Source organism: Pinus tabuliformis, chromosome 7, assembly GCF_031772625.1.
Source record: "Pinus tabuliformis cultivar Carrire ecotype Pingquan chromosome 7, CPIR1, whole genome shotgun sequence".
In the NCBI taxonomy this organism is placed as follows: domain Eukaryota; kingdom Viridiplantae; phylum Streptophyta; class Pinopsida; order Pinales; family Pinaceae; genus Pinus; species Pinus tabuliformis.
The window spans coordinates 1331380455-1331452543 of NC_142293.1; the positions used below are offsets into that span (position 1 = coordinate 1331380455).

Sequence of the window (72089 nt, forward strand, 5' to 3'; positions counted from 1 at the left end):
GTAAACCGGTGAAGGTTCCTATTCCTGTAGGTGTGAGGTTATCTGCTGAACAGTGTCCCAAGTCACAAGAAGAGGAAGAGGACATGTCCCGTGTTCCATATGCAAGTGCAATTGGTAGCCTGATGTATGCAATGGTCTGTACTAGACCAGACATTGCACATGCAGTGGGAGTATTGAGCAGGTTTATGTCAAAACCTGGGAAGGAGCACTGGACAGCAGTGAAGCGGGTTTTCAGGTATTTGCGTGGCACTAGTGATTATGGTTTGTGCTACCAAGGAAGACCAGGATTGGACAGAGTGTTGGATATTCATGGTTTTGTTGATGCAGACTGGGCTGGAGATCTGGATCAGAGAAGATCTACAAGTGGGTATGTGTTTAACCTATTTGGAGGTGCAGTCAGTTGGATGAGTAAGAAACAATCTGTAGTGGCACTATCAACTACAGAGGCAGAATACATGGCAGCCACTCATGAAAGCAAGGAAGCAGTTTGGTTGCAGAGATTGTGTTCAAGTATGGGGTTAGTACAGGGAGCTATAAGAATAGACTGTGACAGCCAAAGTGCAATTTTCTTGGCAAAGAACCCTGCTTATCATTCAAAGACAAAGCACATTGATGTTCAGTATCACTTTGTGAGGGATATGATAGAAGACAAAAAGGTGTTGCTGGTAAAGGTGGACACTTTGAAGAATACTGCAAATGCATTGACAAAATCTGTGAGCTCTAAGAAGTTCTCTTGGTGTAGAGAAACAATGGGTGTTTCAGGGCTGGAAAAAAGACTAAGCTCTCTTGTGGCCCCCTGTGGAAAGAAAACAACAAGTGGGAGATTATTGGGTTGTGTTATATTCTTTCCACGACTAACCTACGTAGTTAAACGGGGGGTTAGAGGGGGGCGGTAGCCCCCCTTCGTTGCGCCGATTGCGCAGCGGGGGGGTCACAGGGGGGGCGGCAGCCCCCCCTGTCCAGGGGGTTTGAGGGGGGCGGGTAGCCCCCCTCTACGAGGTCCGGGGCAGCACCCCGGGAAAATTTTTTTTGGACCCTATATTAGGTTGGGCGAACCTACCTATGGTTTTGTGCATGTTTTTCGCACATGGTATTGGACGCGATGGTTTTTCGGTCCATGGTATTGGATGCTTCGGCATGTATAAATATGTATTGTAACATTGAAAGGAACATAATGAAAAATCAAGCTGGTAGTCCCGGTTTTGGGATCCAGGGAAAAATCTCTGTGCATATGTGTTTTATGGGTTATGCTCTCGCATTGTTTATTTTCTTTGTTTAAGAATTCGTATGCAGGTAATTTTCTGTATAGGGTTAAAACCTACACAAGTTAACCATTTGTTCTCAAATTTTCATGTAAACTTTGTGACTGTATAGATAACATAAAAAAAGTTAATATAATGATATGTATAACAAATACTACCAAGAACAATATGTTATATTTAAAATAAATTATAATCTAGAAATAAATAAAAATAATTCAACAAACTTACTTTTGAAATTCCTCAGAAATTTCCTCCAATGATAATTCCCCTGACCTCACATGAGATAATATTGCTTTGACAAGCTTTTCATCCTTCACTCCTTACAATGCTCTCCAAAGTGTGATGGTCATTTCTTCTAGAAGCTGCTTCATTTCAGGACCTGATTCACTGTTGCTACATATCAATGGCTTAGACTTTTTGACCTTCTGGTTTTTAATGCCAATGTTCTCCCACATGCTAAAAATCTCATTAATCAACTCCCATATCTCTCCAGTTCTAAATGCCAACTGGAAAATGTTATCAACACCTCTGAATAAATCACTAAATTTGTCACCTTTGCCACCTTTTGAATTGATTTTCTCTTCAATTTGATATCCTATTTCCATACAACATTCCTTTCGGAAATCTACAGTAACATTTATCCTATTCCCACCACATTTTCCTTCAAATTCACTATGAATAAATCTAACCTTTTGGATGAAATTCATAGACATCCTATATTAATTATATGAATTATGATCCCATGCCACTAACTTTGCTTCTGTATCTGATAAACCATCATAAATGATACATTTCATTGTTTCAAAACGTGGTTTATTGGGATATTCCTCCATCAATTATCTTTGGGCTTCTACAGAATGGTTCCCCCCAAGCACATAATAATTGTATTCAAAAAAAATTTACTTATCAAATGCTTATTTGTTGGGAACTTGAACTGGATCAACAAGAAGCACATAATTAACCACATGAGCATATGGATTGTACCTCATCAATGTCTTCAAGCTGTGAACATGTTGATGGTGTGGATTTCTGATTTGATATTGACATTGTCCTTCACTTGCCTTATAGATTTGTCTAACATTAAGCTAAAATGTATGACCACCCTCAATTAATTTTGTCTTTGTCATGTTCTGTCAAATGGTATTTTGTTTTGTTTTGATAATGCCATCCTCAATCTGCTTTCTTTTGAATTTTCACTAGGTTATTGACTCTTGGTAATGACTATTTCAAAATTTTCTTCTTTACTTTTCTTCTTCATAACATTCTCATCATTAACTGTAATAGATTTATTCTTGGGCATTGTTACTTTTGGTATTTTACAACTCTTCTCAGTTCCAATGTCATCCTCAGTAACGACAACATATTCTTCACTATCCGTTTCAACTTTCTCATCTTTAAAAGTAACTTGTCTACCCTTGCTAGATTTATCCACTAGAGGCTCTCTTTTTTATCCCTTGGATGTAGTTTTGTAGCATCATGAATTACTACATTTTGCTTGTTTGCCATATTTTCTTCTAACACTGAATAGAAACAGCTGACAACTTTCATAAGATCATGCTCTATGAAATGAATGCCTCCCAATCTAATTGAACAACTTTCAACAAAATTCTGCCAAACAAAATATCATATGTCAATAAAAACAAAGTTAAAAAAATATAGTGAGACAGTTACAAGAACACAAAACACAAATATAAATAATAATACTTATGATATTTTGTTTCATCTCATTTACAATTTGTTTACACAACTTTGTAGATACCTCTCTCGTGTCATACAATGAATATGATAACTGGTATTTAATCCTTTCATGTGACTTGGGCGGTTTTGTAAGTATGTAAACAACTTCACTGTCTGGTACCGAACACATGTCTATGACTCTTCCCATCACGTCATAAATTCCATTATCATTAGGTATATCAATATATAGATATATCTGCACATTTTGGCTTTCTCTTTCTTTCACATACCAAACTTTTGATGGAAGTTTCACTTCTTTTGATTTCTTCCAGTATGAAATCATATTCTTATCATTTGAGGCACTTGAAAGATTTGTAGCCATCAGCTCAGGTGGGGTTTATTCACCAATGTTTTTTGAAGATCCACCTTTAAGAGTCTTTGGTCTAGAAAGATTCACAGAAATCTTCTTTGATGCCATTTTCCTGAAAAAAAGACACACATAAATCAGTAAATGACAAAAACATAGTAACTTAAATTAACAACGAAAACGATAAATGATAATTAATTTTATAAACCATAACAATTTCAAAAAAAAAAATACATCGCCCTGTCGCCGCACCCTCAAAACTAGTCGGCCAACAGAGCCAGTTGTTGGGTTCGGCCCCCTAGCCCACCATGATGACGCAACCATTGCCCCCCAACCAACCCTAGTAGCCCTGCCACCCCGTGCGCTGTCACACTACCAGGGTGGGGCGGAGGGGCTGCCCACGGGCCATCGGGGTGACCAGCTCCCCCGCGCTACCCTGCGAGCGGGTGTGCCATCGAGGTGGTGCTGGAGGAGTTGTCGCAGCTCCCCCCGTGCCACCCCACGGGCAAGCGGGGTGGCGTGGGGGGGAGCTGCGACAAGTCCCCGCCACCCCAACGACCTGCCCGCTCGCGGGGTGGCGGGGCAACGAAGTTATTGCCCCGCCAACCCGACAGCCTGCTCGCCACCCTACGGGCAGGCAGGCCGTCAAGTGCAGGGTGGAGCTGTGACAATCGCCCGCCACCCCGCGGGCGGGCAAGCCACCAGGGTGGCACGAGGGGGAGGGGACTGCGGCAACTCCTCCCAGTGCCACCCCGACGGCTCGCCCACCCACAGGGTGGGGCAGAGGGCCGGGTAGCCATCCCCATCACCCCTAACCTACGGGCCCATTCAGTCGCCATGAGAATTATTGTGCCCACCATGCCCACTGCGGACGTAGTGGGTAAATTTGGTCTAAAAAAACTTTTAATTTAAAAAAAAAAAAATTAACTTCATTAAACTTATTTAATTTTAAAATTTGCAAAGAAAAAAAATTAACTAACCTTTCAAATGCGAGAATCCTTCGTTGAATATGTTGTTGATAGCAATGTAGCTGCTCCACAAATTCGCTCCAAGTATTTTAATGAACCTCGAAAAACCTTGATGTGATGTGAGTAATAGTGATAATGAAATTTATTAAATAGGTGAAATTACAGAGATGTTTTACCATACGGTTAATCTGGGATTAATTTGTTTAAAAAAAAAAAATTTAACATGTTAATTTTTTTATGGTGATATAGGAAACTATGATAAAGCGAATATTATGGAATTGTTTTACAACGTGGTGAATGTGGGATTAATTTTTTTTAGAAGGTATTATAAAAAAATTTAAAAACATTCAATTGTGTAGTAATTATTATATAGTTTAACTGTTAAAATAATTTAGGTAAAAGTTTTAGTTTACAATTTTAAATTTAAAGATTTATTTCATAAAAAAAATTTGTTAAAATTTTTCAATAAATTGTAGAATAAAACAATGAAGGGAAATACATGAAATGAAATTTTTGGAGGGAAAATTTCATTCTCTAAGCAATATAATATCTTTAGGAGAGTCTGCATTTGTATCATTCAACCTCTTCTATTTGAAAGGGATGGATTCTTCTGATAGTGAAGTTTCGCTTCGTAAAGCATCAACATCTTCATCACGTAACAACTCTAATCATAATGATGAATATAACGTAAATTATTCCACTATGAATAGAAAGTCAATTATTCCACTTAGTCCTAATCCTAAGGACTATAAGAGCAGAACTGATGAAAGAGGGGATGAAGAATTTCAAATAAATAAAGAGTCATGGATTCCACTTAGTCCTAATCCTAAGGATTATGAGAGCAACAGTGATGAAGAGCATGATGAAGAATTTCAAAATAATGGAGTGCCATGATGTCCAATTAGTCCTAATCCTATGGACTATGAGAGCAGAAGTGATGAAGAGCATGATGACAAATTTCAAAGGAATGGAGTGTCACGGTGTCCACTTAGTCATAATCCTATGGACTATGAGAGCGGCAGTGATGAAGAGCATGATGACGAATTTCAAAAGAATGGAGTGTCACGGTGTCCACTTAGTCCTAATCCTAATGACTATGAGAGAAATAGTGATGAAGAGTATGATGAAAAATTTGAAAAGAATGGAGTGTCATGGTGTCCTCTTAGTCCTGATCCTATGGACTATGAGAGCATCAGTGATGAAGAGCATGATGACGAATTTCAAAAGAATGGAGTGTCATGGTGTCCACTTAGTCCTAATCCTAAGGACTATGAGAACAATAGTGATGAAAAGCATGATGAAAATTTTCAAAAGAATGGAGTGTCACGGTGTCCTCTTAGTCCTAATCCTATGGACTATGAGAGCAGCAGTGATGAAGAGCATGATGACGAATTTCAAAATAATGGAGTGTCACGGTGTCCTCTTAGTCCTAATCCTATGGAATATGAGAGCAACAGTGATGAAGAGCATGATGATGAATTTCCAAAGAATGGAGTGTCACAGTGTCCGCTTAGTCCTAATCCTATGAACTATGAAAGCAGCAATGATGAAGAGCATGATGATGAATTTCAAAAGAATGGAGTGTCACGGTGTCCACTTAGTCCTAATCCTAAGGACTATGAGAGCAACAGTGATGAAGAGCATGATGACGAATTTCAAAAGAATGGAGTTTCACGGTGTCCTCTTAGTCCTAATCCTATGGACTATGAGAGCAGTAGTGATGAAGAGCATGAGGATGAATTTCAAAAGAATGGAGTGTCATGGTGTCCACTTAGTCCTAATCCTAAGGACTATGAGAGAAACAGTGATGAAGAGCATGATGAAAATTTTCAAAAGAATGGAGTGTCACGGTGTCCTCTTAGTCCTAATCCTATGGACTATGAGAGCAACAGTGATGAAGAGCATGATGACGAATTTCAAAAGAATGGTGTGTCGCGGTGTCCTCTTAGTCATAATCCTATGGATTGTGAAAGCAACAGTGATGAAGAGCATGATGACGAATTTCAAAAGAATGGAGTGTCACGGTGTCCACTTAGTCCTAATCCTATGAACTATGAGAGGAGCAATGATGAAGAGCATGATGTCGAATTTCAAAAGAATGGAGTGTCACAGTGTCCACTTATTCCTAATCCTAAGGACTATGAGAGCAACAGTGAATGAAGAGCATGATGACGAATTTCAAAAGAATGGAGTGTCACGGTGTCCTCTTATTCTTAATCCTATGGACTATGAGAGCAGTAGTGATGAAGAGCATGATGATGAATTTCAAAAGAATGGAGTGTCACGGTGTCCTCTTAGTCCTAATCCTATGGACTATGAGAGCAACAGTGATGAAGAGCATGATGACGAATTTCAAAAGAATGGAGTGTCACGGTGTCCTCTTAGTCCTAATCCTATGGACTATGAGAGCAGCAGTGATGAAGAATTTCAACTGAATAGAGTGTCACAATGTCCACTTAGTCCTAATCCTATGGACTATGAACTTAGCAGCTATGATGAAGAACATGATGAAGAATTTCAAAAGAATGAAGTGTCACAGTGTCCACTTTGTCCTAATCCTATGGACTATGAGAGTTGTAGCGATGAAGAGAGTGATGAAAAATTTCAAAAGAATGGAGTGTCACGGTGTCCTCTTAGTCCTAATCATATGCACTATGAGAGCACCAGTGATGAAGAGCATGATGACAAATTTCAAAAGTTTGGAGTGTCACGGTGTCGACTTAGTCCTAATCCTATGGACTATGAGAGCAGTAGTGATGAAGATAATGATGAAAAATTTCAAAAGAATGTAGTGTCACAGTGTCCTCTTAGTCCTAATCCTATGGACTATGAGAGCAGTAGTGATGAAGGACAAGATGAAGCAGTTAGTCCTAATCCTAATGACTATAAAGGTAGCAGTGACAAAGGACAGGATGTAGCATTTTTAGTAAGTAAACAGTCACATTTTCGATGTAGTCCTATTTCTATGGACTATGATAGAAGCACTAACAATGCACATGAGGAAGAATATCCAATAAACATCAAGTCCAATTTTCCATTTAGTCCCAATTCTAAGGACTATGACAGTAGCACTGAAGAAGGGGAAGATGAAGAATATCCTCCAAATCAGTATTTGAAAACCACAGCTGATCATAGTGTGGATAACATTCATCTTAATGATGATCCAATAATGGAGATGTTGCCAAGAAATATTGTATCAAGGAGTAGGAGTAGATCTTTTCATATCAATGCAAGATGTTCTAGTTATACAAGGGGTGGAGCAGAATATCTGACGAGAAGAAGTTCTATCAGCGTTCTCATTTCAAGTGAATGTTGTCAAAAAGATTTCTTGAAACATATGGATTTCAAATTTGCATTAGAGAAAAGGAAGAGATATTTGTCAATGAATAAAATCATGCAAAATTCATATTTAGTTGGGTGTATGCAATCTACATTGTCAGGTTATGATTATCATATTGGGTCTTTATTTATCTGTAGAGAGGCTTTCAAAATATTTCATTCGATGGGGAATTTTCGTCTCTGGAGAATTCAAAAAAATTCGGAAAAGGATCCCACATTTTATTCAGAAGTATGTCCTAAACAATAGTTGGGGCCATTATCAAATACTGCAATGTCATGGATGAATGATTTCTTTTCAAAGCATGGAGAGTGTATGCCAAACAGAGAGACAATACATATTGTAGATAATTTTTCAAGACGAGAAATCTACAACTTATACAAAGAATATGTAGAAGGTATTGAGGGACATGGTCAATTTAATAAATATCAATATTTTGTGAAGGTATGGAAGAAAGAATTCAACAATGTCTGTATTCCTAAGAAGACAAGGATAGGGATTTGCAGTACATGTGCTTCTCTTAAATAAAAAAGGGACAAGTGTGAAGGGCCAGAAAGAGGTAAGCATTCATAACTTTAACTTTTAAAATTGTATAGTCATCAACTATGAAAACATATTTCTTAATGGCTTTCTTTTATGTTGTGTAGATTCAATTGTCAAGGAACCTCAGGAGCATCGCGAAAAACAAACAAGTGAAAGGAAAAAGTTGTACAAGCATCGAAATAAGTGTTATGATAATCCGAATAAATATTTGGGTTTGATAATTAATTATATGGACTAGAAGAAAACACTTTTACCACATTTTGTTCGCACACCCAAAAATTTACAGGAGGAAAATTTTATTCAGTGTCACTTGGTTGGTTGTATGGTCTTCAATGGGAAAATGTTTCCAAGGGTGTACTTCACATCTCCAAATATTCATAATGATGCAAATTTGACAATAACCATAATTCATGATGTGCTTTCTCATTGGTCTGGTAATCTTCCTGAAGTTGTGTATCTACAATTGGACAACACTTGCCGTGAAAACAAAAATCAGGTTGTTTTTGGATATCTAAACATGCTTGTTGAATTGAGAATTTTTTAGAAGGTAAAGGTTGATTTCCTTCTTGTTGGGCACACTCATGACCATATTGATCAGATGTTCAGTCGTTTTTCAGTCACATTGAGGAGGAAGGAAGTTGGGAGCTTGCCATCATTAATTGAATATATTAAGAAATCATACATGCCATAGCCTATTTTTCATGTGTTGGAAGAAATTTTTGACATGTGAAGGTTTATTCTAGGATCGCATGGTGAGGAGAAATGCATTGAACAACTTAACGACATTAGCTTCCAACATCAATTTCGTATCAAAAAAATTGATGGGAAAACACTAATATGGGGCAAGAAGTATTCAGCTACTGTAGAATCAGCACCGTCATTAGTTTTGGAATTTTTGAAGTTCATTCCCGATCATCCAATATTTGCATCAAAAACATTGTTATTACAATTAGTTGGTGAAGTTCATAATGCACGCAGACAGAAGAGAGATATAAATTATTCTGATTGCCTAGAAGAAATTAAAAAATGTATTAGATATATATATGAGTACTTTGACATTGTTGATTCAGTTTGGTGGGAGTCATTTTTCAATAATCAAAGTGATATCATTTCAATAACAACAAATGAAGATATACCTTTGAAAAATACATTTATTTGGCCACAAAATATGTCAAATGAACATGAGGAAATAAACATTATTGAACAGCAACAATCTCAAGGTATTATTAATTCTTCACAGGCAAAGGAAAGAGAGATGTATATTGGTTCCAAAAGATCTCATGCACAACATGAAGCCATGGAAGACCTTTACAAGGTTTCAGTATAGGATATTAAGGAGGGTTGCATGATCGCAGTGCTAGCAGATGGAGATCCCAATGGCTATCCATTTTGGGTTGCTAAGGTTATAAAGGTCTTTACAGAAAATGAGGATGTTACAGGTGTTGAAGTACATTGGTATGCCACAAATACACACCCATTCAATGGTGGTATAAGCCAGAGATGGTAGTTGACAAAAAAAATTGCTGCCGCACAGACATCTTAAAATTGGAGGATGTCGACATACTTGTTTATGACTTCAATTTAACAAAGAGAGGAACTCTTCGCTTCAATACGATAGAGATTCTGAAAAGGTTGTTACCAGAAGGAACAGTGTTGAGATGGGAGTCTGTTGAAACCAGTCATAGATCTAGAAGAATTTTGAAACCTGAAATGGTGGGCATGCATGTGGACTCAGATGGGGCACCAGTTGATGAAAGAGAAGAAAATGGAACATCTTCATCAGCATCCAGCCATTCATCTGAAGATGTGAATTCTGATGGTGTGCAAGAAAATATGAGTGATCTTGAATAATTGTCTAAGACAGTTTATATAACTGATGTTTGCGTCGTATCTTGAAATAAAAATTTTGATTTCCATATGGTGTTAAATCAGAAGTTATGAGTCATTTTTATGTTGTTGGATTATATGTCTTAATTATGATAATTTTTATTGTTTAGAATATCTACAATGCAACATTAAATTAGAGATATAATGTATGTTTCATTCAATATACAAATAATGACAATTTGATTCATTTAGTCATGTAATTTATTCATAATGTCATGGTTTTTTAATTTTATGGTTGAAAAAAGTCAAAATTTCTTTTGTATCTAGCATATTATGGTTGAAAACATGCTGAATTTATACTTGAAAGAAAAATTTTATTCTACCAAAAACATTAGTGTGTTTTTTTACTCATAAATAATTGTTTAGCATTTTTTTAAAATGTTGAAAATTGACCCTAAAAAAAAATTATCGTTCCAGTATCAACACTTTTTCATTTTCAAGGTGCTTTTTGCACGGAAATTTCGTTTTCACTACCATTTTTAAAACATGTTCAAAATTGACCCTAAAAAAAACCATCGTTCTAGTTTACACACTTTTCGTTTTTAGCACTGTTTTTGATGTTTTTTCGGGGTTTTTTGGCCAGAGTTCCCGTTTTGAGTTTATAGTTCCCGTTTCAAAATTTACATTGTTAGAATTTGAGTTACCCATTTGAGATGGAGATTCCAAGGAAGTGTACCATATGTTGTAGCATATTCCAATGTGTACAGGTGATGCATGCAGTCAGAAAAAGACCTAAGGAAATTACACAATTCCAGAGTGTGAAATTCCTAAAAAGAAGGGGCAATTTCCCAATGGAACAACACAAGGAAATAGGAACTTGGAGGGCTTAAAAATTGGCCAAGTGTTGTCCAAAGTCAGTCAGTGAGGCAGAGAGATAGACTATACACTTGCAAGGTGTGCTCGAGCTTGAGAAAGAATATGTATTTCTTCTATACTCTTTGATTAATACAATATAATAGTAAGGGGTTTTGAGCAGTTGCTTTCCCCTAGATAATTTTTTGTTCATGTGTGATGTTTCCTTTTGCATGTCTATGATTCCTTTTTTAGATGGTGAATTAACTTCTGCAAATCAGTAAAGTAGCTTCAAGTCTTGTGATTTAGTAAATTTCATGAGAAATATTGAATCTACGCATTAATTTCATGGGAATTGTGTATGTTAGTTTTTGGAAATTTCCCTTCATGTTGTGGTACTTATGTAAATGCACGCTTTCAAAGGTTAAGGCCAAAACATAGACTTATCATGCAAATGCCTTTATTCTCATGCAAATTCCTTTGTTCCACAAATTTTATTTGCAAGAGGAACACCTTATAAATTATATTTAGTGCTTCATATTTTTGATCCATATGCTATGTTTCTTTTTCCACGTTTTTAGGTGCATGAAGTCTATAAAAGAAACTAGGTATCTTATTGTATTATGTTGTGTTTGTTTCTACAATCTAAATTTTTGCATTCTCTTGTTCTTCTATCAAGTTTCTCTTGCTTAATTTGTTTATCTACCTAAAAATCAATGGTAGATGCTCTCATTTATTAAAACTAAGAATATGGATATAGAAATATAATTTTACATCCATTGAAAATAAAAATTTTGAAAATTAAAGAATTTTATAAGCATAATAATAGTTTTTAAACTAAGTTTGTTATAAATTTTGTGGATATTTCTTTATCATATTTTTTTCATTATTTGGATGGAGTAAATGGCGGAGAAAAATTATCTTTGTTACTTTGAGATGATAAAAGGTAAACAATATTTTTTACATTATTTTAGAAGTTAATTTATAGGCGTGATGCACATTATTTTAGAAGATAATTTATATTTTTGATGCACATTATTTACGTATATTTTTAGTTGTTACCAATGATTTCTATTTTAAAACTATAATAAGGGATACATAGTAGCTAGTACCTTCCACTTAGCTTAAATATTGTTTAATTAAACTAAAAAATAATAAAAACAAAGATTTCATCACAAAATAAAACAACTAATAAAATATTGTATTATTGAATGTCATTATCAAAAATTAAGAAATATCATTAACTAATATTGTTTATATGTATATGTATATGTATATGTATATGTATATGTATATGTATATATATATATATATATATATATATATATATATATATATATATAGACATATATATATATATATATATATATATAGACATATATAAAATAAGTCATTTGAAAAACTATAATTCATGAAAATGAAAATAATAGAAAAATGGAAAAAATCAAAATCAAAAAGTTAAATAAAAAGGAAATAAAACTTAAAATAAAAAATTGGTAACTAAAAGAGATGGAAGTTACTAGAGAGCCCATAATAAGACCTCAACCAATCATCTGACAAATAATTAAATTTCAATAACAATAACAAAAATTAATCAGAAGATTAAGGAACACGCTGACGATATCAAGCACTGGAGGACCCGCTCTTCAGCTTTAGCGGAACATGCAGAGAAGACCAAGCATCATGTATGCATTAAGGAGGGTAAGGTTATTTCAAAGATTTCTCATTTTCATCACGATAATTTTAGGGAGGCCATTGCATTGAGGAGGGTAAGGTTATTTCGGATAATTCTCATTTTCATCACCATAAATTTAGCGAAGCCATTGAAATTGAGAAGAGGTCAAGTAATCTTAATAAGCATGATAGATGGAAAATTATTAATTATTAGATTCCTCCCCTTTGCTTCTTGTTTGTGTTTTCTTCTAATTTCTCCCTTATGTTTAATCTTGATTCATTCCCCTTCATCTTTAAAGGTTATTTTTAAAATATTATTTCCATTGTTTTAATAATTACCCCTAACCTCAATTTACGGAATATGTTTTTGATCCATTAATATATATATATATAATCAAAAGTTAAAACCTTAATTTATAATTTTGTATATATATTTATTTATATAAATTATAACTAAAATATTAAATTCTTAAATTTAATCATTTATAATTAGTTAAAAAATAATATCAATAGTTATTTATATACTCTCAATTCTTTATTTAAATTAAATTAATTTTTATTTGATATTTTATATATTATAAATTTATTATTCTAAAAAAAATTGGTCTTAGGAAGTTATATATTCCTTGTTTTTCTTATAAGAATAATATTTATTGTATAATTATTCTCAATCTAGTTATTATTATAATCCATGTTTTTCTTATAAGAATAATATTTATTGTATAATTATTCTCAATCTAGTTATTATTATATCCATTTATTGATTTGTCTTAAGAAGTTATATATTCTTTGTTTTTCTTATAAGAATAATGTTTATTATATAATTATTTACAATTTTAATTTATGAGTTTGTTATAATCTATTTATTTATTGATTTATATATATTTATGTACTTCTTATTTGTAGTGAAATCCAAAGTTATTTTTATGATTTTAATTTATATATTTTTAAATATTTAGTTAAAAAAATTAAAAAATTAATTAATTAAATCTAATTAGTTTAAGATTAATTAGAAATATGATCAATATTTATTTATATTCATTTAATAATTATTTAAATTTAAAAATATATTATTTTTTCCATTTTTCTCTCCCAATCAAATATAGTCATTTCCTTTAGTGGTTAGAATGACTTGTCCTCTTATTTAACCTGCTGCCATGATTGTTTTTTCATGAACGACACAGGTCTTCGAAACAAGTCAAGACTCTTCCAATATGATTTCTACTGAAAATGTTTCAAATATTAAAAATTAAAAAATTAAATTCCCAATATTAAATTATAGATAAGAGATTTTTTTTTATAAAAACAAACTAATACACAGTCAAAAAGAAAAATCAAATCTAATAATTAATTTTACATTGAATTTGTTATGATTTTTCAACAACGTGGAGTTTGGTGGAGTGTGTTTACAGTATTCTATATCCCAATACAACTTTTAAAAGGTTGCAGATATTTTGTTTTGGCTAGATACTTCCTCGTTTGCCAAATTCATAACTTTTTGATAAACTCCTTTGTAGACTTCATTATATAAATTTTAGTTTTGACCTATTGCTACTATATTGTGCTATTCACGGTAGAATACAAGAACAAACTTAGTTTATTTTGATAGCAAAACTTATTCAGAATAGGCAAGAAGTACCATTCTTATTTTATGTCGAGACTCTATTATAACATTTTGTGGGATTGTATCCGATTTTTCATTTTTTTTTTTAAACTACTTTAATCTCTTAGGTTGGTTCGGTAAAAATGATCCTATTTCTATTTCGTTTTGACTCTTCCTTGAACTAAGCTTTTAGAAAAATTCTTATTAAATTTTATGTTCATCTATTCTATTTAATAAAGCTAGATTCCCACTTTTACAAATTTTATCAATGATAATTCTGTTATGGAATTTCTTTTTGATAATCATTAATATTTTTTAATACCTTTTGCAAAATATTCTTAATATTCTTAATATTTATCGTTAGAATTTTTCTTTTCCAAAAGTATTGTTAAGTACCTTGTGTTCTTCTCTCTCATGTTAATAATTAATATTTAATTTTTCCAAATATTTCTTTATTCCATTTGGATAAGGAAAGAATCCCACCAAGTAGATTAATGATTGGTACATGGTCCAGAACATTTGGAATAGGGTTTACAGGGAAAAAAAATGGTGAATCACCTTAATCCTTTTGATGACTAAATTATGACATTTCTCATATTATTCCAACTAAAAGGATAAATTTGGACATGGTATGGATATTAGTTACTTAGGAACAAAATTCTTTTGAATATATAAGAGTTCACATCAATTTTCCCAATGCGTATGGCTTTATATCCAAATTTAATATAGCATTAAGTACCTCCCCGCGGGAAATTTTCACCATGGCTTATAAGGGTTGTTTAACAACTTATGCTTCCTTTAACAAAGGCATACAATCAATAATCTTTTCTTTATAGTTATTTTTAGGTCGTGACAAGTGATTTAGATGGTTATAGAAAATCATTTCAGAAGTAATTTTAATAGAAGTAGCTTTTGAGTCTTCTTAATAAATTTTTAATGTTTTGATTTACATGTGTTTCATCATGGAAGTTTACTTTATTTTTTTAATTTTTTTTTTTTTAAATCGAGTATTCAGCGTTAAGTTTTATTCTTATCAAGTTTTTGTCCCTCAAACAATATATAGGTGTGTGGTTCTCATTTAGTATCAATTATATTAAAATGTAACTTTTAGTTTTTAAAAAGTTTGTTTTTATATTTAAATAAATATAAACTTAAAATAAATTTATGTTATATATATATATATATAATTAATTAATTTATATATATATTTCATATAAAAAAAATAAATTATACATGTCTTGTAAAATAAGCTTCAAATTATTTAAAAATATTTTATTTTACCTACTAATTTAATTATTTTATTTATATTTTTTAAAATGTTAGATATAGATTCCATATTAAATATTAAAAGAATCAGGGATCCCTCATAATTACCTCTTAAGTCTTCTTTCCAACACCGAAAATAATTAAATTTAAGAATCTAGCGAAATGTTTTATTCTTGATAAGGTTCTTTTTACCCTCCTTAAACCAAACATATTCGTATGGTTCTCATTCAATATATTAAAATACGATTTTTAACTTTTAAGGCGTTTGATTTTATATTTTTATGTTATTTTTATAAAATGCAATAACATTTTTTTAACTTTTAAGGGGTTTGTTTTTATATTTTTATGTTACTTTTATAAAATGCAATAACATTTCTTAAACGTAATTTTTTTAAGATTAGGTTTTTTTATAGGGCAAAAAATTTATGATAATTTAGTTTTCAAATTAATAGTGAGGATAACTATTTTTAGTTGATAATCGTTAATGTAGACTGACTCATCACCGTTATTAACAGAAAACCATGTTACTTGGAATAATTAGTTGATGGTCTGTAAGGGGTAGGCTTTCACTTCGGCCAAATGCTTATGTGTCATGCCCACAAGTTGAGCATGTGCGACAAGCGACGAAGGGGTGGCAAATTTCGATTAAAGGGGATGAGTTGAGTTGCAACGACAAGAGAGTGCGTTTGGTTAAACGCACCCCGGAGAGCGTGCGACAACGAGCTACTTGGAGGGTCGAAAAACCGAAATTCAAAAAATCAGCTAAGTATGGAAAGGCGTGTGCGGCGAGTTTATAAAAGGTGTTGAAAAACCGACGAGTCAGTGGGCCGACGTGCGGAGCAACGAGTTGGGTGGACTGATGCATCTCGTGATATTTTATTAGGCAATTTATATGGTCGGCCTGGGTAGGCCAACCCACCTTGACTCTTGGAGGTCACATATATATAGAGGGCGACTTGATGGAGGAAAGGCATCAAGCAATTGATCCAAAAGAAAGTTCAAAACATAAGGTGGAAGAGTCAAGGAGAAGAGCAAAGGAGGGTGAGGTGCAGGTGGATCGAGGGTCGTAGTACCAATTTGAGGAAACAGAAAACATACAGTTTGGGCACGTTTTGGGTGGACAAACCTCAGGTGAGGCGACCCTACCTGCGGACGAGCTGCAAAGGGGCACTTCCACCCGGCGAGTTGTAGAGGGGCGCGTCTATCTGACGAGCTACAGTGGGGTTTGTCTGCCCGACGAGCTGCGAAGGGCGACACGACAATGACGACACCTTTTCCCGGGTGAGTTGCAAGTGAACGAACATGGTTTGCACAACGAGTGTGGAGGTTGACACGAGAGGGCACCTTTGCCCTAACTGTTGAACCGAAGGGAACTGTTGAACGGAAGGGCAACCCTGAATGAGCGAGGGCATCGCTGAACAGAAGGGAAACTCTAAACGAGCGAGGGCACTACTAAACAGAAGGGTGACCCAGGGTGGGCGACCTTGAACAAGCAGGCCGATTTGTTGTATTTTGGCAAAATTGTCAAGGTGAATCTTGGGTTTCCTGGCAAAGGATGTATATGTAAAAATACTTGTAAAAGATTGTATTATTATTATTATTGAGCAGATTCTAATCAAGGAGTTGCCCCTCCCATTAAAAGAAAGTTATGCGTTGTGCATATTTATATGATCATGATGATGAAATGTTATTTCTACTGTGTAAAATGATGAATTCTTAGTAGATTGCAGAAAAATAACTAAGTGTTGAATGTTAGGCATATCCCACACTCATTAGTATTGGTGAAAAGAATTTGGGTAGCAGTTTCACACCTGCCTATGTGTGGTTGAAAGACCATCGCTAAGATAGGGTCATGGCAGATGGTGTCGGAGCTTGATTCAGAGAATCGAGTTTTGCATAATGAACTGTTACTACTACACTTCGTGACAAGTTTAGCAGAGATGAAGCATGGTGTTTGGGCCAAGATGAACAACAAGACATGGCAAGTTGGGAAGAATTCAAAGGGAAGCTCTTGCTTACCTTATACAGGTTGAAGCTGATGAAAGAAGAGAACCCACAGATTCGAGATGAACTTGAAGTCTTGGAAAGGAATGTTGAAGCTGAACTTCTTCGATTTGGTTGGGAAATGGAGCAAGATGTAGCTGCAGATTGCGATGATGAAGAAGAAGAAGGCGCGATATATGAGGATGTTGCAGACGTGACATTGATGGAGGAAGAACTTGAAGCACTTTCAATTGCTTAAGTTGGACCAAGATCGTACATATTGTAGACATTGATGGATGAAGGCACTCACATGGAGAAGCATGTGACGAAGTAAGTACTACTTTTACTTATGTTTCATTGGAGCTTTTGGAGGATGGGACATATGTAGGGAAGGGAAAGGATAGTTTGCCAATGTGATGGACAATCTTACCATGGATTTCTATGATGAGACCTTGTGCAGAGAAGTAAGGGATATTGTCTGTTACAGTGTTGGGTCCCTATAATACTAGTGATTACCCCATTACTATTGTAGTTATACCCCTTATTTATATTGTTGTGCCCCTATTACCCCCATATTGTTATTTCTGTGCCCCATAGAATCCCTCTATTGTTATTTTTGTGGCTTTATATTATTATTGTTAGGTCGGCTGGATTATATTGTGACTCCTTAGACTCCTATATATAGAAAGGAGGTTTTGTCATTTGTATCATCCAAGAATTGTTCATTTATGTAATTTAAAGGAGGTTGCCCCCTCGAAGAGGCTGAATTCTAAGGCGTTGATCTATCTTTTCTTGAGCTAGTTTCATAACATTTGGTATCAGAGCTTTGGATTCTAGGGTTTCGCTACTCCAAACAGGTCATCGTGGCATTTTCGCTATAACTTTTTTTCTGTGACGTTTCAGAAGTCGCAAAAAACACCCATTTGAGAAGAATTGGCTCTGAAGCTTGGGTCCGAATTTCAGAGCTTTTCGCGTGATATTTTCGGAGATATGATCTGAGGAAGTTGGTCTTTTTGCAGACTCCTGAATTACATTCAAAACAGGTGACCTGGGGAAAATAGTCATAACTTTCTCTCTGAGGATCGGATTGAAATTTCGTAAAAAGGTACAGAAAGAGGACGGACTGTAGTTTCTTGTGTGTGTGTTTCAGATTCAAAGGTTGAAATAGTGACTCGTGGCACGTCGTACAAGTTCGCTCTACTGAACCAGTCTAAAAGCAAGTCACTGTGGGAGATTTCACATAACTATTCCTTGGAGAATCCAATTTGGCTCAGACTTGTGGCATTGGAAAGAGGACACAGAAGGCTACTACACGTAGCAATTTCAGAACTGGATGATCCGAAATTACAGAGATACATCAGATTCAATATCAGGCTTCTATAAAGTGAAAAAAGGTGTGTAGTTTTTTTTTAATTTTTGTCTAAGCTTGGTTCAACAGAATTCAAAGGGCATAGTAAAGCATTATTATCGGTAACTGATGCCCCGAGGAAAGAAAATGCAAACACCTAGTAAGGAACCTGACTCATGAAGAAGAAGAAGAAATGCTACACGATATATCAAAATTACAAGAAGAAGTGCAACAAATGTCATGCTCACAAAAGCTAACAGAAGCTAAGATAAGTGGCGTGGAATCTAAGATAAAGGGCATGGAAGCTAGGATGGATGATTCGAAGACAGATTTGAAGAGAGACATGGCAGATTTGAAGATAGATTTGAAGACAGATATGGAAGAATTGAAGAAGTTGCTACAAGAAAGGGTCACTAATGGTGAAAAGGTAGTAAAGGAAACTCATGATGAGAACAAAAGAAATGTTAATCATGATACCATAGACGCTAATGTTGGATCGAAGAATCACCATATTCCAAAAATCGATATGAGGAAGTTTGATGGCAAGGATCCCGCTACATGGATATTACAGATGGAGCAATTCTTCGATCTCAATAATGTGCAAAATGCGCAAAAGGTACGTATGGCAACTGTATATTTGGAACCAAATCAGTTTGTATGGTATCAATGGCTTTGCTCTCGTAAACAATTTATCACTTGGGCAATTTTTACGGAAGAATTGATAGCACATTATGAAGATACAAAAAGCAACACTTTTTTTAGCCAATTGATAAGTCTCAAACAAAAGGGTTCAGTAATGGAGCACATTGAGGAGTTCCAAAAATTGAACATAAGGGTAAAAGATATTCCAGAGGAGCATAGGATTGATGTGTTCATAGGGTCTTTAAAGGATAATATCCAACATGATGTTCGCCTTTGGGAACCTGATTCATTAGAGAAGGCATTCAGGTTAGCAAGAAAAATGGAAAGAAAAATTTTGGCAACCAGGAAGCATACCACTCACAACTATAAAGACGGAAGTGTTGTTGCCCCTAGTCTTCCACAACCTATAAGGTTGACACCACAACAATTGGAAGAAAAAAGAGCAAAAGGGCTTTGTTACAGTTGTGATAGCAAATACACTAAAGGTCATAAGTGTGCTGAGAAGAAATTATTCTACATAGATTGTGAAGAGGAAGAAGAAAAGGAGCAAGAAAGGTCAAAAGAAGAAGATATACTCCAGGAACAAAGCCTAGATGAAGAAAAATAAATCCGACCATATCTTGTAATGCATTGGCGGGAATTACCACTCCTCAAACCATCAAGATAGAAGGACAAATCAAGAAGAAAAAGGTAATAGTGTTGATTGATTCAGGAAGCACCCACAATTTTATTCATTGTAGGGTAGCAAAAGAATTGAATTGCTTCCTATATCCAGCACCAGAGTGTCAAGTGATGATTGCAAATGGAGGAACAATAAATTGCTCTGGAAAGTGCCATAATATCAAGCTATCCATGGGAGAATATGTATTGACTAGCCCAATGCTTTCCATTCCAATGGGAGGTGCGGATGTTGTACTAGGAGTCCAATGGCTACAATCCTTGGGTACAATAGCTTTTAATTTTCAAGAACTTTTCATCAAATTTTCTACGGAAGGAAAGGAAGTTGAATTAAGGGGTATTGCAGGGAAACCAGGAAAGATAATCAGCTCTCATGGTATGACAAAGCTTCTAAAAAAGGAGCAAAGAGGTGTAATTGCACAATTATGCTCGCTAGATGTTTCCACATTGGAATCATCTATTTCTCCAGATCTCCAAAAAGTCTTGGACAATCATTCCAAGGTATTTGAGACTCCCAAGGGTCTCCCACCTATGCGTGATCATGATCATGCTATTCATCTGATTCCAGGAAGTGTTCCTCCAAACATCAGGTCGTACAGATATCCCTATGTCCAAAAAAGTGAAATTGAACGTATGGTTGCAGAAATGCTAGAGGCTGGTATAATTCAACCAAGTCAAAGTTCTTTCTCAGCTCCAGTAGTATTGGTGCACAAGAAGGATGGATCATGGCGCATGTGTCCAGATTATAGGGAGCTCAACAAGCTCACTATTAAAGATAAGTTCCCCATTCCTGTTATTGATGAATTACTGGATGAATTGCATGGATCAATTTACTTCACCAAGTTGGATCTTCGTTCAGGATATCATCAAATCAGAATGAAGATTGAAGACATTCCGAAAACGACATTTAGAACTCATGAGGGTCATTATGAATTTTTGGTCATGCCTTTTGGCCTTACCAATGCACCTTCAACATTTCAAGGTTTGATGAATTCAATTTTCAAACCATTCCTTAGAAAATTTGTGTTAGTATTTTTTGATGATATACTAATCTACAGCAAGTCTTGGAAGGATCATGTTGAACATGTTGACAGGGTGCTACAACTATTGGAGGAGAAACAATTATATGCAAAAAGATCCAAATGTTTCTTTGGAGTCCAGGAGGTGGAATATTTGGGTCATATTGTATCTCATGAAGGAGTTAAGGTAGACCCTAGCAAAATTAAAGCCATTAAGGAATGGAAAATCCCCACATCCATAAAGCATCTGCGAGGATTTCTTGGGTTGACAGGGTATTATCGCAAGTTTGTTAAGAATTATGGGAGAATAGCAGCACCTCTAACAACATTATTGAAGAAAGATTCATTTTCATGGACTCCGGAAGCAACAAAGGCCTTTGAACATCTTAAAGAGGCAATGTGCCAAGCATCGGTCTTAGCTACACCGGACTTCACAAAAACCTTTATTGTGGAATGTGATGCTTCAGGAAATGGAATTGGTGCTGTTCTAATGCAAGATGAAAGACCCATTGCTTTTGAAAGTCGTCCAATCAAGGGAAAGTTTTTAAGCAAAGCTATTTATGAGAAGGAAATGTTGGCAATACTCCATGCACTTAAGAAATGGCGACCCTACCTAATGGGAAGACACTTCAAGGTAAAAACGGATCATGATAGCCTTAAATACTTTTTAGAAAAAAGATTATCCTCTGAAGAGCAACAAAAGTGGGTCACAAAGATGTTGGGTTATGACTTTGAAATCATCTACAAAAAAGGGAAGCAAAATGTGGTGGCAGATGCACTCTCAAGAAAGGATGAGGATGTGGAAGCATTGTTGTGTGCCATTTCTATTATCCAACCAAATTGGATAAACGAAGCAAGGGAGGAATGGAAGAATGATGAAGAAGTGTGGGCACTTATTCGAAAGCTACAACAAGATTCCAGTACTTCTGATACATTTAGCTGGAAAAATGATTCGTTATGGTACAAAGATCGCTTATACCTCTGTAAGAATTCCAAGCTAAAACAAAAGATTCTTATGGAATTGCACACTTCTCCCTTAGGAGGGCACTCAGGATTTTTAAAAACTTACCACAGGGTTAAGAAGGAATTTTTTTGGGATGGCCTTAAATCAGATATTCAAAAGTTTGTGGCGGAATGTTTGGTTTGCCAGCAAAATAAAGTTGAAACAATTAAGACACCGGGTCTATTACAACCTTTATCCATTCCAAACCAACGTTGGGAGGAGGTTTCAATGGATTTTATCACAGGTTTACCCAAGTCTGAGGGAAAGAGTGTCATCATGGTGGTAGTTGACAGACTTACCAAGTATGCACACTTTTGTGCATTATCACATCCATTTAAAGCCAGTACAGTTTCTACTGCATTTATGGAAACAATTCAAAAGCTACATGGAAACCCAAAGATTATTGTAAGTGACAGAGATCCCATTTTCACTGGAAATTTTTGGACAGAATTATTTTCTTGTCTTGGTACTCAGTTAGCTCATAGCTCATCTTATCATCCTCAATCTGATGGGCAAACTGAGATAGTAAACAAATGTTTGGAAGGATATATTCGTTGCTTTGTATCTGATAAACAGACACAATGGGTCAAATGGTTGCCTCTGGCTGAATGGTGGTATAACACTTCCTTCCATACAGTAACAAAAATGACCCCATTTATGGCACTTTATGGGTATCAACCACCATCCATCACATCATATTTAAGAGAAAATTCTAAGGTTCAGGCAGTGGAACATCACATCGAACATCAACAACAAGTCCTCCAACTCTTAAAGGATAACCTTGTGTTGGCACAAAATAGAATGAAACAACAGGTAGATCAACATCACAGTGAAAGAAGTTTTGATGTAGGTGATTGGGTATTTCTACGGCTACAACCATATAAGCAAATGTCCCTAAAGCAAGCTAAGAAGGATAATAAATTATCACCAAAGTATTATGGTCCGTACAAGGTGTTGCAAAAGATTGGTACTATGGCATACAAATTGGAGCTTCCTGCAGCTTCTCGATTGCACCCAGTTTCCATGTTTCATGTTTAAAGAAGGTTATAGGTGACAAGCTCCCAATTCAAACAATATTGCCAGAACTTGACGAGGAAGGAAAAATTATATTGGAACCGGAAGCAGTCACAGAAACAAGAACTCGACAGCTACGAAATCGATCAATTTTAGAGTATCTTATCAAGTGGAAGAACTTATCCACTGAAGATTCCACATGGGAGGATGAGAATTTTATGCAGAAGTATCCAGAACTACTCAAGCGTTGAGGACAACACTTTTTTGAAGGAAAGGGGCATGTTGGGTCCCTATAATACTAGTGATTACCCCATTACTATTGTAGTTATACCCCTTATTTATATTGTTGTGCCCCTATTACCCCCATATTGTTATTTCTGTGCTCCATAGAATCCCTCTATTGTTATTTTTGTGGCTTTATATTATTATTGTTAGGTCGACTGGATTATATTGTGACTCCTTAGACTCCTATATATAGAAAGGAGGTTTTGTCATTTGTATCATCCAAGAATTGTTCATTTATGTAATGTAAAGGAGGTTGCCCCCTCAAAGAGGCTGAATTCTAAGGCGTTGATCTATCTTTTCTATCTTTTCTTGAGCTGGTTTCATAACATACAAGGCTTGTTGGGACAGTTTACTACCTCATGGAAGGGGGTGCAAATGTTTGTGATAAGGGAGGAACATGATGACCATTGTGGAGGATGGGTCATGCTTTAGCCATACGGAGAATTAGCTAAGTGCCCTGCATGACTCATGGATAGATTGGAGAGAGAGCACACTTGAGTTGATGATATGATACTCGGGTGGACTTTTTCATGGCTGAGACCAAGAGGCGGTCCTGGTGGACCTTTAGTGGGGGAGTGATGATGGAAGAAACATGTGATGTGATATATGATATATATGGTTTGAGTGGCTGAGGGCACTAAACCTGATTACAGACTAGGATGAAATGACCGATGTTGTGATGGGTCTACTTCGTTAGACAACATGGGCAGATTTAGTTATGGACATCGAGTTGGATAGATGGAGCAAGCAGACACTATGCAAGGACATTATGCAGGTGCACTTATATAGAGATGTCACTTATGGGCATCCAATGAGGAGTGTCAAGGCAGTGATGTTGTGTGGATGGATTTGCTGATGTGACATGGAGACATTTTACTTATGAGCCGATGGAGATGTTGTGCACTCTTGTGCAACAAGGCCATGGATTGCTTGGATTTGTGAGTAGTCTATGATAGAATTCCTATCACACGGAGAGTAGAGGCATCTTGCAGTGGCATTTGAGACCGAGACATGTATGCTTGCCGAGATGTTGGATGGAGATGATTCATGGAGCTCATGATGACTTGAGATAGTTGCAGCCATTAGAGACTTCATATTATAGTGGTCTTGGAGTATCTGATTCATTGAGGAGCTGAGGTTAGTGGTGTACCTGATTTTGATGTAGTATTGTGTGCATACTTTTGAGCACATTTATGAGGTGTGTTTGAAAGAGTGACTTGATGGAGATGATCGAGATGAGACACTTTGGAGTTGATGGAGTTGCAGTGATAATGATGCCTTGGTGGCAACACTTTGGCATGGGTTGAGTCGAGACTTAACCACTTTGATTACATGGTGGATGATTGGTTTACAACCATGGGCAGCACATGGATGATGAGACAGGTGTATACTTGTCCTTTGACAGACTTGAGGGATGGCACATTATAGATATGATGGAGGTTGCTTCATGGACTTGGATGTGGTGCATTGAGAGTTAGTTTGATAAGAGGATCTCTTCATTTTGAGGAGATGGATCTTACATACACATATGGATGATGATGTTTGGATAGATGCGACTAATTGACATGCAACAAATTGACACCAACATCATGGACAACATGTTACGGATGAGATGGAGACTACTTCATGGACCTGAGCATGGCTTACTTACATTTTTATGGAGATGGGATGGATTCTTGATCGAGTTGATGTTGTGATAGGATGCTGAGAGAAATGACCGATGATGGCATGAGGAGGTTCATTCTCATGATTTGAGAGCGACAGTTGGATTAGCTACCTGACTATTTTGAGTCATGAGGGTCGATAGTGTACCGAGATGTATTTGAGTTGGGTTGGAGTATCATAGAAACAGTTCACATGATGACGATACATGATGGGGTCAACATGATGTATTTTGCAGTGATAACATGTAGCTTGAGTTGGAGGGACCAACCATCCACGGTGGGGTAGCATGTGGATTTGCGACAAATGTAGTTGATGATCATGGATTGAGGAGACTTTCCTATTCATGGAGTCATGAACCTTGATGGTTTGTATGATGGTGGAGCAAATATGGATAGCATGGACATTTTGTAGATGTTGGGGCTAGCGACACTTTGTGATGTTGTATGATGGTGTTGTCAAGGATGACAACCATTTAAAGTGGGGGACGATGGGTAGCATGAACATTTTGTAGATGTTGGGGCTAGCGACACTTTGCAATGTCGTATGATGGTGTTGTCGAGGACAATAACCATTTAAAGTGGGGGAGTGTGTCACACCCACGAGACGAGCATGTGCGATGAGCAACGAAGGGGTGGCAAACTTTGGTTAAAGGCGACGAGCTGAGTTGCAACGACGAGTGGGTGCATTCAGTTAAACGCGCCCTAAAGAGCATGTGGCGATGAGTTGTGATGATGAGTTGCGACGAGCTACTTGGAGGGTCGAAAAACTGAAATTCTAAAAATCAGCTAAGTATGGAAAGGCGCATGCGATGAGTTTATAAGAGGTGTCGAAAAACCGACGAGTTGGTGGGCTGACGTGTGGACCGCCGCATCTCTTGATATTTTATTATGCGATTTATATGGTCGGCCTGGGTAGGCTTACCCACCCTGACTCTTGGAGGTCCCATATATATAGAGGGAAACTTGATGGAGGAAAGGCATCAAGAAATTGATCAAAAAGCAAGTTCAAAACATAAGGTGGACGAGCCAAGGAGAAGAGCGAACAAGGAGGGCGAGGTGCAGGCAGGCTGAGGGCTATAATACTGAGCCGAGGAAACAAAAAACGTAGAGTTTGGGCGAGTTGTAGGCAGACGAACCGCAGGTGGGGCGACCGTGCCCACGGACGAGCTGCAGTGGGGTGCGTCTGCCCGATGAGCTACAGAGGGGCACATATTCCCGGTGAGCTGCAGTGGGGCATGTCTACCCGACGAGTTACGAAGGGCAGCATGACAGTTGTAACAAATAAAATATATATAAATAATGTAAAATAGTGTAAATGATAATAAGCATAAATTATTATTATTTAACTAGTAATTAGGCTGAAGAGGCATGTCTAAATGAGACATGACTCTTCATGAAGAGACACTTGCCTGATATATAAGCAAGCCTCTCATTCTCATTTGTAAATTCATATCATTATTCTTATTCATATATTTAATATAATATTTATATCCTTAATGGATAATTTCATATTCCAAGTCTTCTGGAGTAATTAATTTGTAGAAGGAACTTTGTTCACTTCATTTGGTATCAGAGTAGTTCGGTCCTCTAGGTTGCTTAACCGGTGCACAGATCTCGTTCTCCAATCTAGGTCCTTGGCTATCGAAATTAGTCAACCGTGTTGTTGTACAATTGAATCATTTTGTTTAGTAGGCCTTTGGCCATTAAAATTAAAATTAAAAGAAAATTTACTAGTTGACCTTTGGTCATAAAAAAAATTAACCAAAAAAAAATATAAGTAAATAAATTAAAAAAAAGAAGAAGAAGAAAAAGTAAAAAAAATAAATAAAAGAACATTAAAAAATCAAATTATATATATATATATATATATATATATATATATATATATATATATATATATATATATATCTATAAAGAAATTAAAATTAAAATCACTTGGTAGAAGCCTGTGGTTTTAGAAACAACCCATGGTCATTGCTCATGGTATTTTAAAAGTAAAAGAAAAAACAAAAGGAATACAAAATCTCATACCAAGTGATATTTAAAACTTTTTACGTGGAGAAGCCAGTGGTTTTAGAAACAACCCATGGTAATTGCCCATGGTATTTTAAAAGTAAAAGAAGAAAACAAAAGGGATACAAAATCTCTTTACGTGAAAGGTAAGTTTTACTTTTTAATCTCACTCCAGTCTTATTATAACAAGTCATTACAAAATTCCAGTGATCGGAATATTCCACAGAAGATTAATCTGGGATGGTCTGATCCCTTCTCAGTGCGACAATTTTGTTTGTCACTAAGAAGATCATATCAACTTGTATCGACAAGGATGACTATTTCGAGACAGAAAGACTTTCAAAGCCGAAAAAGAGATCAAGCCTTTTTCATCGACAAGCTTTGAGGACAAAGCTTTTTGAGGAAGGAAGCAATGTAACAAATAAAATATATATAAATAATGTAAAATAATGTAAATGATAATAAGCATAAATAATTATTAGTTAACTAGTAATTAGGCTGAAGAGACATGTCTAAATGAGACATGGCTCTTCATGAAGAGACACTTGCTTGATATATAAGCAAGCCTCTCATTCTCATTTGTAAATTCATTCTTATTCTTATTCATATATTTAATATAATATTTATATCCTCAATGGATAATTTCATATTCCAAGTCTTTTAGAGTAATTAATCTGTAGAAGGAACTTTTTTTGCTTCAATAGTGAGGGTGCCTCTGCCCGGGCAAGTTGCGGGTGAGCGGACACAGTTGGTAAGATGGCGGGGAGGTTGACATGGGTGGGCGTCCCTGCCCAGCGACGAGCTGTGGCGAGCGACCCACAAGAGGGTGCCTCTGCCCGAATTGTTGAACGAAAGGGCGTTGTTGAACTGAAGGGCGACCCTGAATGAGCGAGGACACCGTTGAATGGAAGGGCGACCCTGAACGAGCGAGGGCATTACTGAACAGAAGGGCGACCCTAAACGAGCAGACCTATTTGCAATATTTTGGCAGAATTCTCAAGGTGAATCTTGTGGTTTCCTGGCAAAGATTGACTATGTAAAAATACTTGTAAAATATTGCATTATTATTATTGGGCAGACTCTAATCAAGGAGTTGCCCCTCCCATTAAAAAAAGTTATCCATTGTGCATATTTATATGATGATGATGATGATGAATGTTATTTCCGTTGTGTAAAATGATGAATGCTTAGTAGATTGCAGAAAAATAACTAAGTGTTGAATGTTAGGCATAGCCCGTACTCATTAGTATTGGTGAAAAAAATTGGGTAGTGGTGCCACGCGTACCTATGTGTGGTTGAAAGACCACCACCAAAATAGAGATGTGACACACTGGGTCTTGGGCCACTTATTTCTTTATGTCCCAAGAAGACGAGCTCTTAACCAAACAAAATAATTTTAGAATAAAAGCAAAAACAATTTCTTTATTATTTTAATTTTTTATATAATTATGAATCATATTATTTTTTACTTTTATTTATAGTTATTTTTTAGGTCATGAAAAGGGATTTATATGGTTATAGAAAATAATTTCAAAATCATTTAAGTTTTGTTTTAATCATGTGTAGTCGTGGAAGTTTATTTATTTTTTAAATCTTCTTTCTAACCCACAAAAAAGTTACATTTGCGAATCTAGCAAAAAGTTTTATTCTCGATAAGGGTTTTTTACCCTCCTTAAAAAATACATATTCGTATGGTTCTCGTTCAATATCAATTATATTAAAATACGATATTTAACTTTTAAGGGGTGGTTTTTATATTTATGTTATTTTTATAAAATGCATCTTTAACATTTTTTAAGAATATTATAATTATAATTTTATTATATAGTTATGAAAATGGTATTTTTTATTTATTTATTAATAAAATTATAATATTTTAAGTCTCGATTTATTATGTATTAAAAGGAATGAAGTTTTTCTCTGTATAATTTTTTCTTTTTTTTTGGGAAAAAATTATCTCGATAGATCTATTTTTTTTTATGTATATAAGATGGATGTATGTTGATTCTGAATATATGTTATGTTTTTTTGTTTTTTAATTTAAAAAAAATGGTTTTCAATGACTTGAACTTTTTTAGTATTTTATAGATATAGATTTAAGATAAATATGTATAGCAAGATGCTATTGAAATAATTTATTTCAGCTAGACATTGAATAATTTAATTATTTTGTTATATTTTTTAAAATGCTAAGCATTAAAAGAACTAGATATGTTTTTTATTTTGAGATTTAGAGTTTGAGTAGACCTAATGGTTGAGAAGATGTGTTTCCTCCAATGAGATTAGAGTTTGAAATCTAAAGAGAGGTAGAGTATGTACACCTTCTTATACTTTAATAGCTAAACATTTAGGTAAGATAGATATCTTCTCTACATATCAGATCCAATACTTTCTAATATAAGAAAATTGAAGCTTATTTAATTTAACATTTTTTTTATCTTTTCTAATATTTTTATTTTTAATTAAGAATTAAGAAATTCAAATATATCAATATAATATTATAAAAAAAATTCATTTTTATTATTTAACCAAAAATATATTTATTTTTTAATTTTAAAATCATTTTAAAATTTTTATTACATAAATATATAATTTTTTATAAATTTATAATTTAAACTTACCATTAAAAAAAATAATTATTTTTTACTTATTTTTTCCAAGTTATATGTTCAAATAAAATATTTAAATATTTTGCTTATTTTGAAGATGCTATTAATGGTAAGCCTTATGTTCTTCAAAGCTAATCAACACAAAAAAAAATTAATATAACTATTATAAGTTTAACATATTAAGTATTACCAATGCATTAGGATTAGATATGGATATAGATTAAATCTAAATCTAAATGATATCAATCATTCAATATAAATTTAATTAAATTTAAATAGAGAATAATAATTATTCATCCAAACCGTACAAAATAAATTCAATTTACAACCATCTTTATTTATTTAAAATATTTTTTATATTTTATTTTAAACATATCTATCATCATTTTTGAAAAATTAATATTTTTATTTAAATTAATATTTTTTAAAATAACATTTATTATCTAGATATGTTATGTTCAATGTATGGAATATTTTGGAACTTTTATTGGTTTAAAATAAATTTATAATTTTTTTTAAAAGATAAAGTTTTTAATTTCATATCACATTGTTTAAATATATTTTTGAAAAGAATAATTTTCTAAATTATATGTTTAGAATTTTTAATATTTTAATATTTACAAAAAAAATTAATTTTAAAATTAGTTTTATATTTTTAAAATCATTTCTTATTATGTGGCTCTTGTCCATATCTGTTCTTAATTCCTTATTATCAGCTATATCTCTAATCTATTTGACTTATTAAGCTAGTCCAATTATAACGATCTTGGAATGCTTCTTTCTCTGCTCCTTGATCAAAAAACAAGATTTTGAAAAATGACAATTAAACTCTCCTTTTTTGAGATCTGATAGACCACATTAATCTTAGTAGACATTAATCATCATCATAATTATTATTTTCTCATACATATACAAAAACACATTTTCTTTATTTACATTATACATAAATATATCATCTATTTCTAAATTAAAAAATCACTTCATTTATAATCTTGTTTTTAATAATCTTATTACATAAATACACTTAAAAAAAAATTATTCATTTAAAATATTTTATAATATATTTTTTTTTAAATTCAGATTTTAACATAATATTATAATTTTTTAACAAGCTTAGTATTTAAACACATGTTTTAATAAATATTTGTTATTCATTTAAAATATTTCATAATCATAAATTTTAATACATCTTTTCCTAAATCCCATACTGATTAGTATGTAACATAATATATTTTCAAACTTGATGCTTAAAGATTATTGCATATAATATATTTCCTCAACTTCATTACTCTAGATTATTAAAAATTTAATTAATATAATATTATGATTTTTTAAATTTAATGTTTAATTTATTTTGCCAGCACATAATACAATTTCTCAATTTTAATAGTCTATATTATTAAAAGCATTTTTTTAGATTGAGAAGATTATATCTTGAAGATGTCTAAAATATCAACTTCACATCAAAAAATAAACACCAAATCATTATCTATCCAAAATCCATAAACTGTTTTAATTAATTTTTAATAAATTTTTATAAATTTTTTATTTGTTTTTTTTAATTAATTTATATTTTTTGAATATATATATTTAAATTTGTAATTATTAATAAAAAATAGAACATAAATGACATTTTCTAATTCCAATGTTTAATTATATCTGATTTCAATTCTACCATTTTATAAATATATTTTACCCTTCCGGCGTTATGTTGTGGACAATGCTTTGTAAAATCAAATTATTTTGTATTGTGTTACCCTTTGTTATTGTTCTATATATTATGACTCGTTGTAATAATAATAAATCACAACCAAAACACACTAACATATTAAAATTAATTTACAAGATGCCAACTGAATTCCCTAAATCCCTGCATCAGAAAAAGTCCACATGGTTCAGAAAAGCTACAGAGATCAGGAGTGCTCAATACTGAGAGTAGCAACGCTTCTGCAAATGAAAAGGAAGCACGTGACAGAAAAGGAGGAAATTAACTTGATGCTGTACACGTCAACAGATTTTATACACTAGACTATGGCTTAATTAATAACAGGATGTGGGAGGGGATGTCCCAATTAGATTAACCAGAAGGGTGTAATTAGAACTGAAAACACGAATTCTGAATGTCATAATTCATTTTGGCCAGGTTAGGTAGGCAGGCATCTTGGATCATGGGGGGAGGGCCACACAGTAGAGCAATGGTTCCTTTGGAAGAGCCATCGGGAATATGTTGTTTCAGGATCGCCTCCCCCACATAACCAACGCTGTATTTCCAGTTATCTCTTACAGAGTTACTGATGACATACCACAGCTTGAAGTTTGAATGGTTGTTGGCCCAATTGTCCAGCTGGTCACGGAGAAGAATGTCATCTTCGGTTCTGTTGGCATATACAAGAAACATCTCAGTCTCGTCCTCGGGATCTTTGAGAATGGCTCTGATGATTTGATAGAGAGGCGTAATTCCCGTGCCCCCTGCCAGCATTGCGATTTTCTTGGCTGATTTGTGCTTTCCATTGATGGTGAAATTGCCCCGCCCGCTGTACTGGATGTGACCAAGAGGTCCTTTGACGTCTATGGAATTGTCCAGAGCCAAGCCCTCCAGGTACTGCGACATGAGGCCCCCTTGGGGGAAATTGGGGTGGACGTTCTTGAAATAGATCTTGATTAGGAGCTCAAAGAATCCTGCTTCGTCGTCTGAGCTCACGGGCGTGAAAGCCCGGATGCAGAGCTTCCCCTTTATGTTCGCAGACAGAAAAATATGTTTGCCAGTTGGGAGACCCAGTGTTTGATCCGGGTTCGGAAGTGCGAATCTGAACAATCTTACGTCACGACTTACGTGGGTCTTGGAGACGAGCCTGCAGGAGATCTTTTGCTTCGGATTGAGAGCCACGAGTTTCGAAATCGCGACCTCGTTGATCGAGGGCAACGACTTGGGCTGCTGCAGCAGGGCTGTCATTGCCCTCGATCCGCCATGCAAGGAATTGTCCGGGGATGGAGACGGAGACGGAGACGGGGACGTATCCGAGGAAGGGCAGTATGATCCATTCTCCGCGGCCGCCGTCACGAGCTCGCCTATTCTGTAGTCCTCCAGCATGGCCTTGCCTTTGGTTGAGTGGATTGCGTCGAATTCCTCCGTGCAATCCAAACCGGCGTTGATGAGAATGCTGTCCATTCCGCCCGGGTGATCCTTGAGAAACCTCGTACAGTCGTAAACATGATGATGCACGATAATCCAACAGGAATCGGCCGTGTTGTGTTTCTGGACCTCAGAAAGCGTGACGTGCCTTGACACGGGGTTCGTTACAGGGGAAGAGAAAGTTTTCTTCACTGTGGTTTGCTGTTCTTTGTTTTCATTTTGCTTGTCTCGGAGCATCCAGCCTCCGGACTGGTTGGCCGGCCGGGTCGGGTGCTCGAACATCAGTCCGATTTCCCCTTGATGAGGTTTGCAGACATTTAGCTTCACCCTGAACCAGCAGTTGTTCATCATACCCTGCAAGACCAGCAGATTCCAATGAAAAAATGAAAAATTTATATAGAGAAGTTTATTAGAAACTTAAATTTACATAATATTTCATAACATTGTTATTGCTAATTAACATAATACTTTTTGAATTTACATAATACTTCCTAACATCCCAATTGCTAATCAAACTGACTTGTGAAACTTGTGATTTAGCTGATACCCATTTTGCTGTGCTGATACCCATAATGAATTGGAGAAATGGAAAGTTAGTACTGACCATAACGTTCCATGTGAGATCCTTGGGCTGCGTATTCATGGCTTCATCCCAAGCCCTGACAGCGATCTCCTTCGCAGCTAACAGCTCCATGACTTCGACATCCAGTTCCCAAAAGCACCAGCACCAGTGCTTGTTGTATTTCGTGGGTTTTTCCGGGCGATTCACTGTACATAGCTTCCACGTTTCCCCGCCATCGAACGTTATTTCGACTCTTATAACTTTTCGCCCGCCGCCTGGAGCGCCAACAATCAGTATTTTGTCGCAATGACTGAATCAGGCTACGTCATGTCAAATTAGAAAAGAAAAGAAATCGAAGAACAACTAGCGGCACAAAATTCGAGGACACCCCCTACACGAGGTTTTGTTTTTTTAATTCAGAGATTTTCTTTGCCGGAAAAAACAGCAAAACGTACCAGAATATGCGTATCCTCGCAGAGTGTAAGGTCTCTGCGTGGTAGCAGAATTGATCGGCAAGATTTCCTCATGGCACGGCGTTGTGATGACAGAGTTTATGTTGAGGTCATTGATGATGTATTCTGGTTTTTGCCACCAGCCTGTCACAGAGAGAAAAAATACAAATTTCGTCATGACCGATCTATCGAGATAAAACAAAATATCACGTGCAGAGTCAATTCGTGATTGTCTAACCTTCCGAATTCGCTGTATCGGCATCGACATGAGAAGGGAGAACACGGTTGTCATTGAAATGATAAAAGTTATCGGATTCCCCAGACGTGACCACGATGCGCTTCAGCCATTTCACCATTCGGCCTCCGATAAATCCCGGAATTATCATTCTCACCGGAAACCCATGATCCGGCTGCAGAAATTCGCCGTTCTGCAAATACGCGAGCATCAAATCCCTCGACTCGTCCATTGCGATGTCGACTGAAACGCTGGTTGCATACTTGCAGCCGCCTCCGCCTGGCAGATCCTCGGCCCCTTCAAAGCACACGTAGCGCGCGCCTTTCTTTTTCGACATGATTCCGCAGCGGCGCAAAACGTCGTAGAGCCGGGCGCCTCGCCAAACCGAGGTCGAAACTCCCGCGGCGCCCCAGTTGAATCCAATGGTTTTCTTCACCATATTCTGCTCCTTTCTTCTATTCCCCGCGCAGACGAGCGTGACGGGAAGCTCACGGGGTTTGAACTCATCCAAGAGTTGACGCATGGTAAATTTCATGGGTCTCTTTACAAACCCAGAGACTTCTACAGTCCAGCCTTCGAAATTCCCGCGTGGGACGTAGCCATGATTGCGCACATAATGCAGAGACGCAGGGGTAACGAACCCGGCCTTCATCAGCTGGGACAGCGGTGGTTCGGAATTGAAGGGATGTTTTCCGGTGAGACGAATCAACTGGGCATTCCTCTTAATCCATTCATCGGCAGTTCCAATGTCCCGGGGATCTGTATTTCCGACTTGATCGTCTTTCGGAAAATCCCACACCACTTTCTCCTCCTCTTCTTCCTCTTCTTCATCATCCTCAACCTCTTTCACTTTGAATTCTCCCGGAATTCCATTGCTCTGAAAATCGAAGCTCGATTTGTGGAAATCAAACTGATTCTGAGTAGGCACGGTGTTGTGTCTGGGAGAATCCGCTTTTCTGCCGACGCCCAAGCGCCCGGTTTTGCAGCTAATTCCTCGGACGCCGTGACTGTCAATACCATTAACCTGGGGATTCGTCTTCAAAGTCGCCATGCTAACCTCCAAAAATCCGATCTAACAGCGTCCGTACAAGGGCGCGCAAAATCTTCCAAATTACTTCCCCTCTGCAAGACTCAAAGAACAGAATCTTCTTGAATTGCTCAAACGAGGCTGTTATGGACTGAGGCAGCTGATTACTCAACTGACAGCACTCTGAAACTCCGTCCCATATATAGCGACGCCGGCGTTTCAGCCGCGACTGGATACAACAGTCCCAGTGGGACCGAAAAGGCCAGAAGCCTCTCCAAGCTTCTCACGGCCACATGTATATTCAACGGGACAAATTACAAACCACAGCCAACACCAAAAGGCAATATATACATTGTATATATGAACGGAAGGCAGAAATGCCACGCCTGTTTTGTAGCCAGAGATACAACTTCAGGCAGTTATAATTGAACCGAATTGGGTGACCGCGGCTCGCTGAAGGCCGAAACAACACAGGCCTCGCGATTCTCACGAAGAATATATGTTTATTAATATACGTGAAACATGAAGTGGGAAGGGTAGAAGGGAAGACTATATAACCGAATTGTGGCCGCTAGTCGTGTGAAGTGGCGGGTGGTACGCTGCCTCTGCATCAACTCGAAGGGCCAAATCTATCGCCTACCACCCGTCCCTTACAGCTACCCCCGCCCCGGTATCTAATTCGCTGGAATCCAGGGACTCCTGTATTCTTCCGTCCGGGAGGTAACTTTTTATACTTAACAAAATCTAAATTTTTCCACGCCCCTGACCAACGCAAGTGCCAGGCAACATCCACTCTCGTTCCGTTCCCGTGCCGGTTCAGTCATTTCTTGTATTGTAATACACCTTGCACATTCTTATACGCTGCCCGCATGAGGTGACACATGACCGGGCAACCCAAACACTCTTTGACCGCAAACCCCATTGAAACATGTGGGTCCCATGCCGGTTGGTTTGCTGGGCCACGTGAACTGGAATATGTGCTTCCATTTCCAAGATAGTCGTAAATATTTTTGGACCTCGCCATTCATGTCAATTTTTTTTACACTCATGTTCATTGCAGTATGATGGCATGTAATGCCTCTAAATAAAGATACGTTAAGGAAGACTTTCAAATATAACATGATTTTTTTTTTTTTTTTTGGTAGTTTGAAAAAAACAATACATGTAAGACAAATTTTGTATTTCCGTATTCAAATTAATTACTACTTTATTACTCTTTGCTTCGTTACCTTCAGTTTTGTTATAAAATATTTTTTTTTTGGGAGTGTGTTTTATTGGTTTCACGAAGTTAAAGTTGCAAAATGTATGAGAAATAAAGAAGTTGAAGTTAATGTGTTTTAGAAGGGGATTTAGTTAGTAAAAGAAAAATAGATAATTTTTTTTTAGTATTTTAGGAGACTCTCTTGGTTATTCAACATTTGATGAAGAGTTCTTTTCAAAGAGACAAAACATTAGAAAGTCTTATTCAAAGATTTTGAAAAATAGGTAAAAGGTTCTCTTCAATAGCATATTTCTATGTTCTAGGTGATATCAATAGAAATGTAGGCGAATGCCCTAATGAAACATGTAAATTCATATTGGGGGATTTAAAAATCAAAGGTCAAATCAGGTCTTCTCCTATTCGTTAGATATACATGGATTGCTATTATACAATTATAAAGGACTATCTTATCAACCATTTATAGTATGACTTGTAAATTTTGTTTTTCGGTGGGTCATTTTAGTAAGTATATACCTACAAAACCCCAATTTTTTGTTATCCAATTTGGAGTCCTTAAAAAATTATAGTTTTACTACATAAAATGGCTATAATTTTTAAGATACAAATATGTACTATTTAATGTATGTGTTGTTATTCAAATACAAACTTACATACACATACAAATTAATATATATATATATATATAAACAACATATAATAAAAAATCAAAGTTAAAGTTAAAAAAGAACCTATATAGAGAAAGAGAGAGCTAGGGAGTTATATATAGCTAACTTGGGAGTTGTATATAATTTTTACTACATCTTCTTTATATTGAGTTGTACTATGATCAACAATGAATTGAGAAAATAAGATTTATAATATTTTCTAATAATTTAATTAAAATTAAGGGATCATTCAATATTTTCTTTGTTTTCATAGATTTTCTACATATCTCTTTTGTAAATCATTCAACTGTGAATACATGTGATTTGGAAAATAAATATTTTTCTTTAATAGGTATGGTTATATGTCAAGCTAGCTCTTTTTCGGTTTCGCATAGCTCTATGTTGAAGTTTGGTTTTGGTCTTCAAATGGTGCAAGAAATTTCTTCTCTTAATGTTCTTGTGGATGAGGAAGCTTTAGATTGAGAAAATATTTTTCAGAGAATGGTTTGGTTTCCAGGGATAATGGGTTATGGTCGCAGCTGGTCGATCTGCATAAATGAATCTCTGAGACATGGAAGCCCCTTTTGACGGACAAGCTAAATATTTACCCTATGACATTGGGTGTTATGATTTTTGAAAAGATTGAAGAGAAGAAGAATATTTGTGAAGTTGGGCCGCGTTTTTTGGGGAGTGTTGGCCTCTGCATGTAGCCTTGGTCTTCTACTTTTGATATACTAACGACATTGATTTCTTCAGCCCCAGTTTGGGGAAGATTATCGAACCTTCCCTTGCATTTTGCCCCAGTTTGGGGAAGATTATCGAACCTTCCCTTGCATTTTTTGAATCACGGATTGCTTTCCTCATCCTGAAACAATTTTTTTTTTAAGTCTACTTATGCCTAGAATTGTGTGGAGATTAACTTCAACAAGGGTTTTCCCGCAGAGATTAATTTGATGACTCCAAAGTATGTTTGGGTCTAAAAGCTAGACTATGAGAATATCTCATTTCGGTGTAGAGCATGCTATGAAAGGAGGCATGTAATTAAACACTACCCCGATCATCCTCAGAATAGCAAAGATCGGAAAAAACCAGAAGGCCCAAATGGTGGGAAGGTGCACAAGGTGATCACTATACATTATACAAAGAAGAAGATATTCAAGAGAAAAAAGAGCCAGAACACAAGAAGGAAGAAATTCAGTCAAAGAAACCGCAATCGCAACAACAAAATCTGAGTAGGAAAAATCGCTTTCAAGTGTGGATCCTCTGCTTGCCAGAAAAGATTCCCTAGATGTAGCGTTAGTAGAAAAGCAACAAACCCTCATGGAAAGGAGATTCTAGAAACCACAAGGAATCTTAATAAATAGGAAATTTCTTGGGCATATTAAGCAGATGAGGAAGATTTCAAGAAAAATGCCTTGCAGTTGCCGAAAAATGATTCGTCAGAAAATGCAAGTTAGATTCAAGTTGGGAAGAAAGGAAAAAAACAAATCTCTGAGGAAAACAAGAAATCATTCTAGATCAAAATAAAAATATAATTAAAAATGGAATGTGAGTGTGTATGTATTTTGGGGGTTTTTGGAAATTATTTGGTTGTAAGGGGATTGAAATATTTATGTCATGGGTAACTCTTTTAAGGGTTTGGATTGAACATTTGTGCTCAATCTCAAACCCGCAAGGAACATTGGAATATGTAAAGATTTTTGCCTTGTAATCCAATTTTTTTTTATACAAATCTCTACCTTTTTCGTTAAAAAAAAACTTGGAAGTTGTATATAACATTATTTAATTTGAAAATTATTTGGTTGTAAGGGGATTGAAATATTTGTGTCATGGGTAACTCTTTTAAAGGTTTGGATTGAACATTTGTGCTCAATCTCAAACCCCCAAGGAACATTGGAATATATAAAGATTTTGGCCTTGTAATCCATTTTTTTTTTATACAAATCTCTACCTTTTTCGTTAAAAAAAACTTGGAAGTTGTATATAACATTATTTAAAAAATAAATAAATAAATAAAATACATGTGTAACTTTTTTAAATGTAAAAATAGATTTAAGGTTTTGGAAATTTTTTGATATATTTGGATTATGTAGATTTAATTGTTTCAAATTATAAATTTTCTAATTTTTAATTAAATTTCTAATAAAATTAATAAAAAAAATCATTATTTTATAATTCCCATGAGCTTCTGAGTGAAATTGGACGTTGGTCTATTCCCAAGATTCTTTGGGACAAAGGAATAGAACTCCTTTGCGATACTAAGAAAGTCTAATATGAAAAACATTTTCTCTTGGATTGTCCTACCCTTATTGATATCGGTTCTCATTTCCATAATATTTTCCCCACTACCAACGTCCTTGACTTGTTGAGTCAGTCTTGGATTGTCCCACTCTTGCTCACATATGTTCTCATTTCCATAATATTTGCTCCATTTCCATAATATTTTCCCCACTACCAATGTCCTTGACTTGTTGAGTCAGTCTTGGATTGTCCCACTCTTGCTCACATCTATTCTCATTTCCATAACATTTGCTCCACTACCAACTTCCTTGACTTGTTGAGTCACGAAAACGACCTTGAAACCCTTCTTTCTCTCCTTTTTGACCACATAAATAGAATCTTAAATAATCTCAATTAACAACTTCTGTCTTAAGATCCAATTAACCATTTTAGTCTCAATAAATGTTAATCATCATTATCACAATAACTAAAAAATTAATAAAAAATAAAATAAATTAAAGTTATAATTATTTTATTGTTTAATTTTATTCTAAAATTAAATATAAAGTAAACGTATTTTACAAATAATAATGCTGTTTTCATTCTTACGAAGGATTAAAAAAATCAAAATTAAATCATTTTTAAAATTAATAAAATAAACAATAAACATAAATTAGATATATAAATATTCATTTTAATTTACATCTTTGGCATTTAAATAATATTTAAATTTATTTTTAATTAAAAAAAATTATACTTAAAAATATTTTATATGAAATGTTTTTTATAATTAAATTAAATTACATTATTATAATATTAAAAAATAAACATATAAATAAATGTTTCGGATTAAAAATTAATTAATAAAATATTTATTATTTTTTATTCCAATAAGACCAATTAACTTTTTACTGCGTGATTTTTTCCTTCATCGATTAAAAAGCCTAAACCCAATTATTTTTTTGGAAAAAAGGGCTAAACCCAATTATTTGGATTCAGTACATAATGTCCCATGAATTTCCTTTGAGAAAAGGACGATTAGTATGAATGAGAATAAGGTATTTGTTTAGAATATTCTATGTACTCACATTTTGCAACAACCATATAAGAAAGAATAAAGTTTGGGGGAGAATATTTTCATGTAATAGCAAAATTTATATAATAATATTTGTTTAATACTGAGAATAAAAATGGAAATAAAATGAAAAAATATTATTATTTATTAATTATGTAAAATAAAAAATATTAATATTTATAATTATTTTTAAGTGTATGAATAATATTAAGATAAATTTAATTTTTTATAATTTATAATATTAAAATAAAATTAAAAGAAAAAAACTTGGATTCTTTTTTAATAAAAATAAGATATCTTATCCTATTATATTTACATATTATAAATAAATATTAAATAAAATAAAAATTTATTTAATAAAAGAATTAATAAAATGTTTCCTTTTCACTTAAATGCCCAACAATGCCAAACATCTAATAAGAGGTCACATGTGGTGTTGCATTGTATGAATAATGTTAAAAGAAACATGTATTATAAATATGATATTTTAAATATTTTTTATAATTTCAAAATTATAAGAGGTCACATGTGGTGTTGCATTGTATGAATAATGTTAAAAGAAACATGTATTATAAATATGATATTTTAAATATTTTTTATAATTTCAAAATTATTAAGAATATTTAGATGTTATTAAATATCACGAAAGAAGTAAATGTAGAGTTATATTAAGAATATTTAAATGTTATTAAGTATTACCAAAGAAGTAAATGTAGAATTATATTATATTATTATGATATATTTATATTATATTGTTATGATATATTTGGTTTCAATAATTTTAATAAAAGAAATATTTAATTATGAATAAAAATTATATCATAATAATAATAATAATAATCATTTTAATTTGATATTTTTTAAAATAAAGAGAAATTGATAATATATTTTTCCCTATTTAAATATGGAATATTTATTTATTTTTGAAGAGTGAAACATTGTTTTACATTATATAATTAAATTTTTATGTAATTACATGTATAGACAAGAACATTCATGATAAACAAGAATTAAGTAAAATTAAGAATAATTTAAAAAATAGTTTTTTTTACAATATAGAATAGGGAATTATTTATTGTTATTTGGGGTATAATAGTGACGAGTTAGCCTGCATCTGCAGGGAATACCAAATGATAGTTGTTGTCACTATTGGTTTGATAACTGAATTATGATAGATTTTTGTTGATTAAAAAATAAGAAATAATTCATAATAAAAAATAAAGAAGAACTACTAAAATGTTTATGTTTACTCAAATGTTAAACATCAATTACTCATCACAAATTAGAATGCATGTTGTGCATGATTTAACATACTTAAATATTTATTAAAAAAATCTAAATAAAAAATATTTACAATATAAAAATATGGAAGAATTAAAAAGAAGACATGTTGTGCATGATCTAACATACTTAAATATTTATTAAAAAAATCTAAATAAAAAATATTTACAATAGGGAAGAATTAAAGAGATTATTGTTTACAACTTAAACTTTGAACATCTTCCACTTATTAAAAAAAAGTGGGGCATCATGTCATTATATAAATGCATATACTGTATATAACTTAATAATCATGAAAACTCAACTTATTATACTTTTAAGAAAAAATAAATTTTTAAAAATAAATAGCATCATTCTTAACTAATTGATGCAATCAAATCTTTAATATTGACAAAATAAAAAATTATAAAATTAAATATTTATAATAAAAATATTACATTAATTATTTAATGAAATGAAAACAATCTAACTTAAATTTTAATATTTACAAAATAAAAATATAAAAATATATTTTTAAAATCAAAATACTAAATTAACTATTTAATAAATGGGCAATCTAAAATACGTTTCCATTAATGATAAGACCATATAAATAAAAAAAACAAATAAAACAAAAGAGTAATTCCAAATAATAACTTGTTTCCTTTTTCCAACACTACTATCTATAAACATACCAACATGTTTCTTAATAAAAAACCAAATTAAATTATTTTAGCTTTGTACTTAGTTTATTGATTATAAATTTTTTGAAATACAAATTTCTTATTAATATATAAGAAATACGACCAAGAATATTCGAAAATAATTATTCTCGTGACAACGAGGCCTAGCCCCCCTAGCCCCACGCAACCGTAAAACCACTCAAACTCAATCAATTCGTGGAACATGATAAGTTAATCCAATCTGATCTATTTAAACCCAAATCTTATACTATTGTCCAACGTTAGTTATAATTTTCATTCAAACGGGTAAAAACATTTTTTTATTCTTAAGTACTGGGGTACACTAAGAATATTCCAAAATAGCTCAGGCATGCTCCAATATAGTTATCGCTAGTGAAAACGAGGTTTAATCCCACAATAATAGTAAAACCACACTCCCTTGAGACTCACCTCACACTAACATTAAAACCACCCTCCCTCACCACCATTATCACCCATGAAAATGACGTATAAATCACATCACTAGCAAAACCACCATGCCTAAAATTATCATTCATGAAAATGAAAGCTAACCCCAAACCATAGTAAAACTAACCCTACACCAATAATAAAACCACCCGCCTTTAATCAATTCATGAAAGATGATAAAATAATTTAATATAAACCATGCACAACAAAAGCTCCCACTAGTGTCCAAGGATGATGCCCTCATTTCCCTCGACATTATTTAGTTGCTTCTTCGTACGAAGCAACGGGTGGTTACTGCTTTTACTTCTTAATTTATGTGTTTATTCATTAATTTTTTAACCGACGCACTTCCCTCCTTTCTCGTGCTATCTTTCTTAATTATAATAATATAGCTATGTTAATTAATAATCTTATAAATTTTGTCTCAATCTTCATTCCATGGTGGATCGATGTATATTTTTCTTCATTCGCAATTCATTTCTATATTCTCTCTCATATATATATATATATATATATATATATATATATATATATATCTTTATTACGAGTTAAATTATCACCATATATCATTCTACAACAATTTATTTGCGAAATCTATGCATTAATAATTTTATTAAGATTTTGGCAATATTCCTATATGTATGCGCTAATGCTATTGGGATTGCCAATTTGTAATTTTTCGTTTCATTTAAAACAACATTTTTTTTTGCTCATCCCATTGCCTAATGTCATCCATTCATGGCCTTTTTTACTAAATTTTTTCATAATGAATTTATGAATGTTGAAGTAGTTCATTATTGTCATTTCCTTTATTTTTGATAGATTAGAGAGGATTATGCTTGCTTTTGTTGGTGATGGTTTCACCTAGTTCTTGTGGTTCCTATATAGATCTAGTAACCAGCTTTTGAGGTTGACATGATCCCAAGGAAAATTTTGAAACATCGGTTTTACTCTTAGTATCAATTTTATGGTTTTATGTTGTTCACATCATACCTAGGTCAATTAAAGAAAATTTCAAGCCTTGACCAACATTCTGAACAACTTATGCTAGGAAGAATTGACTAACTAACTTCAGGAATTATTTTCAGGCAAATGAAGAAGAATTTCGAAAATCTAAAACATGAGTTTTGTTTAAGACATACCCAATTAAGATACTTGCAAAAAATTATTCATGAAAGTGCACAATTTGAGAGATATCCACAATTCTTTCAAGGATATGTTTCTAGTTATGGCTAATGACCAACTATGCCCTAAACTGAGCAACAAGTTAGCAAAATGAACCAAATTAAGCTATTCTCAGAAGATTTCATGCTAAATTAATCATATATAATCATATCTTCACCCAAGAATGCATCAAAAATAATCCTTTGTAGATTAATCATGATTTGACAAACCATATTTGGGGAAATTACTTTCAATTCACCCCGATCTTTGTTGTATGAATGTGTGAGTAGAATGTAGGTTTGTGGGGTTGGAAAAGGGAAGATTTTTTCATTGTTTTACGGCTGCAGGATGATCCCATGTGGTGGCCACTCGAGATCAAGCCTTTTTATGCTCCTTTTGATGTCGAATTCTGGGGTTTCTAATATCGATTGTCAATGCTCAGGTTTCTTCATATGCTATGTTCAATTTCATTACGATTTAGTTTTCTAAGAGAGGCAATGTTACTGATTGGTCTGGGACCACCAACCCAACGCGTTACCCTCCTTTATTTCTCTTGATTTAATGCTTAGTTTGTGTGTGGTTTGGATATTGTAAATAATACTCCGTTTCTAGTAGAATGTTTATATAACTAGCAAATCACGAGGTTAAATGGTTAATATATGTGTTGTTTACACATGGATTGATTTACTAATTTGAATCATAGAATCACATGGTTGAATGTGTGAATATTGGAATAAGATTGTATTGAACTCTTGAATCAGATCAAACCTCAAAGATTTATATGTTAAAATTGCCTCTTGTCCTATAGTAGTTTAATGTATGATCTCATGGTTTAATAGTACACATCTTATATGAATGGTTGCATATCATGGTTTGAGATCCTTTGTTGTGTTATATTTTGACTAATGTGTGGCTGTTCTACCCTTTGTATGCAAGAATGACGAATATCACCCTCAGATGTTTCACTTATGGTTAACATTTGTGTTTTTCAAAAGGGATTAACACACAAGATTTATTGTTGGTAGAAGATATTTCTTAGTAACTTTGTGAACCTTAAATCATTTTATACTTGCTATAGAAGCTAGCCTAAACTCATCGATTACTATGCATACTAGTGAATAAATGGTTTCACATACAAGGAAAATATTTAACTTTGTGATACTTATCTTTATTCATGCCTTGCATGTATCAATACAAGGATTTGTTAATGGATCTTGTGCACCTTGTATAATTATATCATCATTTACATATTTGTTGTATATTTTCATTCAAAATGTTGAGTTTGGTTGAGTTTTGAATTAGAACTCAAATAATATTAATGTTCTATTATTCCTCCTTTGAAAGAAAATTATGTATGATGTTTTATAATTGATAATTTGTCGATCTAACCGATGTTATGGTGATTTAAAATAGAGTTTGTTACAGACTATACACATTTGACTCTATTTACATTGTATCTAGATCATTAATGAGTACATATTAGTTGAGTGACCCTAGGGGAAACTTAAGTTCAATCATCCTTTGCTTTTAATTTTGTGACAACAACATTGCCTAGCTGATAGGAGTTGCTTGTTATGCTTAAGTTTCCTTTATTGAAGTGTGATTTTGGAATCCATTATGAGTTCTTGAGTCCTTCTTCCACCTAAAAATTGGAGGGAACAAAATGTCAATTTGTCCAGAAGGATTTAGCACTAATAACTCAATGGTCCCTTAGGTAGGATTTCATAGTTAAGTTTTGTGAACCTGTCACTGAAGGTATTCTAATTATTGAAGAGTAGGAGTCGAATCTCTTATGGAAACCCTGAGTGATGCAAGTTTTTTATGCTTTTCCTAGTTAGGTCCTTAGTGTAACAGATCAATACTGCATTGATCTGCACATAAACAGTGTAGTGCCCCAAAGTCTATGACCTTATATTAACAATTAAATGTGAGTAATTGTTATTATCAAATATTGCACCAAACATTTTGATGTCGTTGTCGGGGACACACTTGAGGGATAGAGCCTTGGTGTTGGGCATGGAATTCCCCTAAGGCAAGTTTTGGGGCTTAAAGCCCAAGTTTTGACCGAATATTCTTGTAAAAGCTCTGTGAATTGTGGACGCGGGGTGTGAAAGTATAATAGAGTCACAAGGTTTTCCACCCTAGTTTTTGTAATGTAATGTCGACTACATAGACCTACACATGGTCTGCGGACCATGGGATTGTATAAATAGAGTGAGGCTCTAAGTGTATAAGATGAAAAATAGAAGATGGAATAGGGAAAAAAGAGGAGAAGTCTAAGTGATTGAGTCGAAGTGTAAAGTGTGTCTGTGGGTCATAGAGTAGGAGAAGGCTCTGTAGCTAAGTGCGCAAAGGCCTAGTAGTCCACAGCTGAGTGCGTGGACCCCTATAGCTGAGTGCGCAGGGAAGGTCAAGTCTGTAACTATTGGGAGAATCAATAAAGAGAATTTTTACTATAATTCTGTGTATCTTTTCCTGCTTTAATGCATGATTGGATATAATTTGCAAGTATATTGTTTATTTACTACGCGAACCTGTATGAATGTTTTTTGATACTAATTATAACTTAAGACATTCAAGTAGGCGAAGGTTATTAATTAGTGTTGGAAGATAAGTAAGATCTCGGGTAATAGTGCAGAGCGCAGCATAACCCCTAGTTAGGGCTGTGCGAAGGCAGTGTATCAGGCTGCGAGGAACGAGAAAGTTCGCGAAACAACCTTCCCGCATGAACAAACAGAGGACCAGTCGAACCTCATTAGACATCTCAAGGGTGCAGAAACCTGGTTCTAGCACCCTCCCATACTACTTCGGGTGAGACCTCAGTCCGCAGACTGTTGCCGAAAGGGCTAGTAGTACAGGGATTTGTTTGGCTAATTAACTCCGAACCTGGGTCAATCTCCAACAAGCCAACAAATGGTTCTGTTGTCGGGACCAGGAACTACATAGAGATGTTTGATGTTGTATCACTGGAATCCGACAAATAAAGGAATTGAAGATTGGTTGGACAGAAAGATTCACGAGTTTGAGGTGCAGGAAAACAAGAATCTGCGACTATCAAAGGAAGAGTGGTTAGACTGCTACTTGTATACAGAGATCCACGAAATTTTCTTTACATCCTTCCCCACTGAATTGTACAAGTGGATTGCAAAGCTAGCAGATAGCCAAGGAAGGTGTAAACTCGACAAACCTATTGTGTGGACTCCATAATTGGTGCGCAGACTGGAAGCATCGGAAGATAGGATTGCGTGTGCTATCGATCATTGGCTCGATCGAATCATAGGAGGGTTCATCACCAAATTCGTGGTAGATACTTCAATAAGCTATAGCGAGGCAAAACGACACTTCCTCAAGGGATCGCGAGGTAAGTACGTTAAATATTTGAACACTTGGATTAAAATGCTACTGTGTGAAAAGTGGGTTATGCGAATAAATTGATGTTTTGGGCTATGCGGAGTGGGAGGATCTACAGAAACGAAGGTAGCACAGAACTAGAAACTAGCCCCTTGATTTCACCTCCGCGAGGGGGTGAAGAAGAACTCGCGAAGGTTTCGCCAAGAAGTGTGATCAATCTAATAAGGCGGAGAATTCTGCACATACCATCCCCACCCACACCACCACCAGTTTCATTATCTTCACCCCCGTCTTCGCCCATACTACCTCTGCCACCACCGAGAAGCAGTATGGCAAGTGCGATAAAGCTACCAACATTCAAGGGAGTAGGAAATGACGATCCAGACCAGTTTTGGTTCATGATAAAAGCTGTATTGGAAGCACAGGGTGTCACAGACGACAATATAAAGAAGGCAACATTGGTCAGTGCTCGACAAGATCACGCGCTAACCTGGTACATTAAGCATTCCAATGAAAATTCGAATGCGAGGATCATAGATATCCAAGTTGCGCTAAACAAAGAATTTAGCAAGCCAAAGTCAGAGGCACAATCGATCATTAGATTCAAGGAAATCATAATGCTACTAGGTGAGACCCCGTGGGAATTGGATCAAAGATTGAAGTGCACAATTCGCGAAGCGAACACGACATTAACAAATGGGCAACACCACGAATGGTTTGTAGCATCATTAATGCTGCATCTACGAAACGCACTAGCGCAATAAAGGCTAACCACTCAAGCTGAGGCTTTGGAGGTCACGATGAGATTACACGAAACTACGATACAACATCCTAACCTGGGAGTTCAGCAGATTCACGTGCAGTTGAAAAACTTGTGCTTGGAGATGCAGAGTTTGAAACAAGACATGACAACCCGCCCAGAGATTCGCGATGAGGTATGGTGCGTAAAGTGCAAGGGCTAGGGGCACGAAAAGGACCACTGTCCGGTGTTTGCAAATTACCTTGTGGGAGGAGGGCTAATGCCACTAAGACCGGAGGCACAAGCAGGACCAAGCGCAGCGCCTGCATTGTGGTGCATGATTTGTCAAATAGGAGGAAAGCATGCTACAGATAACTGCCATCTATTACGAAAGTATATGCAGAATTCACAACAGTCGTTCTGTAATTTCTATAAGTCGGTAGGACATGATGATTGCACCTGTAGAAGTTATGAACTAATGATGGGTTGAACTCCTACCTACAGAGTTCAAGCCGAAACATGGGCCCTCGATTAAAACACAGGAATGGCGCGCACCAGATTTCAGGGGCATGGACGAGGCCGAGGTGGAGGGGGACCAGGAAGAGTTTGTGAACAACTGATATGTTACAATTGCGGAGGGCTAGGGCATTATGCCCACGATTGTATAAATCCAACGCGACCATCATTCTTGTATTGTACATTGTTTGATAGTGAGACGGAGGATTGTCCCACACTGGTAGCAAGGTTGTGCGATAAAGGAGCACTCCAACCTCCCCCGACTCAAAACCTGCAAATGATGAGGTCTGAGCCACGGGAGGAAGAACCTAATGTAAATATCATGCTTCGAAGTGGAATTACGACAGGGGATGACAAAGGAAAGCAACCTGAAGAAAGTACCTGGGTTCGCAAGGCTCGAAAAAAGGAACCATAATTTGATTTGGAGCGTGCTAAGGAGACCTTCATGGAAGCTAAGAAGAGCTTCGTTGATGCCTCCACTTCAAGAAGTAAACACAAACATAAGGTGGAAATGGACCCATTGATGCTCACTACGTTTTTGGAGACATGCATGAAGCTGTTGCATGACCACAAGGCTGTAAAGGGGATGTAAGAACTCATAACTAGATGCGCTGGGACCACGCTAGGAGAACCGTGCGTAGTTCGGAAGCTCAGGAAACACACGACGTGAACAAGAAGGAATATGAGATTGATTGCGTAGATTGGGGAATATGAGATGAAACAAGTGATTATGGAACTAGGGTCGGATGCGAACGTCCTGACAAAACAGACATGGGGGCACATGGGTAGGCCTGCGTTGTAATGGTCTCCTATCCAACTGCGAATGGCAAACCAGCAAAAGATCCTACCTATGGGGAGATTATAGGGAATCATTGTAGATATTGAAGGAGCAAGCGTGCTAACAGATTTCTAAGTAATAGAGATTGTTGATGACAACAATCCCTACCCGCGCTATTGGGAATAGATTGGGCCATTGACATGAATGGAGTGATAAATCTAAATAAGCGAAAGATGATCTTTGAGAAAAAGTCTCTGTGCGCAGTGGTACCTTTAGAACCTGCAGAAGGATTGCACTACACGGAGCCAGTGCACGACTATGACAACGACAATGATTTGGACTGCAGCTACAAGATAACTGCATGAGATCAAGACTGGGTAAATCCAATTGCGGATGGCCAAATCTCATGGGAGCATGAAATCTCCTGCACATCAGATTCTGATGAGGAGATAGAAAGACAGAGGAATCAGTTACATGAGGTAACCACACTCAATTGTAACATTATGACAAGGTTGCTGCACTGCGTAGTAACAGAGGTAAGAGATCTGCCTATGTATGACAGGTTAAGCGAGGTGGGTGACTTCCTAAACAAATTTGAAAGAGAAGTACTGGAACAACAATGTTTTGACGCTCTGAAATGGGTACTGTGAGCTATGCCTGCAAGATGTTGGGGGACGGACTAGAGAATTTTTGAAGACTGGCACGAATGTAGAAGGATGATGCACATACGGTTTGGGAAGCCTCCGATGGAATTAATAGAAAAAATTGTTGGATGAACCGGCACGCGCACCCACCTATCCAGGTGGATATAGGCATATGGTACGAAACCTGCATGAATGCATACCGTCCTCGCGATAGGAGACACGATCAGTAAGAAGGTGCGGGTAAGGGCACGAACAACCCCTTTGGTTGAGACCACAAAGTATGGAAAGACCAAGTGCGCAAAATAATATCCACACAGAAGCTTTTAACAAAGTACGCGAAGCGCTGAACAAGGTCCACAGTGTGAAGCGGACTGACTGGGACCTGTGCGTACCAGCAGTTCTGTGGGCTTATAGGACTGCGTGCAAGAACCTAACCGCACAGGCACTGCCAAGGCTAGAGTATGAAGCAACCGCTGTAAGACCTATAGTACTTGGAGAGCTTAGACCGTGCATGATAGCACCGAATAGATACAACGATTCATGGAACCTTGGAAGCAGAAATCCAACAAGAAAATTTTAGACTCCAAGAACTTGAAGAAGAAAGGGTACGATTAAGGAATAAAAGCACTCTAGTGGACACGGAAGTCAAGAAGCTGGAGGACGAGATAAAGGAATATTTTCTTGACAAAAAGACCAAGGTGATAAGGCATGATGCGTATGATCACGATGAAAGGTTTAAGGCCTATCGCCATGAATTAATCAGTTTGATGCCTTGGCTTGGACCACACATTACAAAGTGAATTGACCAGGGTAGCGTGTTGCAGATGGTAAAGTGCGCGATGCCGACTGTAACAATAAAAGGTGGGTATTTTCCAGGAAACATGATGGATAACAGGATGAAACTTTATACGGGCGCTGCGACCACCTAACTAGCCAAAGGAAGTACAGTCTTAGCACTCTAGGCAGTTGAAAGGGAGCACAGGACTATAAACTATTCTACTCGGGAGCTGTACGATGTTGGATCTGCGCGTAGAAGCAAAGAGTCACAAGGTCTGCGACCGTGCACAGAGGGTTGCACTGCCACGCGAGTTGGCTAGAAAGTGACCGTTGAAGTCACTATTCATGATGGGATGCTCGACTTGAGACCAAATGGAGTGGGTGACAGACATTTAAGATGCAATTTATGGGAAAGATTTGGGAAAATCTACCGCCAAGGGAGCAATAATGAACCGGATTTGGGGGGAACTATCGAATTCAAATTAAAAAAGTACTATAAATTACAAAGGGCTACCCAGCAAACAACACTTGGTCATTTGCGAATTGAGCTATTGAGTAGATCCCTGATTGTTGTGTGCCGAGCGTTGATTGAGCCCTTGAGTTCGCGAGTGCTAGATTTATGGACAGACACGATGGAAATAGCTGAGGAAATTATGGAGATAACATAATTGACTGCTGAAGAGGTCACATAGGCCTTGACTATGGGGGATTTTCCGGAAGGTGTTGGGATTATGGCAGAAATCCCGAAATCACGTGCATGCCAAGACCCAAGAAGGATAAACAAGCGATGGTTCCCGTACGTGTGTCCCTGCGGAACCTGCTGCGCACCAAGCTGTCAATGGAGGAGAATGGGAAAGCTGTCACTATAGAGACCGATGAAGAAGAAGAAGACCTGGAAGACCTAATCATTGCAGAAGATGAGGATGAAGGCATGGAGGAGGAAACTGAGCCTGCACACCTCCTGACAAAGCTGCCCGCCTATGTCCCCTCATGGAAAGGGAAGGATAAAGTGACCAAGGACCTTGACGAGACCAAGAGCTCGCTCCAGACCCCGGTCCTCCCAGATAACATTATTTTTGAGGGCACACACCCGAGACAGGTTCCGAGCTTAAAATTCGAAGATTGGGACCTCGCTGACCACGAGAAGTTCTCTCACCTTGAGACCTTGCACCTCATGAAGCCCAAGCAGAACACCTCGTGGGGGTTATAGAATTAGAGCTGCGAAATTGGTTGCACGGAGTGGAAAAGGCCGGGCTACTTAACCTGCTCTGGGTGTCACATTTCCACTGCACCCCAATAACCATTTTCATCATCACGTAACTACTCTGCTTGGTGCATGATGGGTGTTTATGGCTAGAGGAGCCCATCCCCATGATGGAAGACTTGATTCATCGCATTTCCTAGCTTCCATGCAAAGGAGAAGACCCCGCAGACATATCTGAAGGGAAGAGTAGTGACTTGGCCATCGCCGAGGCCATGGAAAAGAAGTACAAGCTAACAAAGAAGAAAAGGGGCTATGCCATATCCATCATCAATGATAAAGTAGTGAAAGTAGAAACCCAAATACTGGATGGTAAGGTCATGTGCAAGTGCCGCACATACGAGGTACCTGCGCCAATGGTAGCACTGGCTGAGCAATGCGCAGAGGGGGTCTAGTTTAACTAGTCTAAGTTCCTCTACAAGGAGTTTTTGGATAATTTCCGTGAAGCTCAGGAACAAGGGAAAACATTCCACTATGCATGGCTTCTACTGTCCATAGTGCTCGTCGCAGGGGAACTACCAAAGGATAGTCAATTCCCCATAATTGACAAGGATCTACTAGAGGTCGCGAAGTACGCTTTGCTCTAGGCCACAAAGGATGCCACTAGGATCCGCAACAGTATAATATTCTGGGTGTTCATGGAGATTAACCTCAGAATGGGGATCAACTGCTAGCCGCGGTTGTCGCCCACTGTCTACAATAGTCTTTAGAGTTTTGTGGAATTTAAAGCAGACATCCAGAGAATTTACATCAGAGTGAACAAGGACCCAGCCAAACAATGGAGGAATCTACTCTTTGTAACCACAGACGGTGTCATTTTCAATGTCCTAGAGACATCGCAAAGATAGAGAAGTCGACAACATAGAGGAAGAAAGATGAGGCCAAGCTACGCATCGCATAGTTGGTAGAAAAGAGAAGGAAGGAAGTAGTGGCAGCAGAAGTGCAGGCGGCGCAGGATGCTGCATAGGCAGCAACTGAGCAGGAGAAGGTCACAGTAGCATAGGAGGTAGCTGCGAAGGCATGCAAGGGCCAAATGTTGCCTTCGCATGGGCACAAAGTAGAGGAAGAAGAGGGAGGTGCAGACCCATAAACCGCATCAACACAGTTGAAACGCTAGCATCCAACCGAGCGGACAGGGTCACACAAGAAGGTCAAGTCATCAAAGTTGTCCATTGACCCGATCACCCTAACTGAGGGTGATCTGCATGACATCGGAAAACAGTGCGTGATGTCACCTCCGAGGCTCTCCAAAATTTCATGCAGGAGAACCAAATTGTGTTGGGGGCCCTCAGAGGACAGTTTCAGGAGTTACAGGGGTGCCCTCCTCAGGTTGGTACCCTTTCGACCAACCATGTAATCGGAACAATGACAGCAGAATAGATGTTGCACGCTCGGGTGACGAATACCATAGTGTTGCTAAAAGGGGCACTAGTGACAACAAATGAGGCCGACATGCCTATGGTTAGTGCGCTGAAGGGTCTCGATATCAATATGGCTACACTCCCACGAGAGACCTTATATGTTTTGCAGGATGGGCTAACTGCAGAGCTACGAGCTAGGGAGAACTGTGCACTCCAAATCCTCAGTGAGAAGAAAATCAATATGGAACAATTGAGCTTGCAGCGCGACGAAGTGGTGTCGCAGAATCAATAGCTGGTATAGGTAATAGACGAAGCTTGCCAGAGCATCCCCGAGTTGGCCATCCCAGCAGACATACAAGTAGAGGCGCGTATCCATAGGTTAGCAACAGGGGTACGTGAGGCGAGGGAGGAAATGACAAAGGTTCAGCTGGAGCTGAACCTTCAGGTTGTCGAGCTACAGTTAAAGGTGCAGCCGTCCACCCTTTTATCACTTAGAACTAAAAATTGATACATGTAATTTTCTGTCCTAGCCCGATGACAAAGGTCTGTGCTAGTTTAATTTCAAATTTTCATTTTTAATTTTCTTCCCGTAGGATTTGGAGTTTTTAAAAGAGTTTTTAACTCAAGTTGTTCTAAACTCCCATTGGTTCCCCTCTACCCATCATTAGTCTATAGCCACCTCTTGTCTAATGTGAGTCACCGTGCCTTTTCGTGATTTCGTAAGCGCTATTCCAATTCGCCAATTTCGTAGCGCAATCATAACTAGGCAGTTTCGTAGCGCTTCATGATTAGGCAGTTTCGCAGCGCATCATTAAAATTCAAAACTAACAGCGCTGCAAAATCATGGATTTGTACATTCCGCAGCGAATCTTTCCCGAAATGTCAAGTCCGATAGGTGAGTCATCAACCATGTCTTCTCATGTCAGCTCATATACCTTTCTTATCACATTTTAACGCTCATTGCCACTATCACCACCACTAGATCTGTTGATATGCACAAGTTATTATTCCCAAGAAATTTTACCGTGCATAAACCATAATGATGGCCATAGGTCCTGCATGAATGACAAATCTGCAAGATTGTATCTTGAAAGGTTTTAAACGGAAGAGTTTAAAATTCAAGCGAGGCTGATATCCAACCGGAGCTGGTAGTCTTTGTGTGCGAAGATTTTGAAGAATCCATGGAGAAAAAAGAGCACAGATCCGACAAATGTCTAAGGACTGAACCCGAAGGCCTGGATATAACGCTGAGAAATGAAGAGGTGAAGAAAGCGTTTAAAAAGGCCGGGTGCTGGAACTTTTGCAAGAAATTACAAGGAGGACATGCACAGGTAACTAAGGAATTCGCACTTAACTTCACTGGTTTGAATTCAAAGGTAGCCATGTTAGAAGTGCAGGTTTCTCCAGAAGTAATATCTGTTGTGACAGAGATCCCAAGAGGACAAGAGGAATGGTTCAAAAATTTTAAATTTGACATGAATCCTTGCAAGGAGTTTTTGAAGGATGATTATGTAAATGAAGATTTAAGTAAGGCAGTGCCCAGGAATTATGTCAAAGAACATTATGCTCTCTTACTCACCTGCATACAAAAATATTTGACTTGTGAAGGAAGGTATAACAAGGTTTATTCTTACCATTTCAAACTACTTTTGCATTTCACAGGGAAAGTCTCCATAGACTTACCTTTTTATCTGTTCCGTAGTTTGAGTAAGATGTGTGATAAGGTACAACTGAGGAAAGAGGACTGTGAAACCTCTTTGTTTCATCATGGTTTGATTAAACTATTGGTTTTAGATGAGCTTCAAAGGATAGACAGGGATTGGAATTCATTCATTTTTATGGCTAGTTTCAAAAGCCAGACTGGCCTCACTCCCCAACCTGCTAGGGATTTTACAATAGCTGAGCTTCAAACAGAAGCAAGAGCTAAAAGAGTTACAAAGTCACAAGTAAGATCACAAGTAAGAAAACCAGTGAAGCCAATGAAGCCACTCATCATCCAAGATCAAGCTCAGCAATCAACTAAGGAAAAGGCTCAGGGTAAAAAGACTGTACCTGAAACAAGCACATCTGAAGCAGTCTCAAGGGTAAGAACAAGAAGTCAAATAATGAAGGAAAAAGGTAAAGCTATAGTAGTTGAAGAAAGTCCAGTGTCCAAGGCAAGTTTAAATGATTTATTGCAGGCTATTGAATTTGAGCAATCTATACCAGTTCAAGTCGAATTGATGTAGTCAGAACAAGAAAGCACCAAGAAATCCAAGGCCTCAAAAAGGCTTAGATTTGATGTGCCAGCTCAAGAGTTCATTTTTAAACCAAGAAGACCTATGACAAGGAGATTCCAGCAAGTACAGGAAGCACTGCCAAGAACAGAGGAAACAGGGGAAGAGATACAAAAAGACACGGGCAGAACAATCATTGCATCTCAAGAAGATAATATAGCAGCCATACAGAGACAATTGGAATCAGCTAAGTATGAAATTGCTAAATTGAGGAAAGCCGCTAGAAAACATGCAGCTATACATGCAAAGTATTATAAAACTTTATGGGAAGGAAATGCTGCTGTAGAAGCTCAGCTGAATTCAGTGGTTGATGGCCATTCACAGTTTCATACATGGACAGTACCATCAATCAAAGAAGCCAAGTACATCAGAAGGATTAATATGCAACTGAGAGCTGGGAATAAGGCTATGAAGAAACAAATTGAAGATCTGAAGGCACAGCTAAGTCAGCTACTTGCTAAATGAGTTTTCATGTCAAGTAAGATTTTGTTCTAAAATTTTGAAAAATTCGCTTGATTTAATCTTCCTAGGAAATATAAATCCCTGTTCGACATGTGGAAAGTGTAAGGGAGTTTTTGGCAATCAAATACTCAGTTAATAAAGGTCTCGGGTCAAAAGCAAGCTGTTTTAAAAAAACTCAACAGTTTCGTAGCGCGCTACGAAACTGCTGAAGGTGATGATTTTTACGCAATTCAAGCAGTTTGAATTATAAGCGGGAATTTTGAAAGGAAAACGTCCAAAGGGCATGCAAGACATCATCTGAAGCTGTCAACAGTCAATTAGGTCAAGACAGGTGGACGCTTAAAATGGTTTAATATTCAAATCTAATTTTTGTCGTAAAGTGAACACCTTTACCACAGTTCAGGGTATATAAAACGGTTTGCCTGCAAGAAACTTTTGCTTGCACACATGTTCATGGGAAAAGCTTACAACGCATCAGGGACGTGGCAGTCTTCTACATTTGGGTAATTAAAGGCTAAAGATCATGCTTCTGTGCATTTGAATATTTTGGGGAAAACTGAAGCCGAGAAGCAAGGGTAATCTCCTAATATTTCTGAGCAGTTAAAAAGATTCAGCATCCAAGGTCAGCATGGAGCATTAATATTAAACACCCATCTCAGCTAAACTAAAAGAGGGCCAGATGTCAAAGAACGAGGAGAAGCCATCATGCATGTAATATGGAGTTAGAGTCATAGTTGATTTAGATCTCTAAAAAAACTCCAGTTAGCACTTTGTTATATTTATTAGTTAGTTAAATGGTTGATAGGTGTCATTAGAAGTAGTTTTCCAATTCCCCTCATGCTGGAGGAGGAATCCCGATCAGTTAGAATAAAAACTCTATATATAGCTGAAACAACAATGTAATCAAGGTTGGAAAATTTTATGATACAGCTTGTATTTGGCTTATGTAAAGACTCATTTTCAGTAATATAATTTTGACTTTACTTCTCAGGATTCATGAGGGATTTCTTATGTTCAGAATGTGTGATCTTGTCCTTTCCATAATTTTTACAGTGGTATAGATGTATAATCACTTAGAATTCACTGAATGTGCTCTGATTTCCTGTATGCATTTATAAACTGTGGTCCCATATGAGTTATGTTCTGGATGTCTAAATGCTGAGTGCCCTGACTTCTATGTAAGGTTGAGTTCACTGTTATTTTGAGGTGTTGTTGACTCCATAAGCCCAATGGATAGTTGTTTAATGTATTTCCAGCATTCATATTTGTCACACTTGTTCTATAAGAGTTAGCCATCTTAATCTTTATCAAAATCATTAACCTTTGAGAGAGCCCTCTCAGGTTGAGAAGGTTAAGCCTCAGCCAAAAGTTGGTTTGAAATAGTTACTTAGAGTCAACCTGACCAGCAACCTATCAGGGTCTGATTTTGAGATAACATTTTGGTGCGTCTGCCGGGAGTCTGAAGATTACTCATTCCCGAAATTATGAAGCTGAACTTCTGAAGGTAGCAGGAGCTCAGAAGGTTTTCGAGGTTGCATTCTACCTTGGTGACTCCATACAATCTTAAAGTTAAAAAGGTGGCTTCGAGAGGAAGATATACAAGGAGTAATCCTGACCCAAATCCACCTACTCCTGTGGATAATCCGAACAACATTTCAAGAAGCAGGCAAAGATTTCCTGATATACCAGGTACTTCATCTGTATCAAAGTCTCTGTTCCCTGAATTTTCTAGAAGTCCTGAAGATAAAATTTTTGATGATAAAATTCATGAGGTATTGTTGAGGTCTGAGAACGAAGAAGAACTTATTGGAATTATTTTAGATTTACAAAAAAGAGGCATTGATTCTTCGTCCTTAGTGTCACAAAAAGATAAGGAGGAGTTTTGGGAAGTTGTTACTTCAGAATTACTATTGGAAGAAGAAGATTTGAATCAAATTAAAGAGCTTGATCCTTTTGAAGTTTTGCTCAAATCCAAAACTGGTTTACCTCTCCCAAATTGGAGTTCCTTTGTCAATGGTTTCCAAAGTCCAAATAGTCCTTTTCGTACCAATACTTTATCTTCTGCCTCTGCTAGTCCAAATAGTCCTCAGACACTATCTCATACTAGTTCTGGTTCCACCGGTCATACACTACCTGTTGTCACTGCTCCTCCATTCATTATGGCTATACCTGCTAGGTATGCTCCTCTAGCTCTCCCTGCTGTTTTACATGATCTTCCTAGCAAATATGCTGCTAGAATTCCAACATGGGGAGGAGATGAAGATATTACAGCAGAAGAACACGTGGATAGGTTCAATGATTTTGTTGACAGGGAGGAAGTGGATGATGAAGATGTAAAACTAAGATTGTTTGCTCAAACCTTCATTGGAGAGGTCAGAAAATGGTTTAAAGCCCTTAGAGACGGAAGCATTCATAGTTGGGTAGAATTTGAAGACAACTTTATAAGGAAATGGGGAAACAGAACCAACCCTGTCCAAGCCCTTACTGAATACAACAATCTTAGGAGAGCTCCAGAGGAAACTGTCCAAAACTTTTCTAAGAGGTTTAATAAAATATACAATTCGATTCCAGCTCATTTGAAACCTCCTGGAGCTTTGGCACAGTTGAGATATGCTGAATCATTTGATTCAGATTTCTCTCTTTTACTCAGAGAAAGGGAGTCTGCTTCTCTTGCTGACATGCAAAATGATGCAATTAAGGTAGAGGTAAATATGCTTGCTGCTAAGAAATCAAAGATGGCAAAGACTAAGCTAAAGGAAGAAGAGAAACCTTCTACCTCTGCTCAAGAAGACAAGTTTGAAACAATGATGAAAACCATGGAGAAATTGATGGACCGACTGGCTCTTGGGAATGCTTCTGCCCCTCCAGCACAACAAGGACCTCAATTCAGGAACCCTCAGTTCAGAAGACCTCAGAATCAGCAAAGGCCAAGAGACAACAGAAATCAGCAGGCAGATCCTCCAGTGAGACCTCCCTTCCAACAAAATTTGGTAGATGAAGAGGAAGAAGATGAACCTGAAGTCCCTGAGGAATCAATTCATTGTTTTTATGAAGAAGTGTCAGGGATTTTCTTGACTAAGGAGGAACATGATGAGTCCAGTATGATAAAGTCAGGAGAAGAGCCTTCGGATTTTTTAAAAGGCTATCAACACGCTATTTTTGAGATGCAAAAGCAGTATAATCTAAGGAATAGAGATGTCCCTATTACAGCAAACAAAGCACAACCCAAGAAGAATATCTCAAACACAGCTGAAGATAAAAAGGAAAAATCAAAGGTGGTTGAAGGTAAGGATGATTCTCCTCTTGTAAAAAAGGATATTCAAATTCTTCCTCCTCCTAAAGAAATTAACAAGACTACTTCTGTTTTTAATCTTGAGAATGAGATTGCAAAAATTAAGATATCAGTCCCTTTTAATGAAATTCTCAAGGTAGATAAATACAGAAGCAAAATTGTGGAGATGCTTAATTCACAACCAGGAGTGGCTGATATCCTAAATGTACAAGAAGATAATCCTATTATCTGTTTGGGTCCAAGACTAGAGGATGAACAAAATGAAGAGTTTCCCCTTTTTACATAAGCATTAGCATTCATGAGATGACTCTACATAATGCTATGTTAGACTCGGGGGCATCACATAATCTCATGCCTAAGGTAATCATGGAAAGGCTGGGGTTAGAGGTAACTAGGCCATATAAGGATTTATTTTCCTTTGATTCAAAAAGAGTCCATTGCATTGGTTTGATAAAAGATGTTGTTGTGGGCCTCACACAAATTCCAGCAAAAACAACTGTTATGGATATTGTTGTTGCAGACATTCCACCAAAGTTTGGGATGCTTCTTTCAAGGTCATGGGCAGCAAAAATCAAGGGCACAATGCAGATGGATCTGACATATGCTACCATCCCAGTGTTTGGAGAACAAAGGAGGTTGTATCGCGAAACAAGGATGGCCTACATGGTAAGAAGCAAAGACAAGCCTCAGAATTTCCCTATTTACACATGTGATACTGGTCTTGGATCAACTATCCTTTTCAATGAATCAGTTGGAAAAGAATCACAAGATGAACCTGCAGAAAATCAGTGTCAAGAAGGGCAGCAAGGAGATGAAAGAGACATCACAGGCTGCTGGTCATTATACTTTGATGGATCAGCAAGTAAAGAAGGGGCAGGAGCTGGAATTTGGATCACTAGTCCAACTGAAGAAAGTAAGTTTCTCTCATACAAATTAAACTTTGATTGTACCAACAATATGGCTGAGTACGAATCTCTGGTTTTAGGTTTGGAAACCTTGATAAAGTTGAAAGCTAAAAACATTGCTGTTTGTGGAGATTCTGAATTGGTAATTAAACAAGTAGAAGGTACATATCAAACTAAGGATGCAAGGATGAGAGCATACAGAAATTTAGTGTTGGAGATGTTGGAAAAATTTCAATCCTATTCTTTCAGCATCAAAACTAGAGATCAAAACTCTATTGCAGATTCTCTTGCTGTTTCAGCCAGTCTCTTTATTATTCCTAAGCATTCTTCTGAAAGCTATGAAGTGGAGGTTCGCCATAGACCAGTCATATCGGATAATATCACAAATTGGCAAGTTTTTGAGGATGATCAGCATGTAAGGAACTTCATCGAATTAAAAGAAGAGTTTGAGCACAATCAGATAGATCAGCATAATATGTTAATAGAGTCAAAGGAAAGTTCTGAAGTCTTACAGTTACAAAACAACTTAATCCCTAAAGGCCTCATTCCTCTTGAAAAATTATTTGATCAAAATGATGTGTTCAAAGCACCAAGACTACAAGCTAATGAAGAGGAAGTAGAAAACTGCAATTTAGGTGACTCGGTTGTGCCTAAAATAGTCAAGATTTCCAAATTCCTTTCAGCTGATATGAAGACTAAATATGTTGAGATGATGAAAAGATTCATTGATGTTTTTTCATGGAGCTATGCTGACTTGAAACAATATGACTCTTCAATCATACAGCATACCATTCCTATTAAGTAGAATGAGAAGCCTTTTAAGCAGAAGCTAAGAAGAATTAATCCTCTTCTAATGCCACTGATTGAAAAAGAAGTGAAAAAACTCTTTGATGCTAAAATTATTGTCCCAATCAGATTTTCAAATTGGCTTGCTAACTTGGTGCCAGTCAGAAAAAAGAATGGAGAGATCAGAATTTGTATAGACTTCAGGAACTTAAACAAGGCTTCATTGAAAGATAATTACCCCCTCCCCAAAATGGATTTCATTCTGCAAAACATTGTTGGTTCACAAAGGATGTCTATGCTTGATGGTTTCTCAGGGTACAATCAGATTCTTGTTCACCCAGATGATCAGGAGAAAACAACTTTCACTACACCATGGGGAACATTCATGTATGCAAAGATGCCCTTTGGCCTCATGAACGCAGGAGCCACTTTCCAGAGAGCAATGGATATTGCTTTTGCTGAAGAGAAGGACAAATCAGTGGTAGTTTATCTTGATGATATCACAGTTTTTTCAAAAAGGGAAGAAGACCACTTAAAGCACCTTGAAAGGGTCCTACTGAAGTGTAGGAGGTTTGGTATTTCTCTAAACCCAACCAAAAGTATTTTTTCTCTAACTTCTGGCAAACTGCTTGGTCATATTATTTCTGAAGAAGGAATTAGGATTGATCCTAATAGAGTTAGTGCAATTCAAAAATTAGATCTACCAAGGAGTAAGAAGGAGATTCAATCTTTTCTTGGGAAAGTTAACTTTGTTAGAAGATTCATTCCTAATTTTGCTGAAGTTGTCAAGAACATAACAAAGATGTTAAAGAAAGGAGCAGATTTTAAATGGACAGTTGAAGCAAAGAAATCTTTTGAAGAGATCAAGAAGGCACTTACTCAAGCACCACTACTCATCAGCCCAGATTTTACCAAGGAGTTCCTTATCTTCACATTTGCTTCTGAAGACACAATTGCTGGAGTTTTATTGCAAAAGGGAAGTCAAGGTACTGAACAACCCATTTCTTTCTTTAGCAAGACATTGGCCAATGCTGAATTGAAGTATAATATCTTAGAGAAACAAGCCTATGCATTGGTGAAAGCAATTAAGGATTTCAGAATCTATGTTTTGCACTCCCACATTGTTGCCTACGTCCCAAATGCTGTTATAAAAGATATTCTTACACAAGCTGATCCAGATGGGAAAAGGGGAAAGTGGATAGCAAAATTGCTGGAGTATGAAATTGAGATCAAACCCACCAAGTTGGTAAAGGGTCAAGGCCTAGCCAAATTGTTGACCCAGTCAAATCTGGACTGTATTGATATTAATTTAAGCACAGAAATCTCAGAAATTTCTGAAAATGAAGAGGAATTGGTCCAGATTAATGAAAAATTCTTGATCTCAGAATGGTACAAGGATATAGCATTTGTTTTGCAGCATAATAGAGCTCCTAATAATCTTTCAAAATCCAAAGCTCGGTTTACCAAATTGAAATCTCTCAGATATTTTGTGTATGACCAAAATTTGTTCTGGAAAGATGCAGGAGGAATATTATTTAACTGCCTCATTGAAGAAGAAGCTGATAAAGTAATTGATGAGTTTCATAAAGGGGATTGTGGAGGACATCACTATTGGAAAGCCACTGCAAACAAGGTCTTGAGAGCTGGCTATTTTTGGCCAACTATGTTTAGAGATATCTATAAAAAGATAGCCACATGCCATGAATGTCAAGTGTTTGAAGGAAAGAGAAAGCTTATGCCAATGCCCTTGGTTCCTATTTATGTTGAAGCACCTTTCCAGCAGTGGGGATTAGACTTTATAGGGGATCGCTGGATTCTCACAGCCACCGATTACTTTACAAAATGGATAGAAGCAATACCTACAAGGCAAGAAAATGACTCAGTGATTATTTCTTTCTTAGAAAACAATATATTATCAAGATTTGGTTGTCCAATCAAGATCATTACAGACAATGCTCAAGCTTTCAAGTCCAAAAGGTTAATTAATTTTTGTCATCAGTATCATATCTCCCTTGGACATTCTACCGCTTATTATCCACAGGGAAATGGTTTGGCTGAGTCATCAAACAAGAGTCTTGTGAGAATCATCAAGAAGCTGCTGCAAGAAAATAAAAAAGCTTGGCATTTGAAACTGAAATATGCTTTGTGGGTTGACCGGATTTGCACAAAGAGGTCCATTGGAACATCACCATATGAACTAGTATATGGGGCAGAGGCTATATTTCCCACATACCTCGGAGTACCAGTAATGAAGTTGATTCAAGGACTAGAAGAGGAACCAAATGCTATACAACGAAGGATCAACCAGCTAATAGCTTTACAAGAGAAAATAAATGAGGTGTTTGACAGTCATCAACAAAGCCAAAACAGGATCAAGAGAGCATTTGACAAAAAGATCAAATAAGTTACATTCCAGATTCATGATAAAGTCTTGAAATGGGAAGCCAGAATTGAAGAGAAAGGTAAACATGGTAAATTTGAAAATTTGTGGAAAGGGCCATATCAAATTTCTGCTTTCCATGGGAATAACACCTACATTCTACAAGAGATTGATGGAACACCATATGCTGGAGGACCTGTTAATGGCAGGTTCCTAAAGCATTACAATTGATTAAATCTCTGCCAAGTTTCTCACAAGCATTGTATATAACCGTTTTATTAGTCTTTCTTTGTTGCAAATAAATGACAAGCTGAACAGGAAGCTCAAGCCCGAGGTGAAGGCTCACAAAGTTAGAAAGGAATGCTTGTCAACTCTATCTATGTTTTCATAAATTGGACAAAGCACTGGACCTACGAGTTCTTAGTGTACTACAGGAGCACACTATTCCAAGTGGAGCCACTGTTATCACTTAGAACTAAAAATTGATACATGTAATTTTCTGTCCTAGCCCGATGACAAAGGTCTGTGCTAGTTTAATTTCAAATTTTCATTTTAAATTTTCTTCCCGTAGGATTTGGAGTTTTTAAAAGAGTTTTTAACTCAAGTTGTTCTAAACTCCCATTGGTTCCCCTCTACCCATCATTAGTCTATAGCCACCTCTTGTCTAATGTGAGTCACCGTGCCTTTTCGTGATTTCGTAAGCGCTATTCCAATTCGCCAATTTCGTAGCGCAATCATAATTAGGCAGTTTCGCAGCGCTTCATGATTAGGCAGTTTCGCAGCGCATCATTAAAATTCAAAACTAACAGCGCTGCGAAATCATGGATTTGTACATTCCGCAGCGAATCTTTCCCGAAATGTCAAGTCCGATAGGTGAGTCATCAGCCATGTCTTCTCATGTCAGCTCATATACCTTTCTTATCACATTTTAACGCTCATTGCCACTATCACCACCACTAGATCTGTTGATATGCACAAGTTATTATTCCCAAGAAATTTTACCGTGCATAAACCATAATGATGGCCGTAGGTCCTGCATGAATGACAAATCTGCAAGATTGTATCTTGAAAGGTTTTAAACGGAAGAGTTTAAAATTCAAGCGAGGCTGAAAATTCAAGCGAGGCTGAAAATTCAAGCGAGGTTGATATCCAACCGGAGCTGGTAGTCTTTGTGTGCGAAGATTTTGAAGAATCCATGGAGAAAAAAGAGCACAGATCCGGCAAATGTCTAAGGACTGAACCCGAAGGCCTGGATATAACGCTGAGAAATGAAGAGGTGAAGAAAGCGTTTAAAAAGGCCGGGTGCTGGAACTTTTGCAAGAAATTACAAGGAGGACATGCACAGGTAACTAAGGAATTCGCACTTAACTTCACTGGTTTGAATTCAAAGGTAGCCATGTTAGAAGTGCAGGTTTCTCCAGAAGTAATATCTGCTGTGACAGAGATCCCAAGAGGACAAGAGGAATGGTTCAAAAATTTTAAATTTGACATAAATCCTTGCAAGGAGTTTTTGAAGGATGATTATGTAAATGAAGATTTAAGTAAGGCAGTGCCCAGGAATTATGTCAAAGAACATTATGCTCTCTTACTCACCTGCATACAGAAATATTTGACTTGTGAAGGAAGGTATAACAAGGTTTATTCTTACCATTTCAAACTACTTTTGCATTTCACAGGGAAAGTCTCCATAGACTTACCTTTTTATCTGTTCCGTAGTTTGAGTAAGATGTGTGATAAGGTACAGCTGAGGAAAGAGGACTGTGAAACCTCTTTGTTTCATCATGGTTTGATTAAACTACTGGTTTTAGATGGGCTTCAAAGGATAGACAGGGATTGGAATTCATTCATTTTTATGGTTGGTTTCAAAAGCCAGACTGGCCTCACTCCCTAACCTGCCAGGGATTTTACAATAGCTGAGCTTCAAACAGAAGCAAGAGCTAAAAGAGTTACAAAGTCACAAGTAAGATCACAAGTAAGAAAACCAGTGAAGCTACTGAAGCCACTCATCATCCAAGATCAAGCTCAGCAATCAACTAAGGAAAAGGCTCAGGGTAAAAAGACTGTACCTGAAACAAGCACATCTGAAGCAGTCTCAAGGGTAAGAACAAGAAGTCAAATAATGAAGGAAAAAGGTAAAACTATAGCAGTTGAAGAAAGTCCAGTGTCCAAGGCAAGTTTAACTGATTTATTGCAGGCTATTGAATTTGAGTAATCTATACCAGTTCAAGTCGAATTGATGCAGTCAGAACAAGAAAGCACCAAGAAATCCAAGGCCTCAAAAAGGCTTAGATTTGATGTGCCAGCTGAAGAGTTCGTTTTTAAACCAAGAAGACCTATGACAAGGAGATTCCAGCAAGTACAGGAAGCACTGCCAAGAACAGAGGAAACAGGGGAAGAGATACAAAAAGACACGGGCAGAACAGTCATTGCATCTCAAGAAGATAATATAGCAGCCATACAGAGACAATTGGAATCAGCTAAGTATGAAATTGCTAAATTGAGGAAAGCCGCTAGAAAACATGCAGCTATACATGCAAAGCATTATAAAACTTTATGGGAAGGAAATGCTGCTGTAGAAGCTCAGCTGAATTCAGTGGTTGATGGCCATTCACAGTTTCATACATGGACAGTACCAGCAATCAAAGAAGCCAAGTACATCAGAAGGATTAATATGCAACTGAGAGCTGGGAATAAGGCTATGAAGAAACAAATTGAAGATCTGAAGGCACAGCTAAGTCAGCTACTTGCTAAATGAGTTTTCATGTCAAGTAAGATTTTGTTCTAAAATTTTGAAAAATTCGCTTGATTTAATCTTCCTAGGAAAAATAAATCCCTGTTCGACATGTGGAAAGTGTAAGGGAGTTTTTGGCAATCAAATACTCAGTTAATAAAGGTCTCGGGTCAAAAGCAAGCTGTTTTAAAAAAACTCAGCAGTTTCGTAGCGCGCTACGAAACTGCTGAAGGTGATGATTTTTACGCAATTCAAGAAGTTTGAATTATAAGCGGGAATTTTGAAAGGAAAACGTCCAAAGGGCATGCAAGACATCATCTGTAGCTGTCAACAGTCAATTAGGTCAAGACAGGTGGATGCTTAAAATGGTTTAATATTCAAATCCAATTTTTGTCGTAAAGTGAACACCTTTACCACAGTTCAGGGTATATAAAACGGTTTGCCTGCAAGAAACTTTTGCTTGCACACATGTTCATGGGAAAAGCTTACAACGCATCAGGGACGTGGCAATCTTCTACATTTGGGTAATTAAAGGCTAAACATCATGCTTCTGTGCATTCGAATATTTTGGGGAAAACTGAAGCCGAGAAGCAAGGGTAATCTCCTAATATTTCTGAGCAGTTAAAAAGATTCAGCATCCAAGGTCAGCATGGAGCATTAATATTAAACACCCATCTCAGCTAAACTAAAAGAGGGCCAGATGTCAAAGAACGAGGAGAAGCCATCATGCATGTAATATGGAGTTAGAGTCATAGTTGATTTAGATCTCTAAAAAAACTCCAGTTAGCACTTTGTTATATTTATTAGTTAGTTAAATGGTTGATAGGTGTCATTAGAAGTAGTTTTCCAATTCCCCTCATGCTGGAGGAGGAATCCCGATCAGTTAGAATAAAAACTCTATATATAGCTGAAACAACAATGTAATCAAGGTTGGAAAATTTTATGATACAGCTTGTATTTGGCTTATGTAAAGACTCATTTTCAGTAATATAATTTTGACTTTACTTCTCAGGATTCATGAGGGATTTCTTATGTTCAGAATGTGTGATCTTGTCCTTTCCATAATTTTTACAGTGGTATAGATGTATAATCACTCAGAATTCACTGAATGTGCTCTGATTTCCTGTATGCATTTATAAACTGTGGTCCCATATGAGTTATGTTCTGGATGTCTAAATGCTGAGTGCCCTGACTTCTATGTAAGGTTGAGTTCACTATTATTTTGAGGTGTTGTTGACTCCATAAGCCCAATGGATAGTTGTTTAATGTATTTCCAGCATTCATATTTGTCACACTTGTTCTATAAGAGTTAGCCATCTTAATCTTTATCAAAATCATTAACCTTTGAGAGAGCCCTCTCAGGTTGAGAAGGCTAAGCCTCAGCCAAAAGTTGGTTTGAAATAGTTAATTAGAGTCAACCTGACCAGCAGCCTATCAGGGTCTGATTTTTAGATAACACACCCCTTTAGAAGTTAGAGAATAGTGCGCTAGCGCTATCACAGCGGGACTGGACGAAATTGGCAGTGCAGTGCGAGACTGCACCAGCATGTTGGAAGAATCATTCGAGGTCCTCAAAAATCTGCAAGAGGATCCCAACATCCAGTGCTTAGAGATAGAGGCGCGAGAAATCTAACAGTAATATGACAGTGTCAAAGGAACTGTGCAAATGGTGGCCCTCACTTAGAGGCTTGCGCGGATGCAACAAGCTAAAGCACTGAAAGAACAGGTGGATGCGGCACGATACAAGGAAGCAATCCTGAAGGCGCGCGTTCAGCCTTGGATCGATGAGGCCTTCACCATCACAGGAGAAATTGAAGGCAAGCTCGCACACATGTAGGGGATACATGCACTGATGCAGAGAAGCACTGTTGACACTACGGTCTCGGAAAAACGCATGCAACAAATCCAGCAGGCAGCAGCTCAATGCGCTGATGACCTTGCCGCAGTTCGAGCACAGTTGGAGGGACACCACGCAAAGATCTCTGCACCGACAGAGTGACTTGAGAGCGAGTCACGATGTTTGTGTTGGTGGCCTGTTGGGCATGGAATCCCCCCAAGGCATGTTTTGGGGCTTAAAGCCCAAGTTTTGACCGAATCTTCTTGTAAAAGCTCTGTGAATTGTGGGCACGGGGCGCAGAAGTATAATAGAGTCACAGGGTTGTCCACCCTAGTTTTTGTAATGTAATGTCAGTTGGATAGACCTACCCATGGTCCGCAGACCACGGGATTATATAAATAGAGCGAGGCTCTAAGTGTATAAGATGACAAATAGAAGATGGAATAGGGAAAAAAGAGGAGAATTCTAAGTGATTGAGTTGAAGTATAAAGTGTATCTGTGGGTCATAGAGTAGGAGAAGGCTCTGCAGCTGACTGCACATAGGCCTAGTAGTCCACAACTGAGTGCGTGGACCCCTACAACTGAGTGCGTAGGGCAGGTCGAGTCTGTAACCATTGGGAGAATCAATAAAGAGAAGTTGTATTATAATTATGTGTATCTTTTCCTGGATTAATGCATGATTGGATATAATTTGCAAGTATACTGTTTATTTACTGTGCGAACCTGTATGAATTTTTATATTGTTAAGTATAACTTAAGACATTTAAGTAGGTGAAGGTGCTTAATTAGTACTAGAAGATAAGTAAGATCTCAGTAATAGCATAGAGCACGACACAGCCCCTCGTTAGGGTTGCGCGAAGGTAGTGTATCAGGCTGCAAGGAACGAGAATGTGCACGAAGCAACCTGTGCACAGGAACAAACAGAGGACCAGTCGAACCTCATTAGACATCTCAAGGGTGCTGAAACCCTGTTCTAGCACCCTCCCATACTACTTCGGGTGAGACCTCAGTCCGTGCTCTATGGACTGTTACTGAAAGGGCCAGTAGTACATGCATTTGTTTGGCTAATTAACTCTGAACCTGGGTCAGGCCCCAACAAGCCAACACTTGGTGATCTAGTTTTTTTTATTAGGTTCCCTAACATTTAAGACTTGTCGGAGGAGGGGAGGTAACATGAGAGGTAGGAACCTATGCAACCACCTCAAGTGTGCTCCGTAAGGCCTTGTCATGTTGGTACACACAATGTGGTTTGATTCTCTTTCTTAGAAAATAATTTTTTATTGAAGTTCACTTGGTTATGATCCCTAGAAGCCAACAACTTGGTTTACTTCTTTTACCTTGTTTTCCTTTTGTAATTTTTATGAAAAGTGTGTTTTATTTTAAGATTGATTCATGAAAAGGATAATCTAACTCATGTTAGTAGGGTCTTTGCATTGTGAGAGCATCCAAGTACATGAAAAATCTCTCCTTCAATTTTTTCTTTTCTGCATATTTCATTTATTTCTTTAAAAGGTTTTCATTTTCATGGTATTGTAAGACCACCCTATTATACACTAATAAATGTGTTGACAATATCTCTCAGCTAGCAAAACAAGGGTGCTAAAAATACTTGAAGAAAGATGCTACTCCAAGGGATCTCTTAAATCTTGAGTCAAGGCATATATGAAGAGAAAATCCCGATAGCCATAAGGAACATAACTACATATCAAGGACAAAGAGAAGGGAAAGGAATCCATGAAGCATCTAGGAAGCCCATGGGCCATATTTATAAGAAAAAATAGGAGCCTTCCTTGATCATCCTTGCCAATCTTCAAAAGAAATTGAAGATTCAATAAATATAGAGCATATAATAGAGCCTGAAATCAAGCAGCTTCTTTCTTGCTTGTCACTAGATCCTTCATGCATTAAAGACAAAAATTCTTTAAGCCTTGGAAGACCTATTTGGCATTAGAAAGGAGGATATGCCAACAATTTATAATGAATCAAAAAACTAAGAATAAGTGGATCCCATTGAATAATGGTTCCAAATGATTATTGACATACAACATTCCTCCAACATTCAAAAGCTCCTAACACCATATCAGTTAAAGAAGTTGGTCTCTCCTACTCCAGTATACCTTAAAGTCTATTTTTCAAATCTGAGTATGGGCATATTTAGTATTTTGTTATGCACATGGACTCAATGGAAGTATGCCTACGCTTGAGAAGATTATTTCTTTTCAAGTAGCATAGGAGAATAAATAAATAAATAGTAAAGATAAAATAAGTGTAACCGTGAAAACTAGGAAACTAACGTAGTTAGACAAGGTTTTATTGAAAACCAACTTATTGGTAGGCAAATTTCTCAATAATATTTGCATCATGTTGTGGATTCTCTGAAAATTATAGTCAAACTCTTATATATTTTCATGTTAGTTGATGTGGGATGCATTAAGGCCCTCCTGATAATGAATCTTAACCCATCGACATCAACACATTATCTGGGTTCAAGGCTACAAAATTATTTCACTATCTTGAGACATACAATCATTAATGGTAGGTTCTCTCACTGAAAACAATGCAAATACATTAATGTCCCCTGATTGTGTAATCTTGCAGGTGACTTAAACTCAACACATTTATTCATCCCTAGCAATATTTACGTGGGTTCCTTGATACTCATTAACATCACTGGTGAGTTGTCTCACATTGGTTAACGGAATCCATTAAGGGATAGTATTCCAATGATATATTTTCATGCCTGACTCTAGCACACTTATTCACGTGGAAGAGGGTTTCACTCTGAGATCGTGGAAGAGAGTTCAACTGCGAGATCGAGATTCAGTGAATATTTTATAAAGTTTTCAATAGTAGTTGTAGCCCTTTCATTTGCAAATAATATTCGGTAATCCAATGATCTCTTTCCTACATATTTCTTAATGAAATGCATTAATGGCCAGTAATCTAATGATATCTTTCCATGCTTGACTCCAACACACTTATTTGCATGAAAGAGAGTTGCACTGCAAGATCGAGACCTAGTGAATATTTTGGTAAATTTTTCAGCAACAATTGCAATCTTCATCAATCATCACACATAAACATCACCCTGTTTTGGATTAGCATATTGGCACATTAGCTTCATTTCATCATTAGCATTTATGATGACTTTAAGAGGTAAAACTTGAGGTAAAAATTAATGTGGGACTTTTTGATTTGTTACAAGGAATGATGATGAGAAACTACACAAGCATTAATTTGTTTCCACACTTTTTCTTATCCTCATGGTCACGTGCTTACACTAGCAACATCCTCTTGACCAATTCTCTATCCATGATATTGGTACCTTACTAAGTAATAATAATCTTTTTGTTAGTTTCCTTTTCGATTACATAGTTCACAGTTTCCATTCTTGACAAGGTGAGACTAGTGGCCCAAAAATTGGTTACTTCATATGACATTAAAAGAGAGTTTTCCATTGAAAAATTAGATTTATACAAAGTATCACAACTACAATTTTTGCATCAATGGTGCTATACAACTATCTACTCTCTAGTGCATAGGTTTTGGCATTACTATATTATGTTGTTTCATACTTTCCATGAGGTTATGCTAGCATGAGTTTCTTTAATAAAAAAATACATTTCTTTTATGAAGTATTTTAGGTAGTGATGAATGTTGATATTTGAAGTTTAAATTTGGAATCTGAAAGTGAAAATTTGCACGAATAGTGGAACTACTAGACTCGAGCATAATAAAAACCATTTCAAATCACTTTAAAGTGTATTTAGAAAAAGTTCTTTCACTATATTCCCCTACTGGATTGTATTTGAGAAGTTTCATTAAAACAATAATAACTATCCATATAAGAACAATATATCTTATGTTAATATGGGAAATAGAAACAGATTTTGGTCCAAGGGTTGACAAAGAAAGTTGCTCAAAGATATTGTTTTGGGGGAGTATCTATGGTTGTTGCATATGGTGTTCTAAAAGTTTGTGTGACCAAGACATATCCTTTATTAGAAGCTGCAAGGGTTCATTGACTGATTGGAGGAGTTTTCTACATTGATTTAGTAGGAGTGAACTTGCAAATATTACAAGGGAAAGTTGTTCAACGTAAATAAAAGTTGCCTGCAGCTTTTGGAGGGAAAAGAGAAGATCATATATATAGGATATTCAATGTGTTTTTTCTTGTTCAATAAATATTATCCATTTTTGTCCCATGAGCCTTA

At 36.5% G+C, this 72089-nt stretch overlaps 1 protein-coding gene across 1 annotated transcript; it reads right to left on the reverse strand.

Moving 5' to 3' along the window:
- Window positions 1-31460: 31460 nt before the first annotated feature.
- Window positions 31461-35650, reverse strand: LOC149252486 (nitrate reductase [NADH] 1-like). Its single transcript, XM_089459717.1, has 4 exons — window positions 34020-35650; window positions 33785-33925; window positions 33372-33604; window positions 31461-33121 (listed from the first exon to the last, which is right to left on the reverse strand). The coding sequence occupies exons 1-4, from the start codon at window positions 35065-35067 to the stop codon at window positions 31730-31732; spliced, it is 2814 nt and encodes a 937-aa protein (XP_089315843.1). The 5' UTR covers window positions 35068-35650; the 3' UTR covers window positions 31461-31729.
- Between the last annotated feature and the right edge of the window lie 36439 nt (window positions 35651-72089).

Bases quoted from the DNA above. Each gene is read 5' to 3' on its own strand.
- LOC149252486 (XM_089459717.1), bottom strand. From the start codon at position 35,067: ATGGCGACTTTGAAGACGAATCCCCAGGTTAATGGTATTGACAGTCAC. The intron at 33,926-34,019 runs GTTAGACAATCA...TCTCTGTGACAG, and splicing joins CGATACAGCGAATTCGGAAG to GCTGGTGGCAAAAACCAGAA. The intron at 33,605-33,784 runs GTACGTTTTGCT...TTGGCGCTCCAG, and splicing joins GCGAGGATACGCATATTCTG to GCGGCGGGCGAAAAGTTATA.